Consider the following 72,089-nt stretch of genomic DNA (forward strand, 5'->3'; position numbering starts at 1 on the left):
AGCAAGACCTATCGCATTATAAACCCTTGAAAAGTTTCAAAAATTAATTTTGCAGAGTTCACATTCCCCTTGCAAAAAATTATGAGATCATTGACAAAGCAAAGACTTGTTAATCTCAAATTCTTACAAAGAGATGCAATCCAAATCTTTTTTTGTTCTAATATTGAGCCAACAATTTAGAAAGATATTCCATTATAAAAACAAACAAAGGAGGAGATAGAGGGTCACCTAGGTAAAGACATTTTTGCCCTTTAAAAGAGCCTTGTAATCTACCACTAAGTAACAAAAAATATTTTGTACCTCTCAAGCAGACAAGATCCATTGAATAATCTTGAGGGAAAGCAACGACTGTTAAGGAGGTCTTCCACAAACTGCATGTCTACAATATCATAGGCCTTGCTCAGGTCTATTGTTATTATACAACGAGCAGACATATTCTTCCTTGTATAGCCTTTAAGAAGATCTTGAAAAATTAGAATATTGTGGGCTAAGAGCTTGTTTTTAACAAAAGCCCCTTGATTGTTACTCACAAGCTTAGGAAGGACTTCTACCAATCTATTACAGATCATCTTAGAAATACACTTATACAAAGTATTGCAACAAGAAATTGGATAGAAATCACTAGCATCCTTAGGATCTTGAACCTTTAGAATAAGAGTGATAACCGAATTTTTCAAGGAAACTAGCATGGATCCCTCCTCAATGAAAGTAAGAATAGCCATAGAAACATCGTCCCCAATTTCCTTCCAAAGGCATTTAAAGAATTCGAAACCAAAACCATCCAAACTCGAATTTTTCAAAGAGTTTATCCCAAACATAGCCTTCTTAACATCTTTCCTAGTAAAAGGTCTAATGAGCCTAACTTGTTGCTCAAGATTAAGACACTTCCCTTGTTTAAGACAATGAACATCAATTCTCTGAGTAGTTGTGCTTTTCTTCCCCATAAAGCTTCTGAAAGGGTTAAGATGCTCCACCACTTTAGAATAATCATTAGCAATTACATTATTCAACACAAAACTTGTGATTATATTTTCCAACTTTCTTTTCTTCATGAAAGAATGAAAATATCTGGTATTGTCCTCACCACATTGCAACCATGTTACTTTGCTTTGTTGTTTAAGAAACAAGAATAACTCTTCAATGCACAAACATATTCCAGATTCTTTAGTTTTTCATTCTACTACAATGTGAAATTATTAGGATCACAAGCCAGGTTCTCTTGAGCTGTAATAAAGGCTTCTTTACTCTGCTTGAATTTCAACATAGCATCACCAATATCCTCCTTGTTAAATCTCTTCAAAACATGTTTGACTCTCATCAGATTCTTCACTATATCATTAATACTGATAGAATTCAAAGGCCTGTTCCAGTAGCTCAAACCCCGATCCTTGAAACCAATGTGAAAGGACCAATGGTTACAATATCTAAAAGGTTTAAAACCAACATTACCAATCTTGTTACTTTTGACATCACAATAGCTATGGTCTGAGATGCAATCCCATTTGAAACACGGTTCAGTATTTGGGTAAAAATCTAGCCGGTTTTCATTCAAAAGAACTCTATCCAACTTCAAATGAATTATAGTCCCCATATCATGCTTGTTAGACCAAACTGTTGACCTCATATTTGGCCAATCCATAGCGGAGTCGTATTCAATGCTAATTCTTACCACGTGTTACACAATAAGAACAAGAAAGTAAAAGAACACGAGATTTTATAGATGTTCACCCCTTAGTTAATGGGTAATGACCTACTCCCCTTTTAGTTGTATTGATATCGTAATACTATTCAAATCGCTATAGGTGGGATCTGAAGTGGCTCTCTTAAGGTTACAATGTAGGAATGAGAGATGGCAAATCTCAACTTAAGAGAGAAGTAATGGTGGGAGTGTGAGTAAGAGACTTAGAGCTTAGGGTTCGCCACTTATGATTTTAGACTTAGAACTCAGCTTAGCTTCACTTAGGGTTTTAGGGTTTAGTTAAGGCTCTTTATATAGGAGAGCTTAAATCCTTTAATTTGATAAAATAAGTAGATATTTACATATGAAATTAGTAAAATACTAATGACTAAAATGTCCCTTAAAAATAAATATTTTCCCTCTAATTTCATGGGTTGTTAAGGCCCAATTTGTAGTCTAGCTTGCTGACCATGCATGAAGTTGTACACCAAAGTCATGCCATGCTAATGTCTGGCCGGCCATGCATTTGTAGGATGCAGGCTGGCTGGCCTTGTATTGTCTAGAACCTGGCCAACCTATGCTAGCCATAGGACCGGTCAGGGGTGGCCGGCCAGCCTCCTCGAGGTGGTTGGTTCGTCATTCGTCTTCCTTTTTTGAGTGTTAAGAGTAGATGACTTGGCTTCTTGTTGACGAGCTATATTGCCATGTGGCGCTGATATTGGCCATGTAGACATGCCACATCAAGTGGGCAAAAATTGAGATAACACAAGTAAAATGGGCCCCTAAACATTTGAATTCCTCAACTTGGCCTAAGGAAAGCCAATTCTAAGCATCTTTGATTGTCTTTAGCTAAGACTTGCTTACCACCATTCCTATTTTGGAAACCAAACATAGCGTTGAAAACTCCAAGAATAAGCCAAGGCTTATTGATTAGGCCTAAATCAACAAGCTACTCAAAAGAGATTTTCTTTTAGTAGCATTATTACTTCCATTTCATCCACAATCCCCACCACTTTAACCCCGCTATGGATTAATTGGCTATCTTCAAATAACACTGAAACATGAACAAATTTAGACTGCCAAATCAAGATAATACGACTAGTAATGACACTACTAGAATAGCGATCCTAGTTAGGGAAACTATTAGAAATCATCTCACTAACCATCTCATGTTTAATCTTTGTTTCAAGTAAGGCACCAGGACCTACATTATTCTCTCTATAAACCTCCGAAATCGACCTCTATTTCTCCTTTTTATAAATACCCCTAACGTTCTCACCCATTGCATGTTGGGGATTATTTTACCAAGATCTAGATTTAATACCATGTATGTTGTTTAACATTCTCAATATAAATTTCTATAACAATGGAATTTAAATATATATAAAGTTCAAGAAACCTTACATTGGTTGTGGTGGAATTAAATTACTCCTTCCACTCAGATCTCTAACCCTTGTATCCTTTTTGTAGCAGAGTCTCACCAAGATTTGAGCCCGATTCTCCTTCAGTCGATTGGTTTCTTCACAGTCTTACATACTATGATTGAGTACCAACTTGCTATGTGTGGGCATGTAATCTATCACTATAAGGATTTGAATTTTTGAAGAGAAAGAGAGAGAGAGAAGGATTCAAAATTGGAGAGAGATAAAAGACTCAAAAATTTGACTGAAGGCTAGTGTAACTTAGGCTGTCAGTTTTGAGTCAATCACTATCTATTTATAGTAATCTTTTTAGGTTTAGGTTTGAATTATTTGGCACTAAAAAATTGATAAATAAATTGTAAAATCCAGCACAAGTGGCCGACCATAGAATGTGGGCCCACCACTTGCAATTTTGCCATTTTTTTTAACTATTTATCATATTCTTTCACAAATGTTATATTTTCCAATTCAACTACTTAAATGCCAAAACTATTTATTTAATAATTAAAATTAATTATCAAATAAAATTTCCATTTAATATATTTATTAATTAGATTTAATAAAGTCTCTTAATTAACAAATAAACCCTAAAATCTCTTTTCTTCAGAATTAAGCCCTAAATTAGTGAAAATTCATAAATAAGACATAGTCTAATTTTAGAATTATAATTGATTAATTAAAATCAATTAACTGAGTCTTACAAGAACTATTGTCTCAACTAGTATGACGACCATGGGCCTACATAATCGAGCTTCCAATAAGCAGATCTAGAATTTACCAAGTAAATTTCCTAACTTATTAATTCTTCCTTGCACCACAAAAGATTTGGAATGACACTCTCAATTAGGGTTGTACAAAAAAATTCCTAAACCGCCCAAACCAAATAACCCGCCCAAACCGAACCGAAAAAACTAATAAAAATTACAAACCGAAATAACCCGAAAAAATTACAAACCGCCCAATCTGTTAATTGGGCGGGTTGAAAATGGGTCCAACCCGCCCAATTAAACCGACCAACCCGACCAACCCGATTTTCCACCTTTAATTTTTTTTTTTTTAACTTTTTAGTTTTTATTATATATAACATAAATGATTAAATATATAATAAGATAAAGTTATATATTTAATTATTAGTTTTAAAGTCATATATATGGTGTTGTACTTTGGTGGAATGTTATATTTTTAATTTATCTTTTTAATTTTTATTGATTTTGACTTTGAAACTAAAAAAAAAAATTGGCCAACCCGATTAAACCGCCCAAACTGTTGGTCGGTTTATAGAATTTTTTTTTAAATTGGGCGGGTTGCACTTAAATTTTAGCAACCCGAACTTTAGATTGGGTTAGAAAATATATAGGATAAACCGCCCAAACTGACCGATGTACATCCCTACTCTCAATTATATAGAACACTCTATTTGTTCTACGATATAAATAAGCTACGAAAATTTAACCATCGTTCTAACCCCAATATCAAAGATCCTCTATATATTATTTACACTGAGTATGGATAAATTTACCGTTTCACCCCTCAATGTATTTTATCCTTAAAGCACTTAGCTTCCTATATATGATATTTCAGTAAACTAATATAATCACCGAAATAAGAGCTCTTCCATTTATCTCTATTAAGCCAAGCTCGAAGGAAATCATCATTTCACTTCTATGTCCAGATAGAAGCTGTAGATTCCATATCTATGTTAGTGCTCCCACTCAATTGTACTATCATGTTCCCAAGCTATACGTGTTACCCGAACCAAATTGTAGGCTTTGACTAATGTTAGGCTATTTTTAGCCTAAGTTTTGGGTTACATTTTATAGTTGTTTTTCTTCTTTATTATTATTTTTGGAATAGAATTACGCTTGTTTTCTTTGATTTCAGGTTTCTACACTTGGGATGTACATAATTGGACAAATTTCGAAAAACAGTGATCTATAAAATAGAGAAAATTTTGAAAGAGAATAAAGCTGAAACTTCAAGCCTAAATTCTACTATTTTCTGATCATATTTTGGAAAAAGTCAAAACATAAAAGTTTTAGATCTCGTTTTTATCTTTCCAACGCATCTTGAATCAGCTCATTTGGAGTTTGGATGAGAAAGTTATGCTCATTTTACTAAAACAGATTGAAGCAGAAAATTCCATCTCGCCGCGGCGAGATTTCCATGGCCGCGGCTAGAAAGTCTGGGCAGAAATGTGGTTTTTTGATGCACTTTTGGCCGCGGCGAGCGTCCGCACGGTCAGGGGTATTTTTGTCCGACGAACCCTAAAAATTAGATAAATAGAAAACTGTGATTGGAAGTCAAGGGGAGCGATTTGGAACCCTAAAACACAGCAGAAAGTGGCAGAAAGAGCAGAGTGATTCAAAGTGAAGATCCAGAATTCATCCACCAACAGTTTCTTTCTCTATTCCTCTTTAATTTTTTTATGTTGAATATTGTTATAGGAATGGTTATGGATTTATTTTTGAACTAAATTTCCCATTTAGGGAGGATGATGATTGTTGTTTAATGTTTTGCCTAGTTAATGTTTAATTGCCATTCCTTCATTCTTGTTTGTGAAATTATCTTAATTTGTGTTTAATTTCATGTTTAAGATTGATCACCTTGTGCATGCTTTATGATCTCAATTCGAAATCTGAAAAGTGAGAATTGAGAATGCTAAAATTGGATAATCGATGTTCTATGTGAAACGAGAGTATTCACATGACTTATGTGACAAGTAGATTATTGCTTAATGCTGATTTCATGTTAGTTTAATTAAGGAATTAATTAGATAACATGTGATTTAGAACCTAGAAGATCTGAAAAGAGCTAGGTTACTTTATAATCTGTCATTCACTTCAAGAATAGGATAGCAATGAGGCATTAACGATTTGGGTAAACAACAACAGGATTCTCCTCCCTATCATCTCATCTTGTTTAAACTTCAATTGTGTTATAAGTTTTCTGAATTACTTTAATTCTTTTAAATCATAATTATTTTCGATTGCCAAATAGAATTATAGGTATAGTTTAGTAGTAGTTAATCCAATTCCCTGTGGTTCGACCTCACCTGTGTGAGTTTACTACTTGATTGCGTATACTTGCGTAGTGTTTATAATTTTCAGCAACAACTAACAACTTAAAGAACACAAATAACACTCTTGAGATCGAACCTAACAATGTCAAGATTAAGATCTTTTGATCTAAGATTAACAAGTGATATTGACTTAAAAAGATACAACGGTAAGATTATAATATCTTTACCAGGATCAATATCGGTCCCAGTCCAATGTATACTCTATACATTCGATACAAGCATACTTTGTCAATGTTCTGGAAAGAACATAACACTTATCTAAGGTGTAAGTAAGCTTTATCACTGACTATCACATCAATGTAAATCCAGTGTACTGATGAATCATGGGACATTAACTTTTGAAGCATATAATCACAATCACCTTCCACTGTGTTGACAACATTGTAATTGTGAATAACTATATGTTCTGGACTTAAAAGAAATTTTATACTTTAAACTTTAAACATGAAAACTACATGTAAACACAAATGACTTCTAATCTCTTATTGATAACAAATCAGATTATATTGAAATGAGTTTTATTTAGGGCATAAAATTCCAAAAAACTCCCACCTGCACTAACATAAAACAAGTAGTGCATTTCAATCAATCTATTGTCTTGATATCCAGATCAAGTGTAGTGTATTTGACTAAACCCAAATTACTGGAACTGTAAGTCTGTGGTAAGCTACTGCTTTCTCCACCATTACTTCCTTTGTGTTCATAAAACATTATGCAACATCATATTCTATATGCATTACTCCTCTAGGGATACTGAATTCTTTACTGTTTATAAAGTGCATCTGATTATACAGAAGACATGTCTCTAATTCTATCCAAAAATGGAATAGAGATAACACAGTTAAGAACTTTCTTCAGTTTGAATAACTGTCCAGTGCTTTTCAAAAGCAACTAAGTTATTTAGCTTCACTGGTAGAACTAAATTATTATAGATGGGTTTTTACATCCTTCTAGAATAGTTCCTCCACTCCCAAAGTAACCACCATATCAAATATTCTGAGTTGATATATGTATAAGGATTCTAATAAACACCCTTATCATCTAACATATAGGTCACTTTTAGAAATTCTTTCTTGATTCTCTCCTAATGTTCCTTGTTTGATTACATATTAGATGGCTCCCACTCAATAGTAGGAGTCTAGTTAAGTTCGTACACAAGTGTACACTTAGCCTCTTACTATTGGTTCTTAGGGACATCTTACTGTGACATATTGTCCTAGTCTAAAACTATAAGTTCCTTTTAGACTAAGTCATCAACATAGCATTATAATATTAACATTAATGTAAAATACTTGCTTAAGAATAAGTAATCATTAAAGATACCATAAAACTTTTCATAAGGATTAGGAATTTTGCCTAAGTTATTCGAATAGACATTGCAAAATTTCTTATCTAATCCTCATAATTATGATAAGTTATTTCTATCCATATGAATGGTAAGATTTACTTTCTCAGTTATATTCTAAAGTTCCTATCATGATCTTAACATAGTGATCTATCACTATTGTCATCCAAATAAAGATGGGCTAAAATTTTAAAATTCTCCCACTCAGATAAGATACTGTGATACTATGTCCAAGAACTTCATTGATATCAATTTTTATTACTACAGTAAAATATTAATTGGAACAATTACAAGGTCAAGAATAAGTTCCAATAATTTGCTAATTTGTTCATTATATTACATCCATGTCTAATCAAAATATGTGTGTCATAGAGATACTGTGGTGATTGAGTATACTCTAGAGTTCAAAGTTAAAAGTGCTTCAACTGCATCTATCAATAACTTCTTCCACCCCTAAGTGTTATAGAGATCCCATGGAGTTATGAATATAATCTAGAGTTCAATAGATATAAAAGATTGTTAAACTGCATATATCACTTCTTAACTTCTTCCACCCCTATCAGATCAAAAGATCTTTTTATTAAACAAAATCTTAATAATTGCTTAAGAATTAATAATTATTCATAAACATTGAATTTAAGTTCTAAGTGTTTATGTGGTATTATCTCTTTCCAGAGAATAATATACCATAGATTGGCATACAAGTTAAAGTAAATATGAAACTCAATTTCATAAAAGCAATTCATAATGAAAATTCCTTAAAGAGAAAATTTTATTAATAATCTCAAAAATGCCAAAATGAACTATCTGCATAAATATGAAATAGAGAATAAAATCCCAAACTAATAATTGTAACTAAATTGTTCATAAACTGAAACAATCAAATCAAAAATTAAAGAAGATTTCGAGCTTCATCTTCACTTGGACAATTGTTGTCGAGCAAATTTCGCAACACAAAAAAGTATAATTTAACTGGTAAAAAAGAGAATTATTTGAGAAATGACAAATGCGAGTATTCAACCTAGAATGGCGAGTACTCGAATGGGAATGCGAGAATAATCAACAAGGCTGGAAAAATAAATAAGACGGTGAATTATAGTGGTTCAGTCAGATTTTGTTCTGCTTAGTCCACTGTAGCAAAGGATTCGTAGTCCCATTTTCATGGTGGATCACCCCTTTATATACAAAGCAGGTGCCCAATCGGTTACATGAGGATCACATTTATTGTTTAATCCATTATTTACACATTGAATTGCAATGACTAAACTCAAACAACGTTAACATTAATAAATGTATGACAGTTACTGAATTCATCAACGTATGCGTCTTTCGCATCTGCGAGTTGACCGTTCATGTTCCGTCTGTTGAGCTCGTAGGGTCGCACATACGTTTGGAACGTCTGCGTCCTTAGGTAATCGCCCGTTGTAGACGTCGCATGTCGAAGCTGGTAACATCTGGACATGCGAACTTATATTGGTCTGTTAGGGCTGTTGGGTCGCTGGGACCAAAACTGCATCATAGGGCATTGGTCTCTATACTCGTCGCGGAGGTATAGAGGGGGACACTCGCACATGTTCTGACATATGCGAGTTGGATCTACCCTGCATGATGAGAATTATGGTTATGCGGTGTGACTTAAGTCGCATCTACAGTATCTCGCTATTTTTAGCCTGCGCGAGGTCTAAACTTCGAGAAATCTCTCACGGACATTCAGCCTTCATTGGAAATCTGAATACACGTGTCCTTTAAAGAGGAGTCTGGTCTCGAGTTTCTAGGTGAGAGAAATCTCACTATAACACATGCCCCTAGTTTCGCGACGTGACTAGAGCGGTCACTGAGGGAAACTATTGCTCGAGAGACAGGTGAAAGGTTGTCACGAGGAGGTGACCTTTTGGTTGTCCCATCGAGGGTTTCGAAAAATGACGGCTGTAATAATTAATTTTCATTATCTCTAGGATGCCACGTCATAAAACCCTTCGGTTTTCGTGTAGGCGTGGCCATAATTGGCCGTTAGATTGGGCGACCTTAGGCATTCTGACTGCCACGTGTCACGATCCCAATTAATAAGGGATATGGGTATTTAAACGTTTTGATACGAATCAAATTTCCCCATTTTCCCTCTTTTCTCTTAACTTCCCTCTAGTTCATACACTTCAGAAAAAGTTCATCTCCATATTTCTGCCAGTTCCCACAATATTTCCAATCTCAGACGTGATCGAGAGCAGTTTGCAGGAATCAGAACTAAGGGTTAGTTTTCTGCATTTTTCGCTTTTGTTTTTAGAGAAATTGCGTTTTACTCTCTGGGTTTGGATGTTTTTGAAAACTTTTTAGGAGTGTATGCTAGTGGGTATTTATGTGTTTTGGGTCAATGAAACTGGGTAATATTCATAGTGTAGGGCCTGTAAATTGACATAACCGCATACAATTCATAGGCACTGATTCACGTCTCGAATGCTCGCGGACATTCGGATGAACAATTTGAATGTTCGCGGGTGTTCGGTTGAACAATTTGAATAATCGCATGCTTCCAAAACTTATTTCCGCTTAACTATTAGCTAGATCTTTTAGGATCTTTACATGTCGCGGGCTGAGTGGTGAGAGTATTAATTGCCATTCCAAATGGTGGGTGTGTCACAGTATTCTAATGGCTATATATGCGATTATATGTCCCTTGAGATACTGAGATACACCCAGCCATTTGTTGACGTGCGTTAATACTCGAATGATCGTACTCTTTGGTTGGTAGGTAGTCTCGAAACGGTGGGAGTCTCCCAGTAACTTCAGGGTTATGCTCGAAAATGCATACCTCTTGAGTCACTGGGATACGCCCAGCCGTTTCTGGAGGTATACCGTACAACCGAGGATGCGTGAATTACTCGCCCAAAGGTAGTTACATTTCTTCTCGCATGTTGATAGGAGGGTCAGTTTTCGCAAGAGCCTGACTTTCCTGTCGAATGCGACTTTTATAATCTACTGCGGGTGAGATCACTTACCTTTATTTTTTCACACATCCATCACGCTGAAAAGATCTTCTATCTTTCAGATGAGCGATCTATCGGATAGCCAGCAGCTCGGCTCAGGAGGTCGCGCCTTTGACGGGGAGTCGGACCAAGAGAGGGACAGCTTTCTCCCTACGGACATCTCTGAAATAGAGGCTGCGGAGATAGAGTTAGGTCCGATGTCTTCTGTTGACATCGAGAGGATGGTACAGGAGCTCGCTGAACCTGGGACAATCGATATCCGAGATAGCGAATCCACAGTGTCAGCACGCGACTACCTCATTCATACGAGACATGCTCTTGACATCGAGGTCGAGGAGGTGGAGGAGGAATGGACTACCCCGGTCCGTGAGTCAGGTGGGGAAGAAGAGGAAGCGGAAGGGAGCGGGACGGATTCGGTCGACGACTCCCAATTGAACGAACCTTTCTCATGCGAAGACCTAGTCTCGAGGGTCGCCAAATCTGACTTCACCACCTTCGTGAGGTTGAATTTGTTGAGACTTGCGTTTCAATGTCCCAAACCATCTCAGAGAGCGCATCTTCCGTTCACCAACCCTGCGATCATCCCTACAGAGGATGTGGTCATCTCAATACCCATTCTTCGATGTGGTGTATCGGTCCCGTTTCATCCTTTCGTCGCAGCCATGCTCAGGCGTTATGACGTATCGCCCTTTCAGCTAACACCCAACAGTTATCGCACTGTATTAGCTTTCTATGCGATGTACATGGAGTACGCCCATAGGGCTCCGTCAGTAGAGGAGTTTAGTTACTTCTATGACATAAAGAGCGTGGGTCTTCATAACGGCTTCTATTGCTTTAGTAAATGGGCGACTTCTGAAATAAACGGTGTTGAGGGGATGGTCTCGAACATGGGCGACTGGAAGTCGAAATGGTTTTATGTTTTTAAGGTTCCTGGGATCAGGACCGACTTTAATCGCAGACCCAGTATGTCGCGTATTTGTTGACTTAGATAAAATTAGTTACTTTGTTTTTCGAGATCTTTTGCTAACTCGCTTTTTGTTGTCATCGCAGATAGACCAGCTCGACCAACTCTTGACGCGAATAAGAAGGGGGTAGCTGAAATTCTCGGGAGTCTTCCGGTACAAGATCGCGATTGGCGATTACTTGTGCACGACTGCGAAATTGCGAGAACACCAGCTGATCCCTGAGGACGCGAGTCTTCAACGGGAGCCAGTATATAAAGAACCATCTGAGAAGCAGCAAGAGTGGATAGATAAACGTCTCTCTAAGCAAACTCCTCGGCAATCTTCAGGTAACTCGTCCTTTTGCTATAAATTGACGGGTAGGATTGTGATTTTTACTTATCTGTCCTTTTTTCTTGTAGACATGACTTTTTTGAAGTCTGCCCCTGTCCTGAAGATCAAGCAAAAGGGCGGAACACCAGCGACTTCGCCGGTCGTTGCCCAGAAGAGGAAGAGCGATGTGATGACTTCGCTTGCTGCAGACTCCTCCAAGAAGTTGGCCAAGACTACTCAGGATAAGGGGAAGAAAGTCGTTATCGACTCTCCAGTTCGTGCTCGCGACTTCCTGGCCATGCAGGAAAAATTACTGACTGAGATTCCTTATGAGGATCTCGTTACTCGATCTACTGAACTGGCCGTGCAATCCATGGCTTTGTTCATGAAAGCCGCGGCTACTCCTTCGAAGGAAACTGATTCGCTGAAGAGGCAGAACGCCCATTTTCAAGAAAACATAAAGAAGCTGAAGCAGGAGGTGGCGAGGATGGAGGAGCTTAACAAGGCCAAGGAGAAGGAGCTCGAGGAACTCAGCAGGGCAAAAGAACAGGTGGAACTCGAGCTCAAGAAGTCGCAGACAACGATCGTTGAGATGACTCGCGACTTGGAGGCTGAGAAAGAGAGTGGGAAGAAACAGTACGATCAGGCTGTGTCTGATTACATTTATACCACTCTCTCCAAAGTCCCTGACTTCGACTTCTCGCTGCTTGGAGCTGAAGCTGCTGAAATGGCTGAAGCCTTTCGCGCCATGTCTCCTACCCAGACTCAAGGTGGGGGAGGCAACCTTCCGGACGAAGTCGAGGGAGTACAGGCTGAAGAGGTCGAGAATGAGGTCGTCAGCAAGATCGCGGACGAGGCTGCTCCTGATGAGACTACTCCCGTTGCTCCAGACGCTTGATTATTTTCTATCTTATGTTGTTGTTTTAATTTCACTCTCACTTTTTTTTTATATATGCGGTACACGGGTACTCGCACTTCTGTACTTAATGAAATTTATCTTACTTTTTGGACAAATTTCTATCCTTGCGGGGATAGCTTACATTTTAATATTTACGCAGTACACGGGTACTTGCGATTTTATATATTTTTAACTTTGATCATAGCTTGGTGTAATCGCAATTTCATATATATATGCGACTTTAATAACAGCTTGGTGTAATAAGTAATTTTATTCAAGCAATCAGTAATACATGCGGGTACATATGCCCCTATACTTAGGAATTATTTTGAACAAAAAATATCTAAGTATAAGTACTCGAATTAACATAACCGAATAACGCAAATATTACTGATAATAAAATTTCAAGCTCTCGCTATTCCATGCTCGTGGAATCGCGGTTCCATCGAGTGTTGCGAGTCGATAAGTGGCATCACCAATTTGATCTGTGATTATGTATGGTCCTTCCCAATTGTCTCCAAAGACTCCATGAGATGGGACTTTGGTGTTTGGCATTACCTTTCTAAGGACCAAGTCTCCTACTCGCAGAGGTTTTATCTTTACTTTCGAGTTAAAGTACCTTGCTGTTCGTTGTTGATAAGCCGCGTTTTGTAGTTGCGCTTTATCACGCTTTTCTTCTAAAAGATCAAGGCAAAACAACTGATTCTCGTTGTTCTGCGAGATATCGAAAGCATCTCTGCGCAAGGATCCTGCCCCAACTTCTACCGGCAACATGGCCTCGCACCCGTAAGAAAGTGAGAAGGGTGTTTCGCCAGTTGTAGATCGAGGGGTTGTATTGTAAGACCATAGGACCTGCGGTAATTCATCTGGCCATGCCCCTTTGCGATCTTCTAATTTTCCCTTTATGGTGTGCTTAATTATTTTGTTGACTGCTTCAGTCTGTCCATTACTCTGCGGGTAAGCGACTGCGGAAAAGGCTTTTTTAATTCCTAAATCGTCGCATAGCTGTCGCATTTCTTTACAGTCAAACTGTTTCCCATTATCCGAAATGAGTTTGTGCGGAATACCAAAACAACAAATGATGGAAGTGTAGACGAACTCGCGTAACTTCGTCGCAGTGATGGTTGCGAGTGCTTTCGCTTCAGCCCACTTCGTGAAGTAGTCAACCGCGACTACAGCATATTTGACTCCGCCTTTTCCCTTGGGTAACTCACCGATTAGATCAATTCCCCAAATTGCAAAGGGCCAGGGACTCGTGATAGAATGGAGGTTACTCGGGGGTTGATGTGTATATGTGGCTATTCGCTGGCATCTATCACACTTTTTTGCAAATGCGAGGGCATCTTGTCGCAATGTTGGCCAGTAATATCCTTGTCGCATAATTTTTAAGGCAAGGGAATTACCTCCAGTATGATTTCCACAAATTCCTTCATGCACTTCGCGCAGTATGTAATCGCAACCTTCTCCACCGATACATCTGAGAAGTGGTTGACTAAAACTTCGGCGATACAAACTCTGGTCATATATCACATAACGGGCTGCTCGTTGTCGCAATTTCCTTGCTTCTATTTTATCGTCAGGTAGGAGTCCTTTGTCAAGGTATGTGAGGATAGGAGTCATCCAGGTAATCTCCTGAACGTCATCGATCTCCATGATTGTTTCTCGATCTATGGTTGGATGAGACAATACGTCTACCGGAATTACATCGAGTAATTCGGCTTCTCTAGTGGAGGCCAGTCGGGCCAATGCGTCTGCGTGGGCATTTTGAGTACGCGGTACTCGAGACACATCTACATGTTTGAACTTCTGCATGATTTCACGAACGATGGCTAAGTATTTAACCAATCTTCCGCCTCTCGCTAGGTATTCTCCACTCACTTGACATACCACGATTTGAGAGTCGCTAAATGCTTGTAGGTATTCGACTTTCATCTCGAGAGCCAATTTCAGACCTGCGATTAAAGCCTCATACTCGGCTTCATTGTTAGATGCAGAGAATTCAAAGCGTAGAGCAGCGTGTACCTTGAAATTATTGGGACTGATTAACAAGATCCCACTGCCAGAACCTTCATTATTTGAGGCTCCATCGACATACAATGTCCATACCTCTTTGCCCATCATGGCGATGTCAGTTCCACCCTCTACAACCGCCACCTCTGTGCTTGGGAACTCAAGTATAAAATCTGCTAGAGCTTGCCCCTTGATCGCAGTTCTTGGTTTATACTTGATGTCGAACTGACTCAACTCCATCGCCCACTTTAACAATCTCCCCGATGTCTCTGGCTTAGCCAAAACCTGTCTTAAGGGGAAGTTTGTTAAAACTTCAATGCTGTGAGCTTGGAAATAAGGTCGCAATTTTCTTGAGGATATTATCAAAGCGAAAGCCAGTTTCTCCATTTGAGGATAACGCGTCTCGGCGTCTAATAATCGCTTACTGACGTAATACACCGGTTGTTGACGTCCTTGTTCCTCGCGGACTAGTACTGAACTGATCGCATACTCGGAGACGGCTAAATAAATAGACAAAACCTCTCCGGGCAATGGTTTTGACAGAATTGGAGGTTGCCCCAGATGCGTTTTTAACGCTTGAAAAGCCTGCTCGCATTTCTCATCCCATTGAAACCTCTTGTTACCTTTCAAAATCTGAAAAAACTCTTTACACTTGTCAGAGGATCTGGATATGAAGCGGTTTAAAGCCGCGACTTTGCCTGTGAGGCTCTGAACCTCCTTTGGCTTAGTTGGTGACGGCATTTCTACCAACGCTCTAATCTTCGCAGGATTGGCTTCTATTCCTCGCTGATTTACCATAAAACCAAGGAATTTTCCGGAACCCACTCCAAAGACACATTTTAAGGGGTTTAGACGCATCTTATATCGTCGCAATATGTCGAACATGGCCTGTAAGTGCGTGATATGATCCTCCGCATGTTGCGATTTTACGAGCATATCGTCAACATATACCTCCATTGTCCTTCCAATAAGATCTGCGAACATCATATTCACTAGCCTTTGATAAGTCGCACCTGCGTTTATTAAACCAAAAGGCATTACCTTGTAACAGTATAATCCTCGATCAGTGATGAACGAGGTATGTTCTTGGTCTGGTTCGTACATCGGGATTTGATTGTATCCCGAGTATGCATCCATGAAACTTAAAAGTGCGTGACCTGCAGTGGCATCGACAAGCTGGTCAATGCTAGGAAGAGGAAAGCTGTCCTTGGGACAGGCTTTGTTCAAATCTGTAAAGTCAACGCATGTACGCCATGAGCCATTGGGCTTTGGTACGAGTACTGGGTTAGCTAACCAGTCGGGGTAAAATGACTCCCGTATAAAGCCGCAGGCAAGGAGGCGGTCAACTTCCTCTTTCAGCGCTTGGTACCTCGCGGGGTCCATTTTGCGGCGCTTTTGTCGGACACCTCGCACTTCAGGGTCAATGTTCAAGTGATGACACATGACCTGTGGAGGTATCCCGACCATATCTCGATTGTGTCTTCCGCGGCTTGGGCTGCGGCGGTGTGATAAAGGACTCTTGGGTCCAAGTCTGGGTTGTCCACGTGCGGTACTTCCTCGATCCTGAGGATCTCCTGGCGAGGTGGTGGTGCATTCAAAAGGTGAATAACATTAACTGTCCTCTTTTCTGCAAGCTTGACAGCTGCATTGTAACATTCTCGAGAGTCAGATTGGACTCCCCTCACTGATCCTACTCCAGAGGGAGTGGGGAATTTCATCGTTAGATGATAGATCGAAGTTACGATCTTCATCTCCTTCAGAATTGGCCGTCCAATTACGGCGTTATACGCCGAGTATTGGTCAATTACTGCGAAGTCGGCCATCGACTTGGCAGTTATTGGGGCAGTTCCCAAAGTGATTGGGAGTTTGATCATTCCTTTGATAGCTATGACATCTCTCGAGAAGCCATAGATGCTCGATGTCATTGGCCGCAAATCTTTTTCTTGTAACCCCATTTGCTTGAAGGCTTGGAAGTTCAGTAAATTCACCGAACTTCCATTGTCGACCAATATGCGATGGACGTTGTCTCCACCTATATTGGCGACTATCACGAGTGCGTCAGAATGCGGGTGGTGGACCCATCTCGCATCGCTCTCCATAAAGACAATGTCTTCGCATTCTTTCTTGAAGAGCTTCTCCGACCGTTCACCAAGATTGTTTACATTGGTTAACGGCCTCTCCTTAGCTTCTCTAGCATACCTTTCTTGTGACTTGCGAGAGTCGCCTGCGATATGCGGTCCTCCGATTATGGTTAAAATGTTGCGAGGCGTTCTCGAGCCACTCGCGTTCTGACCATCTTCTTTGCCATCCGCTTGGGGATGTCTTTCCTCATTTCTCTTATATTTGTCGAACTTTCCCCTTCTGATCAATTCTTCAATCTCGTCCTGCAAGACCCAACACTCAAGGGTAGTGTGACCGATGTCTTTGTTGTACTTACAGAACTTTTTGGGATCTCTTCGGTCGCGATTTCCCCTGATGGGGGGCGGCTTCTTGAAGACGCCGTTCCTTTCCTCAATCGCATAGATATGGTCTCGAGGTACGGCAAGTTCGGTATAATTAACGAAGCGAGGTCCCCCTTTTCTTTTGGGCGAGGACTCCTTTTTTGGAGGTGACTTAGCCAACTTCGGGCTCCGCGGTTTGCGTGGACTGCGTCTTCTGGGGCTTCGGCCCCTGGAATTCTTTCCTCGCGGACTGCGGGACCGCGACCGCGGTATGGGTGATCGCCGTTTGTTCTTGCCCTTCTCCAATTCCGCCAAGGAGTTCTCGATTCTCTTATGAGGTTCGGCCATGGCGAAGAATTCTACCAAGGATTCTGGCCTTCGGGCCTGCAGCTCTTTCCAGAAGTCGGTTCTTGGCAAGATACCTGTTATTAACATGCAAACAAGCGAAGACTCGGGGGCCTTCTCAACTTTTGTTACTTCGGCGTTAAAACGCTTGAAATAATTCTGCAAAGACTCACCAGGTTCTTGCTTGATGTTCGCCAAAGTCGTATAGGGTGGCCTATACGTCATCGTGGCCTGGAAATGTGTGAGAAATAAATCGACGAAGTTCTCCCATGTCGATATCGATGCCTCTGGTAATTGGGTGAACCAATCATGGGCATTCTCCTCGAGTGTAGCCGCGAGAATGCGACACTTCGCAAGTTGCGGTACCTGGTCCACTTCCATTATGGTGTTAAACTTTTCTAGGTAATCTAACGGGTTAGAAGTACCTTTATATTTGAGGGATTCGGATAAACGAAACCCCTTTGGAAGTTGGGCCTGTCGCACTTCTGTGGTAAAAGGCGAGGTGCCGTGCAGCTTGTATATGGGCTTACGCTGCTGCTCGAGCATCTTCAAGGCTTGCAGAAGCATACTTTGATCGATTCCTCCTGTCGCAGGAGGTGGAGTTGCTACAACAGCGGGGCTCGCAGCCACTGCGGCAAGGTTCGAGGGGATATTAATCCCAGTGGTCGCGATCGGCGCGATAGGCGGGTTGTTAACTGTATTGACACCCTGATCGCCCGTATGGGGATCATGAAGTGTCTCCGTGTTATGCGGGTCGCGGGAGCGCGCCCTAAAGACTGCGTTGAGATGATCACGCAGATCACCTCGGTGTACACGATAGTGTCCTCCTTGCTGTGTCTGCACAGAACCAGACCTCGTATACCTGCTCGGAGTACGGCCATGCGAGGATGAGGAGGCTGACTCTGCGTCGTTATCTCGAGGTGGACGACTGCGAGGGTTGCGGCGCTCAGGATCCTCGTCGATTTGTGCGCTCTGGTTAGGCAACCTTGCAGATTGGTCTCTTGACGTCGGGTGATTCAAGTCCAAGATTTCGCGATCAGTTCTTCGTTCCCTGCGTGCACGGTTAGTTTGACGTCGGGAAACTGTTACCTGAGGGTTTTCGTTACGAACGGCAGGGACCCGAGGAGGGCGTCGAGCTCGGCTCTGTCCATCTACCTCAGCTTGTAGTGCTCGCAGCTGATCTTGGATTGCAGCGTACCGATCAGTCGTGAGCTGGACTACTCCTTCGGACACGACCGCCGGGGTGACAGGAGGAAAGTGCATGGTTGCTGGTGGTGTGGACGTGCCTCCGACTTGAGGACCAGTTGTTTCTGGAAATAGGTTGAGTGGTCTGATGTTGCTCCTCCCTACCCCGCCGTTGATGACGTCTACAGGTGGCACTCCGGCTCCAGGCAATGGTACGCTCATCATTCCAATATTGATGGATTCATTGTTAGCTCCGTTAGCGTGATTTCCAGCCATGATGAGTGGTGTTCTTTGAAGTGAATAGAATCTTACAGTCGAAATTCCCACAGACGGCGCCAAATGTTGTCGAGCAAATTTCGCAACACAAAAAAGTATAATTTAACTGGTAAAAAAGAGAATTATTTGAGAAATGACAAATGCGAGTATTCAACCTAGAATGGCGAGTACTCGAATGGGAATGCGAGAATAATCAACAAGGCTGGAAAAATAAATAAGACGGTGAATTATAGTGGTTCAGTCAGATTTTGTTCTGCTTAGTCCACTGTAGCAAAGGATTCGTAGTCCCATTTTCATGGTGGATCACCCCTTTATATACAAAGCAGGTGCCCAATCGGTTACATGAGGATCACATTTATTGTTTAATCCATTATTTACACATTGAATTGCAATGACTAAACTCAAACAACGTTAACATTAATAAATGTATGACAGTTACTGAATTCATCAACGTATGCGTCTTTCGCATCTGCGAGTTGACCGTTCATGTTCCGTCTGTTGAGCTCGTAGGGTCGCACATACGTTTGGAACGTCTGCGTCCTTAGGTAATCGCCCGTTGTAGACGTCGCATGTCGAAGCTGGTAACATCTGGACATGCGAACTTATATTGGTCTGTTAGGGTTGTTGGGTCGCTGGGACCAAAACTGCATCATAGGGCATTGGTCTCTATACTCGTCGCGGAGGTATAGAGGGGGACACTCGCACATGTTCTGACATATGCGAGTTGGATCTACCCTGCATGATGAGAATTATGGTTATGCGGTGTGACTTAAGTCGCACCTACAGTATCTCGCTATTTTTAGCCTGCGCGAGGTCTAAACTTCGAGAAATCTCTCACGGACATTCAGCCTTCATTGGAAATCTGAATACACGTGTCCTTTAAAGAGGAGTCTGGTCTCGAGTTTCTAGGTGAGAGAAATCTCACTATAACAACAATCTCCACCCTCCTGTCCAACCATCCGACTCAACTTTCTAGGATAGCAATCCAAGTTTAAGCAGTTGGAGCTAAAATAAGAAGAAAACAAACATGGTTAGTAGATCCAGAATTAATAATCTAAGGGGATAATAATTCTCTAAAATACATGAGTTTATAACAAAGATAGAAATAACCTTGTTTCTTTGCCGAAAACTTAGGACACTAGGGTTTCAAGTGGCCCTTTTTGTTGCAATAGAAGCACTTTCCTTTTTGCTTTGCCTATGAATCAGCAACCTTTTTATTCTTATTAGTTGTGTTAACAACTTTAAGAGGCTTCTTGCTATTCTTCCACTTTTTCTTTTTGCTAGGTTTTGAAGTAGAGGCAATTTTTGCCTCAGCTTTGACCGTATACCATTAGTAGTGCCAGAACTAGGAGCTTTAGTTCCTCCTTTCTGTGGACCTCCAATCAAATTTTTAAATGTTTGAAGGTTGTTGATTAACTTGTGGAAGTAAAAAGTCAACTTGTTCATGACATAGTTTGAGGTGAAGGGCAAAAAAGCTGGAGTCAAACTATTTTGATGGTTATGATTATCAATTTTATCTAATAATTAAATAAAATAAAATATCCTAAGTTTGAAAATTTTATGGTTAGAAACCCTAAAATATCTATTCAAAACAAAATTAACGAACTTTTCAAAATTTCATATTATTTTGCCAAAAATAAAATTTTAATTAAAATAAATCTCTAATAAGATAAAATGTTAAAACCAACATTTTTCTAATCTTATTATTTAATTTAATAAAATATATTTCAAAAATAATAAATTTTGAAAATTTGATATGGTTAGCAAATTTGAAACTTTAACTAGATTATTTTTAAATTTTATTAATATTTTAATATTAAAATAAGATCATTTCAAATTTAATAATAAAATAAGTAATATATGATCTTATAATTAAAATAAATAAAATAAACAAAAAATTTCAAAATTAACCATAAGGCTAGTTTGTGGAAAAATCAAATTTTTAAATTCAAATCTAAAACTAATTTCAATTAATTAAAAAATTAATAAAAATTAATTTTATTCTGATAATTAGATTTATATTTAAAAATTTAGATTCTACACAAAATTCTACCAAAATTTGAATTTTTTTTCAATGAAAAAAGATTTTTTGAATCAAAAGATATCACAAAAATAAGATTGCACAGGGGAGTATGCACCGCGCGCGCGTGTGGGGGGCATTGAGCGTGAAAAGAGGCTGCTTGCAGCCTTCTTGGCCAAGCTAGCTCGGTTAGCTGGGGCTTAAGACAGCTTTTGTCCGAGTAAACTCAGTCATGGGCTGTCTGAAGCCACGTGAATGCCCAGTTCGCACGCACACGCGTGTTGCTCACTTTCAGATGTTTTTATCCAAATTCAAAAAAATTATAACTAATTCATAAAAAATCCAAATTAAGTTGTGTAGAAGCCTAGATTTATTAATTTTTCATCTATTGTCAAGAAAAATACTTTCAAAAAGAAATAAAAAAATTATCATCGTAAATTTTGAATTTCATACAATCATCAAATATGCACATAAACCAACATGAACACATCCAAATCAACACAAACATCGTTTTAAATTCATATTTGATGAAAATAAATCATTACCATGGCTCTGAGGCCAGTTGTTGGGAATTATTTTACCAGGATGTAGATGTACTACCATGTATGTTGTTTAACATCCTAAATATGAATTTCTAAAACAATAGAATTTAAACACATATAAAGTTCAAGAGACCTTATATTGGTTGCAGCGGAATTAAATGACTCATTCTACTCAGATCTCTAACCCTTGTATCCTTTCTATAGCACAGTATCACCAAGATCTGAGCCCGATTCTGCTTTAGTTGATTGGATTCTTCACAGTCTTACACACGAGTACCAACTTGCTATGTGTGGGCATGTACTCTATCACTATAAAGGTTTGAATTTTTGAAGAGAAAGAGAGAGAGAAGGATTCAAAATTTGAGAGAGATAGAAGACTCAAAAATTTGTTGAAGGCTAGTGTAACTTAGGCTGTTAGTTTTGAGTCCATTACTGTCTATTTATAGGAGTCCTTCTAGGTTTAGGTTTGAATTATTTGGCATTAAAAAATTGATAAATAAATGGTAAAATCAAGCACAAGTGGCCGACCATAGGATGTAGCCCACCACTTGCAATTTTGCCATTTTTTCAACTATTTATCGTATTCTTTCACAAATACCATATTTTCCAATTAAACCACTTAAATGCCAAAACTATTTATTTAATAATTAAAATTAATTATCAAATAAAATTGTCATTTAATATATTTATTAATTAGACTTAATAAAGCCTCTTAATTAACAAATTAACCCTAGAATCTTTTTTTTTTTCACAATTAAGCCCTAGCTTAGTGAAAATTCATAAATAAGACATAGTCTAATTTTAAAATTATAATTGATTAATTAAAACCAATTGACCGAGTCTTACAAGCAGTATTGTCTCAACTAGTATGGGGACCATGTGCCTATATAACCGAGCTTCCAATAAGAAAATCTAGAATTTACCAAGTAAATTTCCTAACTTATTAATTCCTCCTTGCACCACTATAGATTTGAAATTGCACTCTCAATTATATAGAACGTTCTATATGTTCCACGATATAGATACGCTATGAAAATTTAACCATCGTTCTAATCTCAATAATCAAAGATCCTCTATAGATGATTTACAGCGAGTAGGGATTAATATACTGTTTCACCCATCAATGTATTTTATCCTTAAAACACTTAGTTTCCTATAAATGATATTTTAGTAAACTAATATAACCACTAAAATAAGAGCTCTTCCATTTATCTCTATTAAGCCAAGCTCGAAGGAAATCATCATTTCACTTCTATGTCCAAATAGAAGCTATAGATTCCATATCTATGTTAGCGCTCCCACTCAATTGTACTATCATGTTCCCAAGCTGTACGTGTTACCCAAACCAAATGATAGGCTTTCACTAACAGCTTAAAGAACACAAATAACTCTCTTGAGATCGAACCTAATCATGTCAAGATCAAGATCTTTCGATCTAAGATCAACTAGTGATATTGACTTAGAAAGATACAACGGTATGATTATAATATCTTTACCAAGATCAATATCGGTCCCAGTCCAATGTATACTCCATACATCCGATACTAACATACTTTGCCAATATTCTGGAAAGAACATAACACTTATCCAAGGTGTAAGTAACCTTTATTGCTGACTATCACATCAGTGTAAATCCAGTGCACTAATGAATCATGGGACATTAATTTTTGAAGCATATAATCATAATCACCTTCCACTATTTTGACATCACTGTAATTGCGAATAACTATATGTTTTGGACTTAACAAAAATTGTATACATTAAACCATAAACATGAGAACTACATGTAAACACAAATGACTTCTAATCTTTTATTGATAACAAATCAGATTACACTTTGAGATTATGCCACTTACAAACTTGAAACTTAGAGTACTTATGCCGTTATTTACGCATTTTATATAATTTAATTACTTAATTATCACTTAACAAAATACAACAAAGTGCCGTTTATTTTTTAGTTTTTATATATTCTCAATTGTCAATATGTATTAGAGCATAATTATTTAAATATAGTACAAATGCATTTCTTTTTATCTAAAGATGGTCAAACAATTGTTAATTACACTTTAAGATTATTTTTAATAAATAATTAATGCTTAAGTGAAAAAAATAAAATAAAAGGAAAATTGCATTTATTGCGTATTTTAATTTGGTGAGGTACAGAAAAATAAAAACAATGTAACATTCTCACCAAACTCCATCTACCATTATAAATGATTTCTTATTCTTACCAGTTAATATAATGTACGTACAGCTAGGAGTGAGTGAGAGACAACTAACTTTAAAGCCTAATAAACGCCGATGTAAGGGGATGGGGTCACACTCAAATATAAATGTTTTCTTTTAAAAGTACTCAAGAATTTATGGTGTTCAGCTGAACTAACTCTCTCCCACCAGTATTATCACCCTTTTTGCTGCTTTAACTTGTACTCTTATCTCAAATCTTACACCTGATTTAAAAATTGTATTATATTTAAAGTGAAAAGAAAATTTGTCATATATTTGGATTAATTTATAATATTGTGTTTTAATATATAATTATAAAACTTAATATATAAAAAAAGAACATAAATTTATAACTAAATATACAAAAAAATAATAATAATAATAATAAAAATTGTATAAAAATAAATAATAAAGTTGTGTATTTATGATTATGCAGATTTAATACATAACTCAAATTCAACAAAATATTTACTATATGCCAAATAATAAAAATATATATCCGCACAATATTTACTATGTGATAAATTTGAATCACTTTTATATATTATTGGAGCATTTTTTTTGTTATAAGTGAGCTATATATTTATGTTTGCATCAGTTGTTTACAACTCCATTTGTACTTATCTTCAAGCTTCAGAACATCTCAAAAGAAAAAGTAAACGGACAGTCACAAAAAGTACAGATATATCTATATATACATATATAAATAGTAGCTTCCAAAAAGAAGAAAAGATATTTAATGAGACTAAGCTTTTGATTCTTGCATTGTAGGTGATAATGTCTTACACTGTGAGGGTTGAGGAAGCAAGGCCGGCCACAGAGAAAATGCCATCAGCCGGGCCTGTTTATCGGAGCATTTATGCCAAAGATGGCTTGCTTGAGTTGCCTGAAGGATTACACTCTCCCTGGGACTTCTTCAGGTACACAAGCTATCCTTGCCTTTTTCATTTTGGATAAATATGTCCAATGTCCATGTTTGGTAGAGTTGTTCTCGTCTAAATCTCAAAGAAAAACTATCTATGACATGTGAAGTCCAGCTGAGAGTACATGCCTCAAAACTAGCTTACAATAAGTTACAAGGGTTACCAATTAATCTTGTTTCAACATTGCTTTTCGATATTACCATCTTTTGAACGTTGTAGGATATAATTATAATAATAATAATAATTAAAAAAAAATAAAAAAACCTTGATGCTGTACTGTTAAATGCTCTGCGTCTACATGAGTTCAAACTCTGATATTTTGTAATTCAATTGTGCGAATGTATATAGCTTTCCGCAAATGCTAACAACTGATTTTTGTAACAGTGAATCTGTTAAGAGGAACCCAAAGTCTCCATTGCTGGGTCAACGCCAAATTACAGATTCAAAGGTACCTATCACTCTGTTTGAGTACTTAGTTGGAGACATGAATACAAAATACATTAATAAGCTGAATCTAAGTACTTTATTTATTTTTTATTTTTAATTTGATTTTGTGTGTGTGGAAAAGCTGAACTGAATCAAGTCTTAATGCTTGCTTAAATGAAAATTGCAGGCAGGTCAATACGTGTGGCTCACGTATCAGGAGGTCCACGATGAAGCCGTTCGTATGGCTTCTGCCATGAGAAGCCGTGGTGTGAATCCTGTAAGTGTGTGTTGAATATGTAACAGGTTTTGTTTTGTTTGCTTCTTTTAGGAAAGAGTAACAAGGTAGTAGTACTATTGTCTTAGCACCGGAAATCATCTTAGGAAATTTTGGACAGATCAATTAGCTGATTTGAGAGACCTTCCGCTCTCCTAATACTAATACTTGTTAGAATTTTAGAAAAAAGTGCATATGGTTTTATGTCAAAATTAAGTAACTTACACATCTTATATATGGTATTGTCTTTTCACACTATTTCTAATACAATTCCCAAATTTAGTACCCATTTTCTGACAAGGGACTATAATTAGAACACCTATACAAAATTAATGTTATCTATTAGGGTCCTAAGAGTACTGTCCACCCAAACTAGAACTTTGTTCATCAGGTTGAAATGAGGATAATGTGTGTTTATCACCTCAAATCTTTCTCAGAAGTCTTCATATGAAGGTTGATCATTTTAGTGAATGAGAACTTCGGTTTATTATAATCTTATTGTGTAGATTGCTACACATTGAGAAGTTACTGGGGTTCCATGTCTTGAGTCAAAGCAAGTAAGATCTTGGTTGTTAGATGGTGATTTCGAATGACCTTGCCCAATTGGGAAACATGGAAAATGAGGTGGATCCGAGCATTCGGATGAAGTTGTAGTTTTTGTGAGCTATGCTACAAACTTTCGGCTCAATACGAAATGGGGCACAGATTTTGGAGGTCATCAACTTCTCATTGCTGCGTTTATAAAGTAACTGTTGGCTAAAAGGCTAGAGCTTCAAGTAGACGTTGTCACCTACTTCAAATGTCAAGTCTTGTTTATGTTTGTTGGCTTGGTTCTTCATGAGTTGTGTGCGTTGCAAGTTAGCCTTAAATGCTAAACCAATCAATGTTAATAGAATTGTTAACTAACTTTAATTACCACAACTAACAAACTAATCACCAGTATTACTGGTTTACAGCCTTTGGTTGGGAATAACGAAATAGAGATGCTATTGAATCAATTGTCATTCCTATCCATCCTTTGCATTTTAAAGTATTAATTGTCATTCTATTTTTCCACAATTTTAGTGGTATATTGATTTTGTTTTGTTTTGGCTAATTACGATTTTTGCCCCCAAACTTTGACATGCACCAAGTTGTGTTTCTTAAATTTTTCAAGCTGTTAAAATTTCTTCTGAACTATTGAGATTGTTGGATTTGAGAACTTCTGTCTAATTTTGTTCAATTTTACTAACGTGTTGATTTTCCATGTACCAAATCACACGCTCAAACTTTTACATGAACCAAATCGTGCCTCCAAACTTTGATATGTACCAAATTGTACCTCTGAATTTTAATCCACGCCAGACATCTGTTAGTAAAATTAGATAGAAGTCCTCGAATCCAACAATCTCAATAGTTTAGAGAAAAATTTTGATGGTTTGAAGAATTTGGGGTACGATTTGGTACATGTTAAAATTTAGGGGCAAAAAATCTAACTAGCCTTTTTTTAGCATATTAAATTTCGATTCAGCTAAAATTCTTTTTCTCATTCCTATTTTTAATTTCCATTCCTCCCAACAAACTTACCAGAACAACAGAATTTAATTGTAAATGATGTCCTTTTCCAAAAAAAAAAAGACAAATTATTTGTAGATTTGATTTGCCAAATTTTTTCTCACAATAGAAGAAATGCCTTAAGTGTTTTTCTCTTGCATTGCGATGTCTTAAATGGTAGTCTATTAGTTGAAGATGATGGGGCTATGGAGTTTGTTGAAGAAGAGGCAACAATAATGGAAGCATTAGATTTGGTGATGGGAATGGTGGTGACGTGTGTGGTTCAATGCGTGGTTTATCCATTGAAGATGTGATCAAAGTTTTAGTGTCCATTTGGAGTTTTGGAATAGCTTCTAGTTGTTGCTGCATTTCAAACATTGAATCTTGAAGAGATGGTAGTTCATTTATGCGTTCTTGAACACACAAAATTCCTGCTATACATAGAAAATGCATGCTCTAGACGTGGAAAGAATGGATTAATTTCAGTGTTAGTGTCAAGGATCATCGGACACCAAACATCTCTAGGTATGATATTGTCCACTTTAGAACTAAACCCTCACAGTTTTGTTCTTGGAAACCTTTCCAAAACGCCTCATACCAATGGAGATATATATCCTTATACCCATGATCCTTCCTATTTCTAGCTAATATGGAACTTTGTTTGCATTCTCAACAGTTAGGATCCAAAATCTCTCAAGTTAGCAACAGATCATCGAGACAATGTGTTGAGTGATAATAAACTAGAAAATTTATGAGGTGTCCTAAAATAGTCTAATTTGTTAGTTTTATGTGTTCTCTTTATTATTCTTATTATTATGTTTATATCAGTTAGTGAGCTATAAAAGTTCAAGAGTTGAAATGTAATACTATTCTTTATTTATATTTTGGTGCATCACAAGAATAGACAGAGAGAGATAGTGGAGAAGAGAGGAAGACTATGCATATTACATAGAATATAGGATTAGCTACCAACATTATCATATCAGAATAATAACCTATAACTACATAATTAACCTCTTACTTAAGTTTGTTTCATTTCTTGTAGAATAAGTACTGTGTACTACTATTACCTTTAAAAGGGTTTTGGTCTTAAATTAATTGCTCTATTTTTTTCCTCTTAAATTATCTGTAGGGAGACCGCTGTGGTATATACGGAACAAATTGTTCGCAGTGGATCATAGCAATGCAGGTATTTTGTAAAACATGGTTGCATTCTCATTTACCTCCTTTGGCTTTCCATGTTCATGTCTTAAATTAGTAATAACATTTAAGTGAACAAAGTAGTCAACTCACTCATTATATTTATTTGTTTAACTATTTGGTTTTTGTAATGACATAGCTAAAGATTGCTCGTATTTTTTAAGGAGTTTACTTTCAATTATATCTGTGAAAATACTTGAAACATTGGAATGTGATTTAAACAATATAGATATAATGTTATGGCAAGATTGTATATTCATTTATATGTTCATTTCGGTTTCAACAGGCCTGTTACAGCCATGCCGTGACATATGTTCCCCTGTATGACACATTAGGTATACTTTCCTCGTTTTCTTTTTAGAATGTCACCATTATGCAGGGAGATTTTTCTTGAATTACTCTAAAATTATTGAGTAGTAGAATATTTGTTAGAAGAATCCAAGTAAGTATTTTTACGTATATGTGACAGGTCCCAATGCAGTTGAATTTATCATTAACCATGGTGAAGTGTCAATAGCATTTGTTCAAGAGAACAAAATCCCTTCTGTAAGTATTTTTAATCAATAATAATTTTTTTTTTGAAAAACCACTTTTGATAGTTTCGTAAACATATATAGCAAGAGTTAAATAGAAAAGACTATGCCTCTTTTGATGTTTCTACTATTTGTGCAGATTCTATCATGCCTGCCAAACTGTTCTTCATACATAAAGAGTAGGTTATTAATTTTTTCTTTTATGTTTTTTTAGCCAAACAAAGTGCATTTATGTGAGGTTGCTAACCAAAATACTCCTTCGTTGCTTTCAGCAATTGTAAGCTTTGCTAATGTTACAAGTTTGCAAAAGAAAGAAGGTGAAAAACTGGGAGTTTCATGCTTTTCATGGGAGGAATTCTCTCAATTGGTAAGATCTCAATAATGTTATCAGTTCTCCCCTCATATAGTAAACTATATACTTTTTCTTTTTTCTTTTTTGGTATTTATTACTTTTTGATTGGTTAGTTATATTATAAACAATATTACTAACTATTGTCTAAATAAACAGGGAAATCTTAGTGGTGAACTTCCTGAAAAACAAAGGACTGATATCTGCACATTGATGTATACAAGTGGAACAACTGGAGAACCAAAAGGAGTTATTCTTTCTAATGAAGCCATCATGGCAGAAATACTGTCTACAGACAAGATGTTAGAGCTAACAGACAAAGTGGTAAATATTATTTGTTGGCGGTAAAAACTCGTCAACGAAATATCAAGAACCCAAAATAGTATTTAAAGATCTTAATAGAAGAACATTAAAAGTAAACTTTAGACTCTTCACTTTCCTCAGATTACTACTATTTCATTAATATTTTTTTCCAAAGAAGTCCCTTTACAATGACCTCAAAGGCCCTAGTGAGTTTTCTATAATTTTGAACTTCATCAAATCCCTAAGTCTGAGAATGTAAGGTCACTTTCACACTAAATACCTTAGTACTTCAGGTAGCCTGTTGTTTCACACATCCTCAGTTGCACCAAAACTTTCTCTTTTACTTGTACCTCGGATGAGATGAACTTTGTCTCCTTTATCAATATTAATTCTTTAGTCGCTATCTTATATGTGATCTCCTAGCTTAAACTACCCTAGTCTCGATATTTTCTCCTTACGTCTATTTGTATGAGGAGACTGGATACGTGGGAGCCAGGTGCGCAGCTCGACGTGCAAGGAAGTGAGCTGGGCGCTGGTGCGTGGAGGCTAAGGAGCTGGGAGTTGCAGGCTGGGGAGCTTGGCGCTGTATGCGTGCAGGCTGGGGAGCTGGGCGCTACAACGTGGAGGCTGGGCACTGGTGCATGGAGCCTGGGTGCTGATGCGTGGAGCCTAGGCACTGGTTGCTGCAGCGTGAGGAAGAAGCTGATATGATGGGGAGATGTGACGAGAGGACAAGGACAAAAGAGGTGGGGACCACTCTTTGTCCATTTTATTTGTCTTGAGAATCTTGTATTATTCCTTCTACTTATTTGTTGTCCATAGGAGCATTCATTTATTGAACTTTCGTGGTTAACACTTCCCCCCCAATTTAAAAGAGCACTTTTAAGTGATCTTTTTGAATGCAATTAAGACGTTCTTTAGGCCCTATGCGGCACACCTCGTCTGGTGGAACATCTGACATTACGTATTGAAATATTGATGAGATCATTCAATGAGGTAGGTGGGTCACATGTTGTTTCTCATGTGTGCATGTGACTAACCCCATCCTTTGATCTTATTTCAATCCAATAGTTACCATTCATCTCTTCTTCTTATAAATAGGTTTTCACTTTCACCTATTCTTATCTCATCCTTACTTCCCTTCACTTGCTATCTCCCTTAGCTTCCTACTCTTTCCAAACTCTTCTTACATTTTGAGCCCTTTGATATTTTTTCTTTCTTCGAGTTCTAATGTAGTGAGCCTCTTCTTATTAAAAGCCAATCTTGTTAGGTACCTGCTTTCCCCATTAACTACTTTTTTATATATATATTTATACACCTACCACCCTTGCGGGTACCACTCAAATTTATGATAACTCTTGTTAAAGTCTTGTTTGTCTTTGGTCCCCCACTAATCACTTCCATTCGTGCACCCTCCCCTTTTATTGTGTCGGTGACTAGGCGTGTGTCTAAGGAGGCCCTTTTGTGAGTGAGTTATAGTTGGCGGTGTGTTCCCATACTTGGTCAGTGGATCTTGGTGCCCACATTCACATTCTTCGAACAATACTTCTGCCTTGTCCTCCCTCCCTCCCTTTTTTTTATGGAAGACCATAGATCACCTTTCATCCCCGAGCGAATTTTCCCTATTAAGGTTTCATTCAACTCGGATGGGGACGTTGTAGACCCTTGGGCACGGTATCACCAACTGATGTCTGAGCGTTTAAAATGACTAGATGAAATTTTAAGTTCCAAGAGCATTTATCTAGGCTTAACGAGGAGAGTGAGTTTTTGGAGGGTTAGGGGCATGCTAAAACGGATGCATACCTTTCCCTCCTCAAGCGGCTATGTGGTGACATAGTGGCGAAACTTGCTCACTTGGAACAAATTTTTCTACCTGAGTCGTCCCCCCCTTGCCTAGCTCCCATGCCTTTGGCTTTGGGATCACCTATCCGCCAGCCAGGCAAAGGAGGTTGTTCCTCCTATTACTGCTCACCATTCGTCGTTGCCCAGGGACATCTAGGGAATGAAGCTTCAGTGAGGCCTAGATTGGATCAGAAGGTTCTTGCTCGCCGAATGAAGAACATGAAGTGTGTCTCTTCTCGTTCTAACTCTTTTTATGATTTTGTAGATATGGAAAAACCACGCCGCTCGACCAAGGCTAGTGCGCCCCTCCCATGCTCGTGACTAGTTGATTCGGGATGGCCGACATGGAGAGTACTGTGACTCGGCCTAAATTTCAGAGGATAGTGCACCAATATGCAACGAGGTAGGATTTTGAGCTTATCCTCGGGGGTCGTGCTCATTTACCACTTAAAGGCATGGTGGCCTTTAGCGAATATATTCTCAAGGCTGGTGTTGCTTGGCCGCTTCACCCTTTTTTCGTGAAGGTCCTGAATTATTTCGGCATAGCTCCCCTACAACTTTTGCCTAACGAATGGAACATTTTAACTTGCTTCTTCATCGCTTTCAAGAAAGTCACTAGTGGGGCTCCCACTACTAGGGAGGTACACTACGTGTATAACTTTCTTCAAAACTCCTCATTCCGAGATTTTTATTACATACACAAGAAGGTTCCGATTGACCTGACAGTCGTCCGCTCAGTTTTTAACACAAGAAAGGCTTGGAAACAAGACTTCTTCTATGTGCCCAGTCAGGTGGGTGTGACCGAAGTCTTTTGGATGCCTGGTAAGTGACTTTGTTGCTTCTACTTACACCAATTAATTAATATGGAACCTCTTCATGATGACCCTTCAACTCTTTTTCTTTTCCCGTTTGCAGCTGCGCGTGACTCTCCTTCCCTCACAAAAGAGGAGTATTCTTCCAGACTACTAAACTTGTTCAAGGTTGACTATGAAAGTAAGCTCTATCACCATATTCTAACTTTGCCCAGCTTAATTGACTGCGGATTGGTCTCGACAAAAGATAAGTTAAAGGCTAAGAAGTTGTACGCCATACCGCTTCCTCCGAAGGACAGGGAAGAAAGTGAATGTGGGGAGGGCAAGGCAGAAGTATTGTTCGAAGAAAGTGAATGTGGGCACCAACACCCGCTGATCAAGTGTGAGAACACACCACCAACTATAACTCACTCACAAAAGGGCCTCCTTAGACCACGTTTGTCACCCGACAAAATAAAAGGGGAGGGTGGTAGAATGGACGGGTTTAGTGAGAGACCATAGACTAACAAGAGTTATCATAAATTTGAGTGGTACCCGCAAGTGTCGTAGGTGTATAAATATATATAAAAAAGGTAATGTGAATAGAGAAAGAAGGTACCTGACAAGATTTGCTTGAGTAAGAAGAGGCTTGCTATGTCGAAACTCAAAGAAAGAACAAATGTCAAAGGGCTCGAAATGTAAGAAGACTTTGGAAGGAGTAAGAAGCTAAAGGAGATAGCAAGTGATGAGAAGTAAGGATGAGATAAGAATAGGTGAAAGTGAAAGCCTATTTATAAGAAGAAGAGATGAATGGCAACCGTTTGATGAAAATAAGATCAAAGGATGGGGTTAGTCACATGCACACAGGAGAAACAACATGGACCGTCTACTTCATTGAATGGTCTCATCAATATTTCGGTACGTCATGTTAGATGTTCCACCAGAAAAGATGCGTCGCATAGGGCCTAAAGAATAACTCAATTGCAGAAAAACAGATCACTCAAAAGTGCTCTTTTGGACTGGGGGGCAAGTGTTAACAACGAAAGTCCAATAAATGAATGTTCTTATGGACAACAAATAAGTAGAAAGAATAATACAAGATTCTCAAGATAAACAAAATGGACAAAGAGTGGTCCTCACCTCTTTTGTCCTTGTCCCCTCATCAGATCTCCCCATCATATCAGCTTCTTCTTCCCTCTCCAGCGCTCAACCTGCAAGGACCAGCACCCAGGCTCTACGCATCAGCGCCCAGGCTCCACGTACCACTGCCCAACCTCCATGTTGCAACGCCCAGCTCCCCAGCCTACACGCTTGTAGTGCCCAACTCCCAAGACTACAACACCCAGCTCCCCAGCCTGTAGCGCCTAGCTCCCCTGCCTCCACGCACCAGCACCCAATTCACTTCCCCGCGCGCGTTCACCCGTGCGTTCGACTCCCACGTATCCCGTGTCCTCATACAAATAGAAGTAAGGAGAAAATATCGAGACTAGGGTCATTTAAGCCAAAAGATCACAAACAAGATAGTGACTACACAATAAGTATTGATAAAGGAGACAAAATTCATTTCAACTGAGGTACAAGTTAAAGAAGAAGTTTTAGTGCAACTGAGAATGCCTGAGACAACAGGCTATCTGAAGTACTAGATTATCTAGTATGAAAGTAACCTGATATTCTTAGACTTAGGGATCGGATGAAGTTTAAAATTATAGAGAACTCACTATATATAGGACCTTTGAGGTCATTACAAGGGGACTTCTTTAGAAAAAAGATTAATTAAACAGTAGTTTTTCTAAGGAAAGTAAAAAGTCTAAAGATTACTTTGAATGTTCTTCTATTAAAATTTTTGAATACTATATAGTTAACGAGTTCTTATTGTACATTATGTATTTATATTTTTCACTTTTTTTTTGTAAGGATATTTTTCACTAAATTGAAACTCTATAAAGTGAAGAAATTAAAAACTGTGCATCTCACAAGGTTCCTGTACACGTCTACATATTTACATGAGATGGTTTCAATTACAGTTCTCAGAAGATGATGTGTACTTTTCCTACCTTCCTTTGGCTCATGTATATGATCAAATTGTGGAGAACTATTGCATCTACAAGGGCAGCGCAATTGGCTATTGGCGAGGAGTAAGATTAAGAATTATTTCTTCCTTTATATCCTTTTATTGCAACTTTTTAATTCTCCAAGGAACTGAGAATTGGTTTGGACTTATTACAGGATATCAGGTTTTTGATGGATGACCTCCAAGAACTGAAACCGACTATATTTTGTGGGGTTCCTAGAGTTTATGATCGTATATATGCAGGTAAATTTCAAAGTTGACAAAATTTAGATTAGTAGAATATGAAACCATACAATATCTCATGATCTGTCAGTCAAAACTAAAATAAATGTCAATCGTTGAAGGTATATTCCATAAAGTCTCATCTGGAGGTACACTGAAGAAGATGTTGTTCCAATATGCATACAACTAGTATGAGATACTGCAAACGTTTCTTTGTTACATTTATATATAAATATATATATATATATACCTTTACTGTGCTTCTGTCCTACTGAGAAAGAGTCCATTTGCAGCAAGTTGGCAAATATGGAAAAGGGTCTTCCACACGACAAAGCGGCTCCCCTTATGGACAAGATTGTTTTTGACAAGGCAAGACATGCTTCCCCATTTGATTTTAGCATGTATTGTATATATTCAAATATAATTCTTCATTCTAAATTGTGTTGGCTTATCTAGATAAAACAAGGATTAGGAGGAAGAATTCGGCTCATGTTTTCCGGGGCTGCACCTTTGCCTCACCATGTGGAGGAATATTTGAGGGTCACAAGCTGTGCTTCTGTAACACAAGGATATGGTACAATAGAGTTAATTGAACAGTTTATAAAACAATTAAATTCAATATCGCCAAACAATATTAATCTGCCAAACCTTACACGTCAATTTGATCTCAGATGAATATTGCAATTTACTCTAATGAAGATGATAACAAGTTTAAACATTTACCTTTATTTCCTTCATAAGACTATTGCCATCAATTTACCATTTTAATTTTTATCTTTCCATATGTAAGGGCTTACTGAAAGCTGTGGTGGGTGTCTTACATCCATTGCCAACATTTTCCCTATGATTGGAACTGTTGGAGTCCCCATCACAACTATTGAAGTAAGGCTTGAATCAGTGCCAGAAATGGGATATGATGCCCTTTCTGACAAGCCTCGTGGCGAGATTTGTTTGCGAGGAACAACCTTGTTTTCTGGCTACCACAAGAGAGAAGATCTAACTAAAGATGTCCTAGTTGATGGTTGGTTTCACACAGGTAAGACCTTACAAATTATTTAATCTAAATGCATATTTTTCAGCTGTACATATCGGCACTTTAATAAAAATATCTGTTTTTGGCACCTATCTTTTTATTAACAGCTCCAAAAAGAAGTAAACTAGTAGAAGTATGACGCGTCCATAAGTGGATCACATTGAGGGAGAAAAAAAATATGTTTAATAGACAGTTAGTAAATCTATGTGCTTAATTTAAGTATATGTCAAAATGAAATGCCATGCTCAGTTGATAATAAATCTCCAAAGTTAAACAAAAGATGTGCAAAGAGTGAGAAAGCCTAAATATTATTTGATTTTGAAATGTCAGGTGACATTGGTGAATGGCAACCAAATGGAGCAATGAAAATAATAGATCGGAAGAAGAATATATTTAAGCTGTCTCAAGGGGAATATGTTGCTGTTGAGAACATTGAGGGCATATACTTACAATGCCCACTCATAGCATCGGTATTTTTCTTTGTAGCATGAATTTTTGGCAGCATACACCACTGTTAAGACCCAAATAAATTCACAAACAACACAGAAAAATAATAATACAGAAAACTTAATGGTATTCCAGAGACCACCCCTCTCCCTAGGAGCAACAACGCTAATCCAAATTCACACCATTCATGATTCCCTTCAATTTTCCCTGCCCCACTTAAATATATTCATAAAGCCAATTAAAGTTCCCCAAAATAACCTACCATTTTTATTACAAGCATTGTTGTGGGGCATCGAGGTGCCTAACACCGCTATGAGGTGGGGTGGTTCTTTATAATATTTATTAAAATAAAATAAGTGGAATTCGATATTAAATTGCATCAATAGTAATATTACATCTCACAAAAGTATTAGACACTATAAGCTCCCTTTAGCATTTCTCATAGAAAATATAACTCCCCACTACCTAGTTTGTTAGAGCATCTCTAATAGTTAAATTTTAGAGAATGTTTGCTAAGGTGGACAACTTAGTTGGCAAAATATGAGAGTGCTATACCATTGAAGAGAAGTGGATGTTATTTTAAGAATTTGTATTGATGTCATACATTAACATTGATGCTATCTTAATTTTTTTTAATAAAAAATTAAGATAAATAAAGTAATACCTTTTATAATTAAAACAAATAATATATTTATTATAGCATTCTTGGAATGTTTTATATCATTGGAGTGTTTGTAAAAGTAAGAGTGTCAAAAATAATGTGAAAGGTTTTAGCACCTTTAAAGAATATTGCAATTAGGGATGCTCTTATTTGATTCTTAGGTGCCTATGTACACGAATTCAATTCTATTTATTATGTCTCTGGATTTTGTATAGATTTGGGTCTATGGGAACAGCTTTGAGTCATTTCTTGTGGCTGTGGTTGTCCCTGAGAGACTTGCTCTGGAGAACTGGGCAACAACCCGTAATTTGACTGATGATTTTAAATCACTTTGTGAAAATCCGAAGGCAAGTAAATACATTTTGGATGAGCTCAACAATATTGCTCAGAAACACAAGGTATGTTGAAAATTGTTGGACAAACATTGTCTTACATGAATAAATGTAAAAATATTGAGCCATTTATTTTACTCATCATCAAATGGTTTTGAGATAGAACTCTACAATTCTTGTCGAAAATGATCATTAGTTTCCATGATAGTAGCTTATGTATTATGCTTTTTCATCTAACTTAAATGAGAATCTTTACTACAGCTTCGAGGTTTTGAGATGTTAAAAGCAGTTTACTTGGAGCCAAATCCATTTGACATGGAGAGAGATCTTATAACTCCAACTTTCAAATTGAAGAGACCCCAATTGCTTAAACATTACAAGGTATGACTCGTGTCTCTTTCAAAGTTTCAATCAGTTGCCTATGACATGCTCACAAGATATTGAATTTTGGTCTTTTGTTGTTTTCTTTATTAATGATGTCTTACATAAATTATCTCTAGGACTGTATTGATAAATTGTACAATGAAGCAAAAGAGGCAAGGGTATGACGAACGAGAGCAGTTGAACTTGGTCCAGTACGAGTTGTTGTGTTCTAGTATGAAGCTTTGTTGAATCAGTTTGTCCAAGGAGTGATTTAGAATATATTTTGTATCTATATAAATAAGGATTACCTGAACAGTTGTGATTACAGTATTCAATTTAATGTTACTTTGTTATACCTGACAAAACATTATGGATATAATAAGATGTGAAAAGTTTCCATCACAAACTGTACTTTGTATTGTACTAATATGAGAAAGCTTAGACCATTTCCTCCAATGCAAGATTTAAATTGACTTTAGAACTCCATGGAAGGCCAAACCTACCTTTGGAAAAAAAGAACAAAAAGAAAAACTAATGCCAAAGATTTCAATTAAGAAGCCAAACGTTCCCTTTTAAAAGGTAGTGCACACCTGATATACCATAGTTGGAAAAATAAAACATTGTCAAAGAAAATCAAGTCCTCCACACAGATTTGTTCATACACTTATTCAAATTCAAACATTAAAAAGATGATCACAAGTTACACACAATGACAAATGAATTTCTCTTAGAGTCGGAAGAAATGAACAGCAGAAATTAATCCAATCCCCAAGAGTGTTGCAATCCTCGAACTGATCAGAAATTTTGATCTACAGAATGTCCAGAACCAGAGCCCAAACAGGGAAGACGAACAAAATAACTATACCAACAGTGTTTGAGACGCCATTGGCTTTTGTGAAAGCGTTTCTGAAGCCACCAGATGCTCTTATGTGCTCTTGCAGCAAGTAACATGCAATGACAAGACATATAACTAGCCCAATCCAGCCATCCCTAATGTACCCAGCAATTAGACTTGGAGCTACCACTATGAGCAGAATCAAAGAGGCAGGTAGTTCTAGCCAATCTACATAACCACCGAAAATCAGTAAAAAAAAAATTCAAACGATGATTTATTACATCATCATAAAAATCATAAAACGTATGATGGTTGTAGATGCAGTTAAAAGCTATGATCATATAATACGAGATATAGAAACTATACCTGGAAAGTGCTGAGGGAAGAAAAGCCGCAATACAATGGCAACACAAGCAATCCATTTGCCCACATCCCCCCTGAATAATCATTTTTCGATGTTTATAAGTAAGTAGTACAAGGAACTAATAAATAAATAATTAAGCACATTTTTAAAAACAAAAGTGTTCCTTAAGTTGGTAATTACCTGAATAAGTCGAACAGTAGGGAAGGAAGAGTGAAGAAAATGTATGGAATTAAGAGTGAAGTAAGGATGTTTGTTTTCCAGTTTGTCCGGTCCAAGATCAACAAATAGCTACATTAGGCAAATACGACAAATAATTAGTTGGGTGTATATAAAAATATCCAAAGTTGATAATAAATACAAGAACAAGATCTGATGATCTGTGCTAGAAGCAATAATTTTCTCACTCGATAATTTATTAAATTAAGTTCACGACCCTTCACCAGAATTTTGCTAATATTTCACATTTTAGTATTATCCATCTCAAAACTCAATTAGTTTTCAGTAATTAAAACTAATATTTCACATTTTATGAGTTTGGAAACTCCAGATATATTTAATCTCCAAGTACAAAAAAGTTGTCTAAATTTAAGTAACAGGGGAGGGTCTGGATCTTGGTCAAACACTTTCTCATAGCATGGGAATTTATGTACTTTTCTTTTTCTTTACTTTTTCCCTAAATTTATCTGAAGGATAAAAAAAAGATAGGAGAAAAGGTATTTTTTACTGTCGTTTTCGTTCTTTTTATAACGACACAGTATAACGGTATAAGATACCAAATAAGATAAAGACGCTCAGACACCAAAAGAAAAATCTGCAGAAGCTCAACATATAGTATTCGGTTGTATATAATGTATAGTAAAAAAAGCTAAGTTCAGTATGGAATACAAAAATAAGCTATAGCATCTTTCGTATATGTATGTAGTACATATACATCATTTTAGATTTTGAAACATCGAATTCAACGTAGCATGATCAAGCCTGTGTACTTAATTAATATTTAAAGAAGTGGCTCTTTTTAGCATAAAAGTGTGTAACTGTAAGGATCCTTAAATTAAATGTTTTGTTTTCTTTCTTATATTTATGAACAAGTATTTTAAGAATAATAGTTAAGCAAATTTATATCTGTTAAGAATAAAATGGGGAAGAAAAGAAGGAGAGACATACATAGCAGCGAATGCAGCGACCCACTCGAGGAATGAGGTACCAAAGCCAAGGGAAGCTAGCTTAATGGAGTGGTTGGCGAACTTTTTCAAAGCATTGGCCAGATCTTTGACATCATTACCAAGCAAATCGGTAGCGTCCGAGTCAGTTTTCATTCTCAAGTAACCCATCTCCTTCTTGATCAGAGAAAACTCAAACTCAGAAAGAAAGAAAGATAGAAAGAAGACTGAAATGATCGATTGACTAAAGAAAGGGGCTTTGTCGTTTTGTTAGTGAAGAAGTATGTGGAGGGTAAGGCTCTTACGTAATCCAAACCACGTGTCAACCACTTATTGCAATAATTGTCTCTGCTGTCTCAAAGCTGTACTCTTGCCATTTTTATCTATATTTTTTTTGCTGACATTTTTATCAATATTTTGTTCATTTATAGAAAACCATATCCTCATGGGATTAATGACTAGCCGACATGCTTTTTTTTTTTTCCTTTTTTTTTTTTTAAAGAAAGGCCGACGTGCCATCTTTGTAAGTTCTATTGGAGCACTGCGGAGGAATTAATATGTGGAAACACTTTACGGATTTTTTTTTTTTGACATCAACACTTTACGGATTTAAACGCATAATTCACATACAAATTTAACAGATAATTTTAACTATTTTTTTTTTTATTTAAAATAGTCCTCACCTATTAAAATGTTAGCGAGGTCCAAGCACTAGGCCCAATCCAATTGAATGTTAGAAACAAAGAAAAGAAGTGGCCCAACTAGAGGAAGAGAGAGCAGCTCATGAAGACAGCAGCGAGCCGAAGGGGTAATCGGCGTTCAGGAACAAACATGAGCAAAGGTAAAACAGAGGAAAAGAGAACGTGGGAAACCCGGCTGGCTGAAGGATTACATCCTGAAGCTGAGTTATTGAGAGTGAGCCATTGTTGTAACTCAAGCAATGTTGAGACTTGAGTAATTAGAACTGATATATAAACTAAATAATTGTAATTACTGTTTTCATCATCTGAATAGTTATGCAATAGCAGTTTGTGGAGATTGGTCTTGTCTCGAAGAAAGCTTGTTTTGTATCATTGGTGCTTTCATTGACCTCCATTTTTTTTCTCAGGATGAAGAACGAGGAGATTGCACTATTATTCCAGAATATGAGCAAAGAATTTGACCTCAAGCTGGAACAACGAGCCAACCTCCAAATGGAGAAACTACGTGCCCTCTTAGACGAACGACTGTCGCAGGTTTCACCTCCACCGTCGCCGGGCTAGGGAGTTGATAACAGCAGCTCTATTCCGTTGCCACACCGTTCTGGGGGAAGTCGTTCGGATGCCGAACACGAGTGCCGTGAAGTGAATTCCATCCTCAAATCGTTGCGGGTTAAGGTACCTAGATTTAACGGGACCGAAGTGGATGACTGGATATATAAGATCAACAAATTCTTTGATCTTCACCAGATTGACAATTTACTGAGACTGTCGGTGGTTGCTTTTCACTTAGACGGAGCACCATCAACTTGGTTTCAATGGATGGCGAAGGGGGCGGTTTTGCCGATTGGGATGCATTCATTCGAGCTCTGCGGCTTCGATTTGGAGCATCGATTTATGATGACCCGTTGGAACAGATTGCCAAACTCACCCAAACAGGTCGAGTTTCCCGATTCCGTGAAGAATTTGAAGAGTTGATGACGAAGATCACGAGAGTTTTAGATTAGATGTTCTTGAATTTTTTTGTGTGGGGATTGAAGCTGGAGATTCGCCGAGAATTACTGATTTCACGGCCGTGTGATCTAGCTGATGCGACGGCCAAAGCGCAGCTGTTCGAAGATCGAAATGACGATATGCTTACTCGATCTCGCACCAGCAACACAAGATCCGGATGGGTACTGAAGCCATCGTTGCCCTCGGGTCCACTGAGCTCGGGACCGAGTTTTCCACCATCATCTACCAATACTTCACGTCCACATTCAGTTGCTAGCAACAAGAGCACCGAAATAATTCTGCCTGTTAAACGGCTTACGCCGTCGGAGTTGAGAGATAAACGGGAGCGTGGTCTGTGTTTCACGTGTGATGAAAAGTACAGTGTCGGCCATAAGTGCAAGAATCGGGTCATGGTTTTTTGCGGTACAGAGGACGAACATGGTACATTGAATTTACAGGAAGCAGAGGAGATCGTAGAAGCTGATGATAACCAGGTTGATGAGGTTAGCTTGAATGCTTTATCTAATTCTTCTAATCCTCGAATTTTTCGGATTCAAGCCAAACAAGGGGATGAGAAGCTCGAAGTATTGATCGACACCGGCAAGAATAACAATCTCATTCAGGAGTCGTTGGCTGCACAGTTACGATTACCTTGGGAGAAAACAAAACGGTTCAAAGTCTACATGGGTAACGATAATTTTCTCATCTGCTCGAAGTTATGTAGAGATGTGGAGCTGATTTTACAGGGACATTTGTTTGTGGTTGACTTGTACATTCTGTCGATCTATGGTTTGGATGTGGTGCTCGGAATGCAATGGTTACAAACATTGGGTCCGTGCGTACATGACCATAAAGAACTAACGATGGAATTTTCTTGGAACGGTAGTCTTGTCAAGCTGGCTAGGTCAAGAGATGCTTCACCACACCAATTATCTTATTCTCAGTTCATAACGTTGCTGCGGGCAGGTGAAGTTCGTGGACTGTTTCCACTCCGGGCTGTGACGAACGGGATTATTGAAAGTACATTAGATTTGGGGGCTTTTGATGCCTCTTTTCCAGCAGCGGATGAGGGACTTTTGGCGGAATTTTCTGATGTTTTTGCTGAACCCAAACAACTGCCACCTTACGACCAGTCGACCATAAGATACGGTTGCAACCGGGTTTGTTACCAGTCAATGTTCGCCCCTACCGGTACCCTTATTTTCAGAAGGATGTTATGGAACAATTGGTGAATGAGATGCGAACAGCTGGGATCATTCAACCCAACAGTCCCTATTCGTCGCCGGTGTTACTAGTCAAAAAGAAAGATGGCTCGTCGCGTTTTTGTGTGGATTATCGAGCGCTCAATAGCATAACAATTAAGGATCGGTTCCCTATTCTAACTATTGATGAACTACTTGATGAATTGGGCGCAGCTGTCATTTTTTCTAAGTTGGATCTTCGAGCATGTTATCATCAAATACGTATGGATCCTAGAGATATCCATAAGACGGCTTTCCGCACTCACGATGGGCACTATGAGTTCGTAGTGATGCCCTTTGGTCTTACAAATGCACTGTCAACGTTTCAGGCAGCCATGAATCATGTGTTCTGGCCCTTCTTGCGGGACTGTGTTATCGTTTTTTTTTGACGACATCTTGGTTTACAGCAACTCGGAGGAGGCCCATGTGTCACATCTTTGGCAAATCCTACTTCTATTGCGGCAGAACCATTTCTTTGCCAAGGCTAGTAAGTGTCAACTTTTTCAATCAAAAATTGAATTTCTGGGTCATTTGGTTTCTGCACAGGGTGTTCAGGCAGACCTGCCCAAGATTACAGCGATGATGCAGTGGCCTCTACCAAAAACATTGAAGCAACTCTGCGGATTTCTGGGTCTGACGGGGTATTACCGTCGTTTTATGAGCCACTATGCGACTGTGGCAGCACCATTAACCGATATGTTGAAACATGATAAGTTCAAGTGGACACCAGCAGCGACTATGTCATTTGATCTTTTAAAAAAATTAATGACAGAGACACCAATTTTAAAGCTGCCAGATTTTACTAAGCAGTTTGTGATTGAGACCGACGCCTCTAATGTGGGCATTGGCGGAGTGTTGATGCAAGATGGACACCCCTCGCATATTTCAGTAAAAAGTTGGGCCCTCGTTTCCTTGAAGCCTCTGCTTATAGCCGTGAGATGTGAGCCATTATTGAAGCTGTGTCAAAATGGCGGCAATATCTCTTGGGTCGACACTTTATTATCCGAACCGACCTCAAGAGTCTCCGTGAGTTACTTTCACAGGTTATACAAACGCCGGAGCAACAACAATTCATCGGCAAGCTTGTTGGTTTTCAATTTACCATTAAATATAAAGCTGGTCGCACAAATTCAGTAGCCGATGCACTCTCTCGCTAGCCAAAAATTGCAGAATACTCCCACCATTTAGCTTTGACAACCTGCCGTTTTGATTTTCTGGACGAACTTCGCCAAGAAAATACCACTTGCTCTAATGTTCGATTGCTCCTTGATCAATTTCGTCTGGGCCAGCTCAATAATAATGAGTATTCCGTCAGAGATGGCCTCCTTTACTTTCGGAATAGGCTCTTTATCAGTCAACATTCTGCACTCAAACAGCCATTGATTACAGAATTTCACTCAACGCCTACCGGGGTCACGCAGGGGCTGATAGAACATTCATCAGATTGGCAGCAAATTTTTTTTGGGTTGGAATGCGCAAAGAGGTGCGCCAGTTCGTTTCTGCTTGCTTGGTGTGTCAAACAGTAAAGTATTCGCCGACCGCACCTTATGGTTTGCTCCAACCACTCGAGATACCGGAACGTGTATGGGAAGATTTGGCCATGGACTTTATTGTTGGGCTGACGAATTCATTGGGTGTCACTAGTCACTAATATTCTGGTTGTCATTGACCGCTTCACCAAGTACGCACACTTTGGGGCTCTACCGACACACTATTCAGCAACTAAAGTAGCGAATTTATTTGCTCACATGGCGATTCACTTCCATGGTATGCCTCACTCCATTGTTTCAGATCGAGACCCTATTTTTACTAGTGCTTTCTGGCGGAAATTGTTTGAGTTCATGGGCACGAAGTTGAAGATGAGCTCCGCTTACCACCCGCAAACAGACGGACAGACCGAAGTCACCAATCGTTACTTGGAGCAGTACCTCCGGGCATTTACAGCCGAGTATCCCAAAAAGTGGAGTAAGTTCCTAACTTGGGCTGAGTACCATTACAACACCAGCTTCCACTCCGCCATCGGAATGACTCTGTTTCAAGAGGTCTATGGCAGAACTCCACCCACCATTCCTTCTTATACAAGAGGCGCGACTACAATCCAAGCAGTGGAAGACGATTTGTTATCTAGGGATGAGATCTTACAGAAACTCAAGTCCAACTTACAGCAAGCTCAGAATAGGATGCGCCAGCAAGCTAATAAGAAACGTAGAGATATCGAGTTTCAGATTGGGGATTTAGTGTTGGTGAAGCTCCAACCGTATCGACAGTCTACGGTGGCCAAGCGGCTGAATGCAAAACTCAGTCGACGTTACTTTGGACCTTTTGAAATCCTGGCTCGTGTGGGTCAAGTCCCGTATACACTGAAGTTGCCTCAAGGAAGCCGAGTACACCCAACGTTCCATGTCTCATTGTTGAAGCCTTATATCGGAACACCCCCACCTGCTTGCTTCCCACTTCCGGAGATTTGTGTTGCCAACAAACCGGTCATGTTCCCAGTGGCAGTAATTGCAGCTCGAGTTCATCAGATTAACAATGTTCTTACAAAGCAAGTGTTGGTTCAATGGTCTCTAAGCAGTCCCGAAGATGCCACTTAGGAAGTCTTTGATGATTTTCTGCGTATGTATGGATTGGAAGACCTTGAGGATAAGGTCGATTTCAATGGGGGGAGTAATGTTAGCGAGGCCCAAGCACTAGGCCCAATCCAATTGAATGTTGAGGCAGCCCAGAAACAAAGAAAAGAAGTGGCCCAACTAGAGGAAGAGAGAGCAGCTCATGAAGACAACAGCGAGCCGAACGAAGGGGTAATCGGCGTTCAGGAACAAACATGAGCAAAGGCAAAACAGAGGAAAAGAGAACGTGGGAAACCCGGCTGGCTGAAGGATTACATCCTGAAGCTGAGTTATTGAGAGTGAGCCATTGTTGTAACTCAAGCAGTGTTGAGACTTGAGTAATTAGAACTGATATATAAGCTAAATAATTGTAATTACTATTTTCATCATCTGAATAGTTATGCAATAGCAGTTTGTGGAGATTGGCCTTGTCTCGAAGAAGGCTTGTTTTGTATCATAAAATTAAGTTGCCACCTAAGTGTGTGTTATTTATGTATATGTAGTATTATAATTTAAGAAATTTAAAATTTATTAGCATTTTAAATTGTTTTGTTAAAAGAAATTATTTTTATAAAAATAAATAAATAAGATGGTATAGAAAAAAATTACGGTGTTTTTTATAGTGCATTATGTTCATATCTCGAACATTCAATTTTTTTTTTGATAAATCAGCAAGTTTATTATTAATCCACAAACTTTTTACATTCTATTACAATGAGAGAACATCTTTTGATAAAAAAGATCTCATATCAAATTTTGTACAACTTTTACAACTTTTGAAACTAATCTCTATCTTCTTGACCAATCTTTTTTGGCCAAACTAATTCTACTATATGCTTGACACTATTCTTAATTCTTTGTATAGTTACATCGATCTTTATTTTCTATGTGTTTGTTCCACAAATTATCATTCCTTACAAACCAAATCGAGTATACCAAGTGGGCAATGGCAGCAGCTAATACCCTCTTTTTAAACTTGTTGATTTTGCTTTTGTGAATCCACTTGAGGAGCTTATGTAGATCATAAGCTTTTGTTCTCCATGACAGCCACTCTTTGCTTTTCTCCACACAATACCGTGCATAAGAACATCTGAATAGCAGGTGTTCAATTGACTCATCATGCTGCAAACAGAGAGTGCAAACAGCATTTGAAGTAATTTGGAATTTCTGAAGCCGATCTTTAGTCTTGAGCCTGTTTTGTACAGCTGGCCACAATATAAAGCTGTGTTTGGGGATATTAATTCTTCCCCAAACTTCATCACACCAATGGACACTGTTTTGAATTGTACAAAGTAAGTTATAACCTTCCAAAATATGGTACCTGCTTTGTGCAAACTATTGTGTAGCAGTAAGAGTTTTGACTGTGTCTTTTGCTGCCACAATTTGTTTCCAATACCAACTTCCATGACTCGAAACTTGGTATCCCCACCATTCTTCTTCTTTGAGGTACACGCTATGTATCCATTTAAACTAGAGATTGTCTGCTTTGTTTGCCAATGCCCATACGTATTTAAAGAGAGCTGCTAAGTTCCATTCTGCTAGCTTCTTAAAACCCGATCCTCCTTCTAATTTTGATTGACAAACAATAGTCCAAGCTATTAAACCTTGCATCATGTGTTGCCCTTTCCAAAAAAGGCTCTACATATAGCTTCAATCTCATGCACAACCTGTTTTGGTAACTTGAGTATCAGACACCAGTATGCATAAATTGCTGAAAGAACAGAGTTTATGAGGACTGCTCTACCAGCAAAAGATATATTCCTAGTGCTCCAAGAATGAATTCTAGTTGTCATTTTTTCTATCGAGACCGAACACTCCTGCTTAGATATTTTCTTAGCACATATAGAGACACCAAGATATCTAAAAGGAGTGAATTGCCTTGAAAAACCTGATACATCCAGCACTCAGCATACCTCATGTTCATCCATGTTGCTGCAGAAAATTGCAGATTTGGAATTGTTTGGCTGCAAACCTGAAGTAGCCGAGAAGAGTTTCAGTCCTTGAAGCATAAGAACAATGCTTCTATAATCCCCTCTGCATTAAATCAATACGTCATCTGTAAAGCTTAGGTGATTGAGTTTTATATCCTCACATCGTTCATGGAAAGCAAACCCCTCCTTGCTGCCAACTTTCTTCATGATTCTCGTCAAGTACTCCATACCAATGACAAAGAGAAGAGGGGATAAGGGGTCTTCCTGACGTAATCCCCTCTTTGATTCAACGAATCCATGGAGAGATCCATTGAAGAAAAGAGAGAATTTTGGGGTTCTGACAAAATTCATTACAAGCATAATAAATTGTTCAGGAAAGAACAAGCCCCTTAGAACCTCTTCTAGGAAGCCCCATTCAATGGTGTCATAGGCTTTTTGCAAGTCAAGCTTGATCATGCAATTAGCCTTAGTCGATTGCCTCCCATAGTGCCTAATAAGATCTTGAGAGATCATTATGTTATGCGCTATGAATCTTCCTTTAACAAATCTCCCTTGATTTTGAGCCACAATGTCAGGAGGTATATGCTTTAATCTGGAGCAAATAACCTTTGTTGGAGCTTTATAGACCACATTGCAACAAGCAATTGGCCTAAAATCACCTAGTGTATTGGGGCATCTGACTTTTGGTATGATTGTGAGAGTTGTGCAGTTGATTTCTTTTAAAATCTTCCCAGATTGGAGAAAAGATTTTACAGCATTGCAAATTTTTCCTCCAACTAAATTCCAATTATCTTGTAAAAAATAACTGGAGTAACCATCTGGGTCGGGTGCTTTAGTTCCTGGTACGTCAAAGATGGCCTTCTTTATCTCTTCATCTGTTACTAGAGAATGTCTCTGTGTTGACTTGTTACTTTGGGTCCATTTCTAAGAACACTAGAAATGACTTTCCTTCTGTTTGCCAATTTTGTGCCAAGGAGCTATTTATAGTAGCTTAGGAACACCTCTATTATGCTAGCCTGGTCTTCAATTCAGTTTCCTTGAGGATCCATAATGGAGAGTATTCTATTTTGGTTCCTCCTTACTTTAATGCTAGCATGAAACATGGCTGTATTATCATCCCCATCTATTGTCCGATTAGTTTTAGCTTTCTGCAATAGGAAGGACTGATAGTCTTTGTGAGCTTAGGAAAAAGCATTTTTGGTTTCCTGGTTCTCTATCTGCAGTGCCTGATTGAAAGGGTCTAAAGTTAGCTTCTGTTGACATTCCTCCATTGCTTCTTTAGTTTTTAATACTGCTGCCTATAAATCTGAATAGCCCTCTTGATTGATTCTCTTGAAAATTGGTTTCAAAGCTTTTAATTTGGCCACAAGTTGATACATTATCGTACCCTGGTATGTCTTCTTCCAAACTTCCTGCAATTGGTTTGCATCATCAGGGTGAGAGCTCCACATTTTAAAATATCTAAAAGGTTTCTTCCCATTATTTGATGGCTGATGAAATGTAATGAGAGCCGCTGAGTGATCAAACATTCCTTCATTCATAAAATTTGCTTCAACTCCTGGGAAGGCATCAATCTAGCTCACATTAGCCATTATTCTATCCAATTTAGAGTATATTCGATCATCACCATGTTGTTTGTTACACCATGTGAAGAACTTTCCACTACTTCTTATGTCTTCCAACTGGCAGTGAGAAACACAATCTCTAAAAGGATGGAGATTATGATCCATTACCCTACTACCCACTCTTTCTTCTTGCTCTAAAATGTCATTAAAGTCTCCCAAAACTACCCAAGCATCTTGAGTAGCAAGTGAGTTTAAATCCTGCCATAAAAATATTCTACCCTCTTCATCATTAAAAGCATAGACAAATGTAACAAGAAAATTCTTACCATCCAAAGTAGTTACTTGTAGGTGGATTAATTGGCTTGTACATTTGATTATGTTAATGAAGAAGCAATTAGGATTCCATGCCACTACCATTCTCCCTCCTTTATGCCAAGCTATATTACTAGTAAAACACCATCCCGAAAAAATATTAGAGTACAAGGTTCCAAGTTTAGAAGCCTTGACTCTTGTCTCAAGAAGCCCAACAAGACCAACATTTTGAGTATGAATCAATTGCTTCATCAAACTTTACTTTTGTTGGTTGTTGGCTCCTCGAACATTCTAAGATAGAATTTTATCCATTTAGGAGAGGAGGCTCTCCCCCTCCTCCTATCTTATCTTATTTTGTAGCTTGCATTTCTTCTTGTACATCAGTAGAGCTTTCATCAATGTGGTCTTGCAGAATGGTAAATGCATTTCCTGTGCTGGTAGTTCCCTTCTGCACTTTTTCCTTTGGTTTCCAACCTTTGCTAAATTGGTTGAAAACCATCAGCTTGTTGGGTTTTGTGCCCTAAATAAAACTCATTTCAATATAATCAGATTTACTTATTATTAAAGATCAGAAATAACATTTTATGTTGCATGGTTCACATGATTTATTTCATGATTATATGTATATAATGTATGAATTCTTTTTAAGTCCAGAACATATGAATTTGTTAAAGATTACAGTGTTGTCAACACAGTGGAATATAATCTTAATTATATGTTCAAAACTTTATTACCTGGTTTGTCAGAACACTGGATTTAGACTGACATGGTATAATCAGCGATAGGTATTCTTACACCTTGGAAAAGTGTTATGTCCTTTCCAGGACATTAACAAAGTTTACCAGTATTGGATGTATGGAGTATACATCGGAAGGGACCGATATTGAACTTTGATTAGATATATTAAAACTTACCGTAATATCTATTCAATTCAATATCACCTATTGATCCTAGATCAAATGACCTTAATCCTGATATGGTTAGGTTCGATCTCAAGAGTATTATACATGTTCTTGTTGGGTTTTATGCCCTAAATAAAACTCTGTTTCAATGTAATCCAGATTATTCAATATCAATAAAGTAACAGAAGTAATTTTTCATTCACTTGTGTATGTTTTGGTTCACTTAATCAATTGCTTGTCTATTTGATTTATAAATTCATCCAAACCCCTTTTCACATACTTGATCATGTTTATTGTGTTGTCAACACAGTGGAAAATAAACATGACTATGTGAATAAAGTATTCCTAGATTTATCAGAACACTGGGTTTCACTGATATGACAATCTACAACAGAGTTTACTTACATTTGGAGAAATGTTATGTTCTTTCCAGAACATAGGTTAAAGTAAAGCTCAGGTTGGATGCATGGAGTATGCATTGGAATGGACCGATATTGAACTTTGAATTAGATTTTGAAACTTACCGTAAATATCTATTCAATTCAATATCATAAGTTGATCCTAGATCACATGATCGAATTCCTGATATGGTTAGGCTTAATTTCAAGAGTATTATTCGTGTTCTTTGATTTGTTAGTTAAGCCTAATCTTTAGTCTGGGCAATACATACATTTTGGGAACACGGTAGTGCGATTGAGTGGGAGCGCTAACATAAATATGGAATCTATTGCTTCTATCTGGCGAATAGTAAGCAAAGGGTGATTTCCTTCGAGCTTAACCAAACGAGATAAATGATTGAGTACTCATTTCACTTAGTTGAAATATCATTTATACAGGGTTAAGTGTTTTAAGGATAAAATACATTGTAGGGTGTTACGATAATTTAGTCCCTTTACAGTGTAAATCATCCATATAGAGGATCATTGATCACATTAGGATTATAACAATGGATAACTAATAATGTGTCTATATGGTGGAACATATAGAGCATTCTATATACTGAGAGTGCAATTCTGAGTTCTATGTGTGGATTCAACGAAGAATTAATAAGTCAGTGAATTTAAGTGGTAAATTCTAGATCTGCTTATTGGAAGCTCGGATATATAGACCCATGGTCCCCTCACTAGTTGAGATGATATTACTTGTAAGACTCATTTAATTGATTTTAATTAATCAATTAAAAATTCTCAAGATAGACTTGTCTATTTGAGAATTTATCACTTATTAATGGCAAAACAGTAAATAGAGATTTTGAAGGGCATATTTATTAATTAGGAAACTTTAATTAGTTTCATTATTAATAAAATAAATGACAATATATTATTTGATAATTAATTTTAATTATTAAATAATTAGATTTGACATTTATGTGGTTGAACAAAGGAATTGGCAGTTTTTGACAAAACAGGAAACTATCAGTGTAGGAAAAGGAAAGTTGGAAAAGTGGCAAGCCTTGTTTCCACAATGCCTAGGCCGGCCACTTAGCTTCCTTTTCTCTTTGATTTTTTCAATTCCAAATGTCAATCATAGCCCTGGGTGGTCTTCTATAAATAGAAGGTAAAGGCTTTAGAGTTGAACACAACTGTACAACCTTTTCACAATATTATTCTGAAAGAATTTTCTCTCAGAAAATTCTCTCTGAGCCGCCACCCTCTCTCTCTCTCTTCCTTCACTGTTTCGAAAAGTATAAGTGTTAGAGTAGTGCCCACACACATCAAGTAATACCTCAATCATAGTGAGGAAGGCTGTGTAGAATTCAGAAACAACAAAGAAGGACTATCGGGCTCAGATCTTGATTATACTCTGCTACTGAAAGGAATCAAGGGTTAGAGATCTGAGTGGGAGGAGACATATATATTCCGCTACAATCACTGTAAGATTTTTTATACTCTTATGTGTTTAATTTCCTATCGTTTTAGAAGTTCATATTTAGGTTGTTAAATCAACATACTTATGAGTAGATCTAAGATCCTGGTAAAATAACTTCCAACAACTGGCACCAGAGCCATGGTAATTGATTTGCTTGCAAGAAATTTGGACTTAAAACGATTTGCTTGTTTTTTGGATGGTATCATGTTGCTTTGAGTGTCATATTGATGTTTGATTGTTGTTTGTGAATTCTGGGAAAAATAGTTACTGTTCTGTTTCTGTAATTATTTTTGTTGGATAGTTTGGAAAATTGGAAATTGGAAATTGGAATTAGTTATGAATTAGTTATGAATTTTTGAAAATTGGAAAAATCGGGGTTACGAGCAACCTCATCACGCGCGCGGAATGGCTGCTTGCAGCCTTCCTGCGCCGTGATTTCTCCGTCATGCACCCCAGATACGCGCGCGGATGGCCATGCATGGCATGCCATCCGTACAGTTCATCCAATTTTCCAATTTTTCGATTTTTCATGCTATTTCATGGAATTAAATTCCGATTTTTTGTGTAGTTTTGTATATTGATTTTTGTTTTTCAAATTTCAAATCTAATTTTCAAAAATAAATTAATTTTATTTTTTAAAATTAATTTTAGATATTAGTGTAATTTGATTTTGAAAATAGGAAAAATCAAGTTTTGCTTACCTCTTTTCTTATTTCCTTTAAAATTTGATTATTTTATTTTTTTAAGGTCAGATACTAATTTTTTTTTTTGTAACTTGACCTTAATTAAAATAAGATCATAATAATCATGATAATTTTAAAAGAGAAAATAAGGTATTTTTGTTAACTTTTTAAATTTTGTTATTTTTTAATTAAATTAAATTGTAAAACAAGAAAAGGGTATGTATTTACCATTTTTTATTTTATTATTTAATTTATTAAATGACATGAAATTTTAAAAGGAAAGTTAGCAATTTAATTTTGAAATGACATTTAGGTTACCCAAAACCTAATTTTTCAAAATGGTAGGTTTAATTTTAATTTTATTTTCGAAATAAATGTTTAAAATTAAATAAATCCTACATCCAACTATCCAAATCTAACCTTGTTGCAGGAGTATGTGTTTTAGATTGTTTGTAAGTTTTCTAAAACCTATTATTGCTTGATCTAAATTGCCTTGGTTAACTTGATGATAGATCCCATGATCTAATTTTAACCAAAGGTTCAATTGATGATAGATCAAGTAAATAATTTGTAACAGGTAATTTTTACAAACTTCTTTCATCTGTGTATGACCTAGCAACATGATAGGATCCATCCAAATGTGTATGCCTGTGTGAGCCTATATGTTTAATTTCTATTATAGATACATATAGGTTGTTGTTGATAAATAAAATATCATAACTGATAGATTTTATTTAGGCTCATTTAGTAGTGAGCCTATTCAATTAATAACAGTTATTCATTTTAAGGTTAAATTCCTTTCTTTTGGGCCTTGTGTGAGAGTTGGGAGCCTTAGAAGTGGGTACGACATACTGGACCCAGCCCCCCCTCACATGAACAACCCCAATTGTGAAGGCCCATTTGCCTGATTTGGATAACTGTGCTAGGTTAATTATATTAGTTTGACCTAATAAAAAATTGATTAGCAACATAATTAATTTCATTCTTCCTTGAAATTAATTTAAGAAAAACATAGTTTGAATAGTTATATTCTGGAAAGCTATATGTATTTTTCTTGTTTTTTTAATTAAATATGGAATTATAACCATATAAATTCTTTCTGAATCTTAATTTTATAATTTCATTAAATATTCCTATTTAAGTTGAGATTTAGTTAAATCTATCAAATCAACTTAGATTTGAATATTTTTGAATTTCCTATTATAAATTAAGTTGAGGAATTTTAGGAATTGGTTATTAAGATTCTTTAGATATTTTTTAAGTTGATATTTTATAAATATGGGAACTTAAAATGGAATATCTTCTAAATTAAGTGGTTACTACTTAATTGGTAATATTTAATTAAGTCATTGGTTGAAGAATATTTTAAGTTGGGTATTTAGATTTTTCTAAACAACTTAAATAAGATATTTTTCAAAATTATTCAATTTTTTTGAAATTTAATTAAAGTTCTTACTTTAATTTGTAATATTTTATTATTAAGATATGGAATATAAATGATTAAACAAAATACATTGTTAAATAATGAGCTTTAATCAAGAGAAATTCGATCTCCATTGTTGGTTTTACATAGCTATTGTTTTAGTGAGTAATCCTCCCTAATGGAGGAACGTTCATTAGCAAGTTAGCGCCGTTTAATCTCGAAAGATAAGTATTCTTATAAGTTTATTTTATATGGTTCATGACCACCCTAATGGTGGCGACTATATAAGACTTACAAGAATGCGAAACAATGGTAGAAGCTCATAAGATAGAATTGCCTTGACTCTCGCCTAAACGGGACAACGCTGAATTCCAATCTTGATCGAATAAAAGGTTGCTAGAATGTTTGACATTTTAGATGAATTGACAACTCTATTCAATGGATGATGCTTTGACTCTCGCCTAAACGGGACACTGTGAATAAAGTATTCCTAGATTTATCAGAACACTGAGTTTCACTGATATGACAATCTACAACAGAGTTTACTTACATTTGGAGAAATGTTATGTTCTTTCCAGAACATAGGTTAAAGTAAAGCTCAGGTTGGATGCATGGAGTATGCATTGGAATGGAGCGATATTGAACTTTGAATTAGATTTTGAAACTTACCGTAAATATCTATTCAATTCAATATCATAAGTTGATCCTAGATCACATGATCGAAATCCTGATATGGTTAGGCTTAATTTCAAGAGTATTATTCGTGTTCTTTGACTTGTTAGTTAAGCCTAATCTTTAGTCTAGGCAATACATACATTTTGGGAACACGGTAGTGCGATTGAGTGGGAGCCCTAACATAAATATGGAATCTATAGCTTCTATCTGGCGAATAGTAAGCAAAGGGTGATTTCCTTCGAGCTTAACCAAACGAGATAAATGATTGAGTACTCATTTCACTTAGTTGAAATATCATTTATACATGATTAAGTGTTTTAAGGATAAAATACATTGTAGGATGTTACGGTAATTTAGTCCCTTTACAGTGTAAATCATCCATATAGAGGATCATTGATCACATTAGGATTATAAAAATGGATAACTAATAATGTGTCTATATGGTGGAACATATAGAGCATTCTATATACTGAGAGTGCAATTCTGAGTTCTATGTGTGGATTCAACGAAGAATTAATAAGTCAGTGAATTTAAGTGGTAAATTCTAGATCTGCTTATTGGAAGCTCGGATATATAGACCCATGGTCCCCTCACTAGTTGAGATGATATTACTTGTAAGACTCATTTAATTGATTTTAATTAATCAATTAAAAATTCTCAAGATAGACTTGTCTATTTGAGAATTTATCACTTATTAAGGGCAAAACAGTAAATAGAGATTTTGAAGGGCATATTTATTAATTAGGAAACTTTAATTAGTTTCATTATTAATAAAATAAATGACAATATATTATTTGATAATTAATTTTAATTATTAAATAATTAGATTTGACATTTATGTGGTTGAACAAAGGAATTGGCAGTTTTTGACAAAACAGGAAACTATCAGTGTAGAAAAAGGAAAGTTGGAAAAGTGGCAAGCCTTGTTTCCACAATGCCTAGGCCGGCCACTTAGCTTCCTTTTCTCTTTGATTTTTTCAATTCCAAATGTCAATCATAGCCCTGGGTGGTCTTCTATAAATAGAAGGCAAAGGCTTCAGAGTTGAACACAACTGTACAACCTTTTCACAACATTATTCTGAAAGAATTTTCTCTCAGAAAATTCTCTCTGAGCCACCACCCTCTCTCTCTCTCTTCCTTCACTGTTTCGAAAAGTATAAGTGTTAGAGTAGTGCCCACACACATCAAGTAATACCTCAATCATAGCGAGGAAGGTTGTGTAGAATTCAGAAACAACAAAGAAGGACTATCGGGCTCAGATCTTGATTATACTCTGCTACAGAAAGGAATCAAGGGTTAGAGATCTGAGTGGGAGGAGACATATATATTCCGCTGCAATCACTGTAATATTTCTGATACTCTTATGTGTTTAATTTCCTATCGTTTTAGAAGTTCATATTTAGGTTGTTAAATCAACATACTTGTGAGTAGATCTAAGATCTTGGTAAAATAACTTCCAACAGTTCTTTGATTTGTTAGTTAAGCCTACTTTTGGGTCAGGGTGATACGTACATTTTGGGAACATGATAGTATAATTGAGTGGGAGCGCTATCATAAATATAGAATCTATAACTTCTATAGGAATTTAGAAGTGAAACGATGATATCCTTCGAGCTTGGCTAAACAGAGATAAATGGTGGAGATCTCATTTCACTTTGCTGAAATATCATTTATACGGAGCTAAGTGTTTTAAGGATAAAATATATTGAAGGTGTAATGGTAGCTTAGTGCCTTTTCAATGTAGATCATATATTAGAGGGTCATTGATCACATTAGGATTATAACAATGGATAACTAATGACGTGTCTATATCATGGAACATATAGAGCGTTCTATATGACTGAGAGTGCAATTCCAAGTTCTAAGAGTGGATTCAATAAGGAATTAATAAGTTAGGGAATTTACTTGGTAAATTCAGTTCGACTTATTGGAAGCTCGGTTATATAGACCCATGGTCCCCATACTAGTTGAGACCATACTGCTTGTAAGACTCAGTTAATTGATTTTAATTTATCAATTATAATTCTAAAGTTAGACTATGTCTACTTTATGAATTTTCACTAAGCAACGGCGAAATTGTAAAGAAAAGAGATTCTAGGTTTATTTTTTAATTAAGAGACTTTATATGTCTAAATTAATAAATATATTAAATGGAAATATTATTTAATAATTATTTTCAAGTTATTAAATAATTAGAATTGGCATTTAAAAAGGTTAAATTGGAAAATTGGCAATTTTGAGAAAATGGGAATGAGAAATAACAAAATGGAAAAGTTGCAAAGTGAGGCCCAATTCCCTTTGTATGGCCGGCCACATGCACAAGAAATTGCCATTTATAGTTCTCATTACTTTAATGCCATTCAATTCTAACCTAAACCTAGAGGGCATTCTATAAATAGAAAGTGTTGGCTTCAGGAAACTCACAACTTTAAACATTGGTTTCTTTCAGAAAAGCCACACGCCCCTCTCTCTCTTTTCTTCTCTCTAAATTTTGAAACACTTGAGTGAATAGAGTAGTGCCCACACACATCAAGTGGTACCTCAATCATAGTATGTAAGACAGTGGAAAATCAGCATCAAAGAAGGAGAGAAGGAGATCCAGATTCAGATCTTGATAATGCTCTACTACAGAAAGGAATCAAGGACTAGAGATCTGAATGGAAGGAGTCATAATATTCCGCTGCACCCAATGTAAGATTTTCTTAAACTCTTATGTGTTTATTTCATTGTTTTAGAATTCATATTAGGATGTTAATAAACATACTTATTCTGTAGCTTGCATTTCTTCTTGTACATCAGTAGAGCTTTCATCAATGTGGTCTTGGAGAATGGTAAAATGCATTTCCTGTGCTGGTAGTTCCCTTCTGCACTTTTTCCTTTGGTTTCCAACCTTTTCTAAATTGGTTGAAAACCATCAGCTGCCACTGTCTCCTCTTTCTTTGATGCTTCTTTTTTATCTTTCACTACCCACTGTTGTTGTTTTTGAGGCCCTTGAGCTTTCCTGCAATCAGTTGTATTGTGGCCTAAACCATTACAGTTTTTACAAATTGTGGGTTTCCATTCATACTTGATTCCCACTATTGCAACACCTCCATACTCATCTTCAAATTCTATTGTCTCTGGCAACGCTTGTTTCATGGACACTTCAATAAGCACCCTTGGAAATATGAGCTTTTGCCTCTGCTTGGTGATTTCATCCACCAAAATCGGGTCCCCAATCTGCCCAACTAGTTTAAACAGGGTGTTCTGACCGCAGTATTTCAGTTCCAAGTTCTCTAATTGGATCCAAATTGGCACCTTCCTTATGTCTTCTTTTTGAAAGTCTGTATCAGGGTTCCATGCTTTCATGATAACCGGCCTCTTATTGAAGAAGGTATAACCCCCATTTAAGACATTATCTCTCTTTTCAACAGATGCAAATCTGATTATGAAAATTCCATATGAAATGAGCCCTACCCTGTCAACTTTTTCCTTCCAATCTCTCCTAGCAAATCCTTCAAGTACTTCTAATGGAGGGTTAGCACCCAAGACATAACAAACAATAGCAGAATTCCAAAAGGAAACCTCTTCCTCAATATCATCCAATGTTATTTTCACACTAGGTTTCCCAGCACTCTGAAAAGATGAGTTTAAACTTCGAACAACAGACCCTGATCTAAGAATAGGGGGAACAGAGGTCTTACCTTGGCTAAGATCACTGTTACATTGCTTATTTGCATCCAGGAAGTGTGTGAAGTTAGCTCGAACATCATCCTGTCGTTGCAGCTCTCGAAGTGATGATCTAGGAGACAAAGCTTGAAAAGCTTCATCATCAGGTGCAGATTCAAACACATCTTCATCTTCGTCCGTGAAATCGATTGGTTCGATTCCAAGGATAGCTTCCATCGACTTGGTTTTTTTGACATCACCAGAGGATGACGGTCCACGCTTCTTTGCAGGTTTAGTTGGTTTCGACACAGACAGCTTCTTCCCCAAATTCTTGGATAATATAAATATTCGAACATTCAAAATTATTGTTATTATTGTATCTCACTTGTTGTCTCATTGTTTCTCACTTATTTTCATCACAGTATCTCACTTGTTGTCATCACTGTATCGCATTTCTTGTTATTACTGTAGTTCACTTGTAGTCGTCACTATTGTATTTCCGAAATCTATATCTTAATCTTAGATTTCATCTCAAATTTTAAACATTTTTTAAAATATTTTTAAGACATTAGAGAAAATTTATTAGTTTGTTTTTTTATTATTAATTAATATATTTTGAAAAAGTGATTATTATTTTTTAAATATCTTAATTAAAATATATATATATATAAATGTGATATTTTAGTTATTAGAAATGCTAAAAGGCAACTATCTTTGTTGGTAGCATATCACTATTAGTGTAATTAAGTAGCAGGTCTCATATAACTTTAAGAAATAAGATTTAGGGAATATCGCTAACCGATTGTAGGGTGCCACCTATGAAATGTATTGGGCACCACTCTTGCCAAATAGTTATGCTCTTTAGTTATAATTATGTGATACTTGACATTAAAGTTATCATTTAAAAAAAACGTAAAGTAGGTTTTTGTTAAAATTAATTAATATTCTTTAAGGAAAAATTTAAATGTAGTAAAAAGCCATTGAAATATTATTTCAAGTATCACATACAACTGATTCTTTTTATTATTATTATTATTATTATTATTATTATTATATCTTAATGTTTTTTTTTTAAAAAAAGTCAAACGTACACATTAGAGTTATCATTTTAATATTCTTATATTATTATTATAATATTATTTTGAAAATAAATAAAAGCCAAAAACGTTAAGGTTGATTATTGTATTATTGTTTTTATAATTTGAGTTTTATGGAGTTATTTTTGTATTTTTTATAGAATTAAAATTAAAAAGGTGAGAGAATTAAAGAGAAAAGAGAAAAATAATTTTATATGAATTAAAAATTAAAAAAAAATGAAAAAATTAAAGAGAGAAAAGAAAAATAACTTTAAAGAAATTTTAGAGTATCATGTTACCGCTTTATGTCTCTACTATATACATAGATGTATAGATATAGATTTATTTATATATTGATTGATATTTTATGTATATATACAAACAAAATTTATGTTAATATTATTCGATTTAAGTTTTAATAATTTTTTGGGAATTTATTTTTTATTTTCTAACTTTTTAAAAATGTTTTATATTTTTATAGAAAATTAAAATAATAGTAAAGTATCAATTTGTAGATTTACGTTTTTTTAATAAAGAATTATTAAAATAATAGTAAAATATCAATTGGTAATTTATTTTTTATTTTCTAACTTTTTTTAAAATATTTTAATTTCTGTGTATGAATTTATATTGAACCATGTTATTTTCTATTATTAAGTTGTAGTTTAATTTCGAATCTTCATTGTTGGTCTAACTTGGCTTGTTTATCTAATGAGATAAATCCCTAGTGGATTTTCACCATTAGACATACATAATAATGTTAGATCTCGAAAGATAAATATTGTATATGCGACATCTAGCTGTTCATCAATTGATGACACCTTAGACTAGTATTTTTACGATATGAAACAAGAAGATTGTATAAATAAGATTACTTTGACTTTCGCTAATCGAAGCATCGTTGGATTCTTATTTTAAACGAAATTATCCTAATTCCTCTTAGCTTTTTCATTTGGAATTAGCTTCAAAACATATCATTGGATGAATGGTCTATAAATCATTTCATGTCATTATATTTTCTCTTAAGAAACTAAATGACGCATATGATTATAATCCCGAAATTCTATTCCCAATTGATATAAATCCTCAATCTTAGAAATCTCCTACTTGTATGGACAAATCTGACTTAGAGTTTGTATTAGTAGTGCTGGTCCAAGATAGAATTACTCATTATATTTGGTATAAATTTAAGTCTTTGACTTTAATTTTAGATTCCAAACAGAAATTTTCTTATATTTCTAATTCCAGAATACAATACAGTTACACTTTCTCAAGTGTTTAATATCCATCTTCTATTAATGGATTCAAACTGTATGGAATATGAGTTAGGTATTCTGTGACCATGATCCACTTGCACTATTCTAAGAACTCTTTGATATAACTATACCTAAGTCATCAAAAGACTCAACCACATTTTTCATTAATCTATGGCATTTGCATCTTGTTCATAGTGGATTTGACAAGATCAATCTCTGCAAAGAGTTAATATGCCTATATCAACTGAAAGTTGTTCATCTCATTCGTAGATGAATGTACATTCAGGGGTGGATATGAGTTTTTCGTTGTATTCTTAAAACGATAACTCTAGATTATACCTTATGCAAAGAAATTTGAAATGTTTGAAAATTTCATAAATTTCTAGCAGTGGTTAAAACCATTAAGGTAAGTGGTTAAAGATCTTGCGAACTGATAGGGGTGGAGAAATAATTAGTAGATATGCAGTTCAAAGATCATTAAATTGATATTTGAATTATATCCAAACTTACCTCCCCAGAATTTTTGATTTGCATATTGATGATTAGTTACTAGTCGTTGCCTAAATCCTTCTATGGTAATACAATTTGAGAATGATGTAATGGTTGTATACTTAATGTAAATCATTACTAGATTCATGGATGACCTAATCAAAATCTTAAGAAAAGCTAGAACTATTAACCATGGTTTGTTAGCCATTCTAAGTGATTAGGGGTGGACTATCCCATTGTCAATAGATAAGAAAGTGTTTGATCAAACAAATACTACTTTTCTAAGAAAATGACTAAGTCTGAAAAACAAGTAGCAAATAAAGGAGATATTTAATTCTTGATTCTAAAAGTGTTCTATCATCTTATTTGACATATGATGATCCCACTGCCTCTGTTGTCTTGTCACAACCAAAGAGGTCAATACCATTTAGTTTTCTTAGACATAATTCACGGTACCTCTTCATAGTGGGAGAGTTTCTAGGAACTCACCTTCTTATGACTTGGAAGACACTAGTGATTAAAATCCATTGTGAGTTTAAACAAGTAATGGATTGTCAAGATAAGAAACTAAGAAGAAAGCCAAAAGAACTATGGTTTAATCCATTCACATGGAATAACCTAAAGTTTTCTATTACAAGGACATAAAAGGAAATTTTCATTTATAAGTCCATTCAATGGACTTAACAAAACTTCCTGTTCCTAGTATTATAGGTTTGAGTTTATCTAAACCTAAGGCTTGTGGTATACCTGGTAATTACTTACTCTAATGCAAGCAACTTACTTTAGTAAGATGCTGAAGCATTTTCTTTCTAATGGCAATCTATAGAAGCTTCACAACTTCTTAGGTATAGATTTTATTTATTAAAGGAAAAGTCTTAACTATTCCAGAAAAGATAAAGCCATGAAAGAATTTCTTATATCAACAGTGAGAGGTCTTAGATATGCTTTTGTATGCCTTAGACCAGACATCTGCTGTTGAGTGGGAGTAATAAGAAGGTATCAGATTAATCCAGGAGAAGAACATTGGAACACAATCAAGTAAATCCTAAGATTAAGAAGAGGAACTATATGTTAGTCTATAAGGGTGTGTTTAAAACTCTTAGACTACACCATATCAGATTTTGAAATTTGCCTTTGTGCTAGTAAATCTTTTTGATAAGATGGTGGTTACTCTGGGAGTGGAATAGTGATTTTGGAGAAGTGTAAAAACCTATCTGAAGTCTCTAGGTCTACCAGAAAGGGACTGAATGTTAAAGCTGCAGGAAAGGTACTTATTCAGTCTAAGGAAAGTTCTATACATCTTTGGCATCATTCCAAATTGCCTTAAACTACTAGTGTTAATATCCTGATTAACCAAAAGTAGTTGCCAAAGATATAGAATCCAGTATCCCAAGAGAGTAGACATATAGAGAGGAATTTCACATTATCAATGATTTTGTGATTAAAGGAAGAGTAATGGTGGAGAAAAGGTTGTGTTTAATTCAACCTTTCAGATCCTATTACGAGGAGTTTACTACTACTACACTTGATTTGTATATCAAGGTGTTGAGATTATTTGAAACACACTTTTTATTTTATATTAGTGCAAGTGGGAGTTTGTTGAGTTTTATGCCCTAAATAAAACTCATTTCAATATAATCAGATTTACTTATTAATATAGATCAGAAATAACATTTAATGTTGCATGGTTCACATGATTTATTTCATGATTATATGTACATAATGTATAAATTCATCTGAAACCCTTTTCACATACTTGATCCTGTTTATTGTGTCGTCAACACATTGGAAAGTAAACATGACTATGTGAATAAAGTTTCCTAGATTTATCAGACACAGGGTTTTACTGATATGATAATCTACAACAGAGTTTACTTGCATTTGGAGAAGTGCTATGTTCTTTCCAGAGCATTGGTTAAAGTAAAGCTCAGGTTGGATGCATGGAGTATGTATCGGAAGGGACCGATATTGAACTTTGACTTAGATTTATTAAACTTACCGTAATATCTATTCAAGTCAATATCGCCTAGTTGATCCTAGATCAAATGTTCTTAATCCTGTTATGATTACGCTCAATCTTGAAAGGCTATTCGTGTTCTTTGATTTGTTAGTTAAGCCTACTTTTAGGTCAGGGTGATACGTACATTTTGGGAACACGGTAGTGCAATTGAGTGGGAGCGCTAGCATAAACATGGAATCTACAGCTTCTATCTGACGAATAGTAAGCAATTGATGATCTCCTTCGAGCTTGACCAAACGAACATAAATGGTGGAGTACTCATTTCACATAAGCTGAAATATCATTTATACGGGGTCAAGTGTTTTAAGGATAAAATACATTGTAGGGTGTAACGGTAATCTAATCCTTTTACAGTGTAGATCATTCATATAGAGGATCATTGATCACATTAGGATTATAACAATGGATAACTAATGATGTGTCTATATGGTGGAACATATAGAGCATTCTATATACTGAGAGTGCAATTCTAAGTTCTATGCGTGGATTCAACGAAGAATTAATAAGTTAGTGAATTTTAGTGCTAAATTCTTGATCTACTTATTGGAAGCTCGGTTATATAGACCCATGGTCCCCGCACTAGTTGAGATAATATTGCTTGTAAGACTCATGTAATTGGTTTTTATTAATCAATTATAATTCTCAATTTAGACTATGTCTATTTGTGAATTTTTCACTAAGTAAGGGCGAAATTGTAAAGAAAGAGTTTTAGGGGCATATTTGTTAATTATGATACTTTGTATGGTTCAATTAATAAATATGATAAATGAAAATATTATTTAATAATTATTTATAGTTATTAAATAGTTAGAATTGGAATTTAAATGGTTGAATTAGAAAATTGGCGTTTTTGAGAAAATCAGATGCAGAAAAGGTAAAACTGCAAAATTGCAAAAAGTGGCCCAAATCCACTATGTAGGGCCGGCCACTTTTGTAGGGTTTTTCCCTCTGATATTTTCATTATTTTAATGCCAAATAATTCAAACCTAACCCTAGTGGAATGCTATAAATAGATAGTGAAGGCTTGAGAAAATTACACTTAAATTTTCTACACTTTTCTTCTGACACTTTTGAATCAGAAAAACCTGAGCCTTCTCTCTCCCTATCTTTGGCTGAACCCACTCTCTCTCTCTTCCTCTTGAATTTCGAAATCCTTAGTGTATGAGTAGTGCCCACACACAGCAAGTGATACCTCAATCATAGTGAGGAAGATCGTGAAGAAAGACTTTCAGCAAGAAGGAGGTTTCAGCATCAAAGATTCAGAGAAAGAGATCCAGGTTCAGATATTGATAATGCTCTGCTACAGAAAGGATACAAGGGTTAGAGATCTGAACGGAAGGAGTCATTTAATTTCGCTGCACCCAATGTAAGGTTTCTTAAACTTTATATGTGTTTAATTTATCGTTTTAGAAAGTTCTTATTTAGGATTTTAATAAACATACTTGTGAGTAGATCTAAGATCCTGGTAAAATAATTTCCAACAACTGGCCTCAGAGCCATGGTAATTGATTTACTTGCAAGAAATTTGGACTTTAAAACGATTGTTTGATGTTTTTGGATGGTATCATGTTGTATTGAGTGTTATTTGATGATTGATTGGTGTTTGTGAATTTTTCGTTAAAAATAATTGAATATATGTTTCTGAAATTATTTTTATTGGATAGTATGGAAAAAATTAAGCAAGTTACTTTTTTACAGAACTCAATTTCGATTTAATTTGAATTAGTTATGATTTTTTGAAGATTTGAAAAAATCGGAGTTGTGCTGAAATTTTCCTGCGATCGCGAAAACTGTCCGTACAGCTCACAATTTTTTCGTTTTTCTTCGATTTTTCATGCTTTTTCATGGAATTAACTTCTGATTTTTTGTGTAGTTCTATATTTATACAATTACTATTCCTAATTCAATTCTAATTATCATTATGAATTAATTTAATATTTTTAAATTTAATTCAAGATATTAGTGTAATTTGAATTTAAAATAGTTAGTATCTATTTTTTTTTTTTTGCTTAATTATCTATCTTATTTTTAAATTTGATTATATCTTATCTTATTTTTAAATTTAAGGTCAGATTTTAAATTTTTAAATTAATTTTTTTTTAAATAATTTGACCTTATTTAAATTTAAAATAAGATAACTATAATCATGTAATTTTAAATAGATATAAGATATTTTGCTAACTTTTAAATTTTGTTATTTTATTTATTTAAATTACATTTAAAATCTGAAAAAGATATTCATTTATCTTTTTTAATTTTTTATTTAATTTTTATTTATAAAATAACATTTAAATTTTAAAAGTAGTTAGCAAATTTTGAAATGATATTTAGGTTGGTTGAAACCTAATTTTTCAAAATTGTAGGTTTAATTTTAAATTTTTTTAAATTTCGAAAAAATTTTAAACTTTTTTTTACGAAAATAAATTTTTATTTATTTAATTAATTATTTTTCGAAATTATTTATTTAAAATTAAATAAATCCTACATCCAACTATCCAGCTAACCTTGTTGCAGGAGTATGTGTTTTAGCTTATTTGTAAGTTTTCAAAACCTATTATTACTTGATTGCAAATAGCCATGGTTACTTTTTGCCAGATCTAATGATCTGATGGCTCCCTTGGTCAAGTAAATAATTTGTAACAAGTATATTTACAATCTTCTTTCATCTGTGTATGACCTAGCAACATGATAGGACCCATCCAAAGTGTGCCTGTGTGAGCCTATGTGTTTAATTTCATTATAGATGCATATAGGTTAATGTTGCTAAATAAAATATCATAGTTCTTGATAGAATTTATTTAGGCCCATTTAGTTTTTGGGCCTATTCAATTAATAACAGTTGTTCATTTTAAGGTTAAATTCCTCTCTTTTGGGCCTTGTGTGAGAGTTGGGAGCCATAGTAGTGAGTACGACATACTGAACCCAGCACCCCCTCACATGAACTACCCCAATTGTGAAGGCCCATTTGCCTGATTTGAATAACTGTACTAGGTTAATTAAACTAGTTTAACCTAATAAAAATTGATTAGCAACATAATTAATTTCATTTATTTTGAAATTAATTTAAGAAAAATATAGTTTAAAGAATTTTTATTCTAAGCTAAACAATATGTATTTTCTTGTATTTAATTAAATATAGAATTATAACGATCTAGATTCTTTCTGAAGCTTAATTTAAAATTTTCATTATTCCTATTTAAGTTGATATTTAGTTATATATAACTAATCAACTTAAATCTGAACATCTTTTGGATTTAAAATTTCAAAATTAAGTTGAGGAATTTTAGGCATTGGTTATTAAGATTCTTTAGATATTTTTTAAGTAAATATCTTTTCGAATATTAACTTAAAATAGAATATTTTAAATATTTTTTAAGTTAATATCTTTTCGAATATTAACTTAAAATGGAATATTTTTTTCAAATTAAGTGGTTACAACTTAATTTTTGATATTTAATTAAATTTGAATTTGAAAATATTTAAGTTCTAGATTTTTTCTAATACAACTTAAATTAGATATTATTTCAAATTTTGTGGAAAAGATACTTAGTCAAATAAGATATTTTCTAGATAGTTATTTCTAGACTACTTATTATTTCTAATATTAAATAGGAAAATATTATACATTGTGAAATTAATTATTTAAATAATTAATTTTGGTACAATTTATTTTATGTATATTTTTTCCTAGTATTAAACTAGAGATTAATAATTAAGCCTTCTCTACACTTAATTATTTATTTCTTGAATTTAATACATTTAATAAATTTGAAAATTAAATATCTAAGTTGATTTTCATCATGATACTTAAATATTTCTTTTTCATGACACTTAATTAAATAGATAATTATTTTTAGTTGAAATTTATTTTTTCAACTAAATTTAAATAATTTTCAAAATATATTTTTTTTATTTTATTAATCAAATTTCGAAATTGCATTTCTTAAATGCTGGAATTTCGAATTTTATTTGAAAAATAGATTAAAGTTGTAAATTATTTATTTTAATTTTGGACCAACTTAAATCAATGATTTTTTCATTTAATGATTAATTAAAATAAATGAAGTAAAATATATTTTTCTTTATTTTATTAATCAATTTTTGAAATTGCATTTCATAATGCAAGATGATTTTGAATTTATCTTGAAAAATAGATTAAGTTGTAAATTAATTATTTATTTTAATTAATTCTTGGATCAACTTAAATCAATGATTTTTTCATTTATTGATTAACTTAAAATAAATTGAATTAAAGTATATTATTAGAAATTGAATTAATTAGTCAAAGGATAAATCTAGATAGATGATATTTTTGCTTGAAGTATTTTTCTAATGTATTTAATTAAATAGAAAATTAATATTTAAGTTGATTTTCATCATCATACTTAAATATTTGAAATTTTTCTTATATATTTAATTAAATAGGAAAATTATATTTTTTGTTTTAAATTAATTTTATTAATTAATTTTGGGCCAACATTAAATTAGAATAATTTTTCCAGGATTAATTTTTTATTTTAACATGCATTTTCGAAAATTGTATTCTTAAATACTTTAATTTTTCGAAATGCAATATATATTTATAGAAAATTAAATTTGAGTTGTAAATTAATTTAAATTAATTTTGTAACAACTTAAATTGAATATTTTTCTAAATATTTATTGGAAATTATTACAAAGATGGAAATAATTCATGTTATTTTCATATCCATCTAAGTAAAATTTATAAATATTAAATTAAAATTTATATTTAGAATTTTTCATTCTAAATTGGAAATTTTAATAAATATATATTTAAAATAAATAGATTAAATAAAGAGAATCAAAGAAAATACAACTCTCTTTAAATAATGAGCTTTTAATCAAGAGACATTCGATCTCCATTGTGGGTTTTACACCGCGTTTGTTTTAGTGAGTAATCCTCCCTAATGGAAGAACGTTCATTAGCAATTTCGCACCGTTTAATCTCGAATGATAAGTAGTTTGTAAGTGTTTTGTATGGTATGGATCACCCTAATGGTGGCGACCATACTTGACTTGCAAATTATGAAACAATGGTGGAAGCTCATAAGATAGAATTGCCTTGACTCTCGCCTAAACGGGACAACGCTGAATTCCAATCTTGATCGAATAAAAGGTTGCTAGAATGGTTATCATTTTAGATGAGCTGACAACTCTATTCAATGGATGATGCTTTGACTCTCGCCTAAACGGGACACTGTATCAGTTTGTTGAAAAACCTTGAAAATTATTTAGGATTGTAAGTTTTAGTATTTTCACTTGTCATTCCTACTTGCTATATGTTTATAATTTCTGAATTGTGTATGAATTTATATTGAACCATGTTATTTTCTATTATTAAGTTGTAGTTTAATTTCGAATCTTCATTGTTGGTCTAACTTGGCTTGTTTATCTAATGAGATAAATCCCTAGTGGATTTTCACTATTAGACATACATAATAGTGTTAGATCTCGAAAGATAAATATTGTATATGCGACATCTAGCTGTTCATCAATTGATGACACCTTAGACTAGTATTTTTACGATATGAAACAAGAAGATTGTATAAATAAGATTACTTTGACTTTCGCTAATCGAAGCATCGTTGGATTCTTATTTTAAACGAAATTATCCTAATTCCTCTTAGCTTTTTCATTTGGAATTAGCTTCAAAACATATCATTGGATGAATGGTCTATAAATCATTTCATGTCATTATATTTTCTCTTAAGAAACTAAATGACGCATATGATTATAATCCTGAAATTCTATTCCCAATTTATATAAATCCTCAATCTTAGAAATCTCCTACTTGTATGGACAAATCTGACTTAGAGTTTGTATTAGTAGTGCTGGTCCAAGATAGAATTACTCATTATATTTGGTATAAATTTAAGTCTTTGACTTTAATTTTAGATTCCAAACATAAATGTTCTTATATTTCTAATTCCAGAATACAATACAGTTACACTTTCTCAAGTGTTTAATATCCATCTTCTATTAATGGATTCAAACTGTATGGAATATGAGTTAGGTATTCTGTGACCATGATCCACTTGCACTATTCTAAGAACTCTTTGATATAACTATACCTAAGTCATCAAAAGACTCAACCACATTTTTCATTAATCTATGGCATTTGTATCTTGTTCATAGTGGATTTGACAAGATCAATCTCTGCAAAGAGTTAATATGCCTATATCAACTGAAAGTTGTTCATCTCATTCGTAGATGAATGTACATTCAGGGGTGGATATGAGTTTTTCGTTGTATTCTTAAAACGATAACTCTAGATTATACCTTATGCAAAGAAATTTGAAATGTTTGAAAATTTCATAAATTTCTAGCAGTGGTTAAAACCATTAAGGTAAGTGGTTAAAGATCTTGCGAACTGATAGGGGTGGAGAAATAATTAGTAGATATGCAGTTCAAAGATCATTAAATTGATTTTTGAATTATATCCAAACTTACCTCCCCAGAATTTTTGATTTGCATATTGATGATTAGTCACTAGTCGTTGCCTAAATCCTTCTATGGTAATACAATTTGAGAATGATGTAATGGTTGTATACTTAATGTAATTCATTACTAGATTCATGGATGACCTAATCAAAATCTTAAGAAAAGCTAGAACTATTAACCATGGTTTGTTAGCCATTCTAAGTGATTAGGGGTGGACTATCCCATTGTCAATAGATAAGAAAGTGTTTGATCAAACAAATACTACTTTTCTAAGAAAATGACTAAGTCTGAAAAACAAGTAGCAAATAAAGGAGATATTTAATTCTTGATTCCAAAAGTGTTCTATCATCTTATTTGACATATGATGATCCCACTGCCTCTGTTGTCTTGTCACAACCAAAGAGGTCAATACCATTTAGTTTTCTTAGACATAATTCACGGTACCTCTTCATAGTGGGAGAGTTTCTAGGAACTCACCTTCTTATGACTTGGAAGACACTAGTGATTAAAATCCATTGTGAGTTTAAACAAGTAATGGATTGTCAAGATAAGAAACTAAGAAGAAAGCCAAAAGAACTATGGTTTAATCCATTCACATGGAATAACCTAAAGTTTTCTATTACAAGGACATAAAAGGAAATTTTCATTTATAAGTCCATTCAATGGACTTAACAAAACTTCCTGTTCCTAGTATTATAGGTTTGAGTTTATCTAAACCTATGGCTTGTGGTATACCTGGTAATTACTTACTCTAATGCAAGCAACTTACTTTAGTAAGATGCTGAAGCATTTTCTTTCTAATGGCAATCTATAGAAGCTTCACAACTTCTTAGGTATAGATTTTATTTATCTAAGGAAAAGTCTTAACTATTCCAGAAAAGATAAAGCCATGAAAGAATTTCTTATATCAACAGTGAGAGGTCTTAGATATGCTTTTGTATGCCTTAGACCGTACACTTTTCTTGTTGAGTGGGAGTAATGAGTAGGTATCAGATTAATCCAGGAGAAGAACATTGGAACACAATCAAGTAAATCCTAAGATTAAGAAGAGGAACTATATGTTAGTCTATAAGGGTGTGTTTAAAACTCTTAGACTACACCATATCAGATTTTGAAATTTGCCTTTGTGCTAGTAAATCTTTTTGATAAGATGGTGGTTACTCTGGGAGTGGAATAGTGATTTTGGAGAAGTGTAAAAACCTATCTGAAGTCTCTAGGTCTACCAGAAAGGGACTGAATGTTAAAAATTTCTGGGGAAAGGTACTTATTCAGTCTAAGGAAAGTTCTATACATCTTTGGCATCATTCCAAATTGCCTTAAACTACTAGTGTTAATACCCTGATTAACCAAAAGTAGTTGCCAAAGATATAGAATCCAGTATCCCAAGAGAGTAGACATATAGAGAGGAATTTCACATTATCAATGATTTTGTGATTAAAGGAAGAGTAATGGTGGAGAAAAGGTTGTGTTTAATTCAACCTTTCAGATCCTATTACGAGGAGTTTACTACTACTACACTTGATTTGTATATCAAGGTGTTGAGATTATTTGAAACGCACTTTTTGTTTTATATTAGTGCAAGTGGGAGTTTGTTGGGTTTTATGCCCTAAATAAAACTCATTTCAATATAATCAGATTTACTTATTAATATAGATCAGAAATAACATTTAATGTTGCATGGTTCACATGATTTATTTCATGATTATATGTACATAATGTATAAATTCATCTGAAACCCTTTTCACATACTTGATCCTGTTTATTGTGTCGTCAACACATTGGAAAGTAAACATGACTATGTGAATAAAGTTTCCTAGATTTATCAGACACAGGGTTTTACTGATATGATAATCTACAACAGAGTTTACTTGCATTTGGAGAAGTGCTATGTTCTTTCCAGAGCATTGGTTAAAGTAAAGCTCAGGTTGGATGCATGGAGCATGTATCAGAAGGGACCGATATTGAACTTTGACTTAGATTTATTAAACTTACCGTAATATCTATTCAAGTTCGCCTAGTTGATCCTAGATCAAATGTTCTTAATCCTGTTATGATTACGCTCAATCTTGAAAGGCTATTCGTGTTCTTTGATTTGTTAGTTAAGCCTACTTTTAGGTCAGGGTGATACGTACATTTTGGGAACACGGTAGTGCAATTGAGTGGGAGCGCTAGCATAAACATGGAATCTATAGCTTCTATCTGACGAATTGTAAGCAAAGGATGATCTCCTTCGAGCTTGACCAAACGAACATAAATGGTGGAGTACTCATTTCACATAAGCTGAAATATCATTTATACGGGGTCAAGTGTTTTAAGGGTAAAATACATTGTAGGGTGTAACGGTAATCTAATCCATTTACAGTGTAGATCATTCATATAGAGGATCATTGATCACATTAGGATTATAACAATGGATAACTAATGATGTGTCTATATGGTGGAACATATAGAGCATTCTATATACTGAGAGTGCAATTCTAAGTTCTATGCGTGGATTCAACGAAGAATTAATAAGTTAGTGAATTTTAGTGCTAAATTCTTGATCTACTTATTGGAAGCTCGGTTATATAGACCCATGGTCCCCGCACTAGTTGAGATAATATTGCTTGTAAGACTCATGTAATTGGTTTTTATTAATCAATTATAATTCTCAATTTAGACTATGTCTATTTGTGAATTTTTCACTAAGTAAGGGCGAAATTGTAAAGAAAGAGTTTTAGGGGCATATTTGTTAATTATGATACTTTGTATGGTTCAATTAATAAATATGATAAATGAAAATATTATTTAATAATTATTTATAGTTATTAAATAGTTAGAATTGGCATTTAAATGGTTGAATTAGAAAATT

The 72,089-nt window shown here is 35.5% G+C and overlaps 4 protein-coding genes and 1 long non-coding RNA gene across 6 annotated transcripts; 2 read left to right on the top strand and 3 right to left on the bottom strand.

Annotated features, from left to right (window-relative positions):
* The first annotated feature begins 24,243 nt into the window (after positions 1-24,243).
* Positions 24,244-37,433, top strand: LOC115703179 (probable CoA ligase CCL6). Of its 2 annotated transcripts, none has more exons than XM_030630698.2 (20): positions 24,244-24,400; positions 24,496-24,644; positions 25,032-25,095; positions 25,261-25,350; positions 28,013-28,069; positions 28,367-28,415; positions 28,550-28,626; positions 28,753-28,792; positions 28,886-28,980; positions 29,122-29,286; positions 33,923-34,033; positions 34,125-34,212; positions 34,314-34,380; positions 34,485-34,560; positions 34,648-34,765; positions 34,982-35,227; positions 35,555-35,694; positions 36,548-36,730; positions 36,926-37,045; positions 37,165-37,433. In XM_030630698.2, exons 2-20 carry the CDS (start codon positions 24,502-24,504, stop codon positions 37,210-37,212), a joined length of 1,977 nt encoding a protein of 658 aa, XP_030486558.2. In that variant the 5' UTR covers positions 24,244-24,400; positions 24,496-24,501; the 3' UTR covers positions 37,213-37,433. The 2 variants fall into 2 exon arrangements, with proteins under 2 accessions (XP_030486558.2, XP_030486559.2); XM_030630699.2 differs by having other exon boundaries at positions 24,254-24,379.
* Positions 29,313-33,775, top strand: LOC115703180 (uncharacterized). The gene is made up of 2 exons (XM_030630700.2): positions 29,313-31,929; positions 32,023-33,775. Exons 1-2 carry the CDS (start codon positions 31,563-31,565, stop codon positions 32,418-32,420), a joined length of 765 nt encoding a protein of 254 aa, XP_030486560.2. The 5' UTR covers positions 29,313-31,562; the 3' UTR covers positions 32,421-33,775.
* On the bottom strand, positions 34,214-35,037 carry LOC133031781 (uncharacterized). The gene is made up of 2 exons (XR_009684849.1): positions 34,915-35,037; positions 34,214-34,747 (listed from the first exon to the last, which is right to left on the bottom strand). It is a non-coding gene; the product is annotated as an uncharacterized LOC133031781 (long non-coding RNA).
* A 120-nt stretch (positions 37,434-37,553) lies between the features above and the next one.
* Positions 37,554-39,785, bottom strand: LOC115703181 (cold-regulated 413 plasma membrane protein 1). Its single transcript, XM_030630702.2, has 4 exons — positions 39,391-39,785; positions 38,407-38,514; positions 38,229-38,299; positions 37,554-38,090 (listed from the first exon to the last, which is right to left on the bottom strand). The coding sequence occupies exons 1-4, from the start codon at positions 39,555-39,557 to the stop codon at positions 37,837-37,839; spliced, it is 600 nt and encodes a 199-aa protein (XP_030486562.1). The 5' UTR covers positions 39,558-39,785; the 3' UTR covers positions 37,554-37,836.
* Positions 39,786-57,182: 17,397 nt separating this feature from the next.
* Positions 57,183-58,172, bottom strand: LOC133031984 (uncharacterized). The gene has a single exon (XM_061105791.1). The coding sequence runs from the start codon at positions 58,170-58,172 to the stop codon at positions 57,183-57,185; it is 990 nt and encodes a 329-aa protein (XP_060961774.1).
* Positions 58,173-72,089: the final 13,917 nt, after the last annotated feature.

This window comes from Cannabis sativa, chromosome X (genome assembly GCF_029168945.1).
Source record: "Cannabis sativa cultivar Pink pepper isolate KNU-18-1 chromosome X, ASM2916894v1, whole genome shotgun sequence".
NCBI classification, from domain to species: Eukaryota; Viridiplantae; Streptophyta; class Magnoliopsida; order Rosales; family Cannabaceae; genus Cannabis; species Cannabis sativa.

Bases quoted from the DNA above. Each gene is read 5' to 3' on its own strand.
- LOC115703181 (XM_030630702.2), bottom strand. From the start codon at position 39,557: ATGGGTTACTTGAGAATGAAAACTGACTCGGACGCTACCGATTTGCTT. The intron at 38,515-39,390 runs GTATGTCTCTCC...TGCCTAATGTAG, and splicing joins GTCGCTGCATTCGCTGCTAT to CTATTTGTTGATCTTGGACC. The intron at 38,091-38,228 runs GTATAGTTTCTA...GTGGTTATGTAG, and splicing joins CTTCCCTCAGCACTTTCCAG to ATTGGCTAGAACTACCTGCC.
- LOC133031984 (XM_061105791.1), bottom strand. From the start codon at position 58,172: ATGGAAGCTATCCTTGGAATCGAACCAATCGATTTCACGGACGAAGAT.
- LOC115703179 (XM_030630698.2), top strand. From the start codon at position 24,502: ATGTCTTACACTGTGAGGGTTGAGGAAGCAAGGCCGGCCACAGAGAAA. The intron at 34,381-34,484 runs GTATGAGATACT...GTCCATTTGCAG, and splicing joins TTCCAATATGCATACAACTA to CAAGTTGGCAAATATGGAAA. The intron at 34,561-34,647 runs GCAAGACATGCT...TGGCTTATCTAG, and splicing joins ACAAGATTGTTTTTGACAAG to ATAAAACAAGGATTAGGAGG.
- LOC115703180 (XM_030630700.2), top strand. From the start codon at position 31,563: ATGGTGGCCTTTAGCGAATATATTCTCAAGGCTGGTGTTGCTTGGCCG. The intron at 31,930-32,022 runs GTAAGTGACTTT...TCCCGTTTGCAG, and splicing joins CGAAGTCTTTTGGATGCCTG to CTGCGCGTGACTCTCCTTCC.